The sequence below is a fragment of the Miscanthus floridulus genome, chromosome 9, assembly GCF_019320115.1.
Source record: "Miscanthus floridulus cultivar M001 chromosome 9, ASM1932011v1, whole genome shotgun sequence".
Classification (NCBI taxonomy): Eukaryota; Viridiplantae; Streptophyta; class Magnoliopsida; order Poales; family Poaceae; genus Miscanthus; species Miscanthus floridulus.
In genome coordinates this window covers 1,928,686-2,000,497 of record NC_089588.1, presented here as the reverse complement: position 1 = coordinate 2,000,497, position 71,812 = coordinate 1,928,686, and the positions used below count along the sequence as shown (strand labels likewise).

The window sequence follows — 71,812 nt, the reverse complement described above, 5'->3', positions numbered from 1 at the left end:
ACTGCTGCCTCTCCCCAGACCGGCGCCAGCCACTGCGGCGCAGAGGACTGAGCTGTTGTCGCCTTGCGATTTATGGCCATGCGGCCAACCGTTCCTAAGCACGTTTCGCTACCCCCCCCCCCCCTCACCCTGTAGCATGTGCGCGCTTGAGCTACGAGTTGACAGCCACGTCTTGCCATGGCAGCGACGAGCCAAGCCATGCCGGCCCTTCCCCTGTTTCCTCTGCCGCCATGGTCGCCGGACCCGCGCCTTCAATTCAGCTTGGTGGAGTCACCTCGGTCCAATTAACCTTGCCCGTTACTCCATTGTGTAGTCAGCCAGCCACCCGACCCCTGCTTGCAGTGATTCTTGCCGTGCCATGCTTCAATTTGGAGCTTCCTTCCCATCGGGTCAATAAGACCGTGTCGGCATGCGTCGGCGGCAAGGCCCCTCTCTAGAGCTACTTGCGCTTGATCTGTTGCACCGCCCGCTTTGCCTCCACTTACTCATCACCCAGCGCACCCTTGCCAGGTTGCTATCACCTCCTAGACACCCCTGACGCAGTCTTGCCACCACGGTGCACCACCGCACCGTCCATGCGCACGCGACCAGCTTGGCTCGGACCACCCCTGGTCAAACCACCACCTCGTCTGGGTCCATGGTGAGTACCTTGTGCTCATGCGCTACCCCTACTGCTCCGGCGTCATTGTGGCTAACTAGAACAGCACTGTTTTGCTGCAGGACCTCCGCCGCCGTGGTCTGGCTTTACTGTGGCGTCCCGGCTCGCATTTTCATCGCCCAGCCTCTCACGTTCGCGCCTAGGCAGGTACCAGCACCTTAGATAGGGCGGGGAGGGTCTGGGGTGCCCGGCGGGGGCCGTCGGTGCCACTGGCCGCCGCGCCGGCGTGCGCAGCCAGGTCAAGGACCTCCCCGATGTGAAGATAGGTTGTTGCAGGGGCTGTTTTGCGTAATCGCAAACTGATGGAATAGTGCGCTTAGTGCTCGCGCTATTATCGGATAGGCCGAGGGCGTTTTCGCAAAATCACTAGCGCACGTGGGTCTCCCCATCGTGGGCCGCCGACGCGCAGTTGGGTCGTGCCGCGTGGGCCGCGCTGGTGGGTCACGTATGAGCGCGCGCTGCGCGGGAGCGGGCCGAGCTGCTCGCGCGATGGGCCGCGCGGTGGAATTCGGTTTTTCATTTTCTAGTGAATTAGTAAAGGATTATTCAATATAGTTTTGAGCTAAATTTTGAAAAATTATAGTAAATTCTATAGATGTCCAAAAATAGAGAAACAAAATTTGTTAGGTTCACAAAAATGTTATCTATCTGTTGGAAATGTTAGTTTACAGTTATCTGTGATAATGATAGACTTATTAATTCGTTTAGGAAAGCTTAGTATTATTTAGCTTAATATTTGTAGGAATTTTTGTGGCAAATTGGTGATAGCTTTAGCCATGAAATTTTTATAGTAGGTTCATTAGATTATTATGTACTCGCCGTAATTTTTGTAGCCCTAGAGTAGGTTGATAAATAGAGTAGCTAGTACTCTTAGTTTTATCATATATAGAGTAAATCGGTATTAAGAGTAAGAATGCCTTTTGTTGCTAAGATAGTGCATGCCATGTCTCATACTTGTTAGTGGTAACAATAGGTAACTTAACACCTTAGTCGGTAGAATTAGCTTAGTAGCTTGACAGATGTATTTTATTTTAAGAGTTGCTGTTGCCGTATTACCAAGTGTTGCATCATCATTTCATGCATGTAGATAACGAATTGGTAGAGTTCGTGCCTGTGGGCGAACAGGAGTTCGAGGAGATCATTGAGGAGTACGAGGAGGAGATTCTTGTATAGGAGGGAGCTCTGAAGCCATTCGTTGCTGACTTTGTTGATACACCGCCTACCCAAGGCAAGCCCCGGTGTATAACTCTTATTTTGAATATTCACTGAATATATATATATGATATGCACTTATGTTATAGGCATTTTATGAAAACTACATGCATAGATATACTTACCTGAGTCCTACTAGTATAGGTCGAGTAGCTGCTATGCTCAGTAATGCGGTAGCGTGAGTAACCTGCTGTTACTCACAATAGGTGATAATTATGATCACTCATGATAAAATGGTGGAAAGGAAAATGGAGACCGAATAGGGATATGGTTTGGGTATTGGTGGGTGTAAGAGGTTGTGTCCTATAGCCAACAGGGCATAGCTTGGTTATACTTTTTCCCTGTCTGTGTCGGTTAAGGACCGGCCGTTGCATTGGGTTCTAGGCAAGTCACAGACTTTTTATTCCAAGCACACACTTGGGTACGGGCGCAGGGAAGACTTGTTGCTCTCTTGTCGTGGGTTCTGGCTCTTTCTAGACCGACTGATTGGAGGTGGGGATGGTGGAGGTCTAAGCACCACATTGAGTCCGGGACTCTGGAGCGGGGGCTTGGACTCCAAGTTTGGACGGGGAACTGGACCCCATCATAGGAGGGTGATGGGTTGGTCCTACTTGTGCCTAGGGTACAAGCGGGGTGTGTGTTTCGGGGTACCCAACTGGGGGCATTGATTCACGAATCGCTGGCGTTTTGGTACGGCTTGTCTACAGTCTAGCACCATAGTAAGAACTAAAAGATGAAAGGTGATGAAATGGAACTGTTTGCTCAACTCTTGCTTGAAAGTAGAACAGGTGCTTACATAGAATGGCTAGATAATAAATTAATCATGACCGCTAATAATAATATAAATAAGGATTAACTATTAGTATTGCTTTCTGCAAATGAAACCCAGCAAACCATAAAGCTTATCATATCCCTTGGAGTCGGGAAATTATTCCCACTAGTCGGATAAGTCTTGCGAGTACATTGTGTACTTAGGGTTTATTTACCCCTGTTGCAGGTGCAGCTTGAGGAGCAGCCATTGTGTGAAGGATTCTTCTGGTGGGCACAGACAGATCCTTGTTTATTATTGATAGATGTTTATTTGAGTTTTATTCCGCTGTTTAATATTCTGCACTCTGAGGCCCTGTTTGGTTGAGCTGTGGCTGTGGGAAAAAGCTATTGTGGGCTGTGAGCTGTGGAAAAGCTGCTGTGAGCTGTGAGCTGTAGAAAAGCTGAAAGCTGTTTGGTTAAACAAGTATAAAATATACCTTTTATCTTTATCTCTCTTGAAACAACTATGGAAGAGATTTTTATTCCACCAATTTCAAAAAGCAGAAAGCCAAAAGCCAAAAGCAGGGTCAACCTAGCTTTCAAAAATGAACTACGGAAAAGCAGCTGCTTCTAAAAAAGCACCCTCCAAAAGCAGCCCCTTTGGTTGGGCTTTTGACTTTTGGGGCCAAAAGCCAAAGCCAAAAGCCCAACCAAACAGGGCCTGAATTTGGTACCATAATAATATATTTTTAAGAACTATGGATGTATGAAATGGACTAAATATTGTAACTCGTTCTCATTATTGGATCCTTAGGGGAAAATATGGACTATTCGGACTCTCCCTTGGGGTGTGCCCAACGGAACCCGCCCGATGTAGCTTGCTTTCGGGGTGCTTAGTGTCAGGTGGATGACGAGCGCTTCCGAAGGTGTATTATTTCAGACGGTTCTGCCACAGTTGGTACTAGAGCCAATAATGAGTCTACGAATTCATCTCTTTTCCAAAACCTAAAAATTGACCAACAAAAGTTTTGCGAAAAGTAGGATACGATAAAATTATGTAAATAAGTATAAGCCCTAGTAATATGGTCTATTTAGGATAACGGCACTGGTTTGATCTAATCAGTTTTCTGTAGGTACACTAACTTACGCGGCGTAAGAATCGTTTAGCATACGGAAAGTGAGTGTGCGATGTGCCAAAAACTTTGCGAATGCCGCTATATTCCGGCTTGAGTGAACGTATAGGCCGATGCATGCATCATGATAAGAGAATTTTGCTAACACTAAATTCCCCCTACATGTATAATTTGGATTTATAAATTGCTAGGATAATTTTAAAAGAATGCTTTAATAAACGCCTTATCATTTCTCTAATCTCTTGTTCCTGATCTGGAGGTTGGTCCTAAATGGTTGGTTCCTATCTGTTATAGATGAACCTGAGGTTCAGTCGTAGGAGCACCAGTGCCGGAGCAGGCCACGGTCTTGGCGAAGGCCAAGGTGAAAGTGCCCGGGGCAATGGGAACGACAATGGGGAGAGCCATGAGGCTCCACGTCTGGCTCCTCCTCCTCCGCCACCTCCACCTCCGATGACTCATGCGGAGATGTTGGCTGCTCGTCGCGAGTCAGCCCGTGCCATAGAACTGTTGGCACAGCCTTTGGGGTCTTCGCCCGTGGAGGCCACAGAGGCAATGGTGGGAACGGGGGTGGTGCCCGCGGTCCTGAGGGACCCTGCTCTTATCAGGATTTCTTAACGACACACCCACCCATGTTCACACTGACAGCTGAGCCTCTAAATGTGGAGTATTGGCTTCGCATTCTAGAGCAAAAGTTTCTGTTGCTCGCCGTAACTGATGAGCAGAAGGTGCGCTTTGCAGCACAACAGTTGTTGGGATCTGCATGTGCATGGTGGGATACATTCAATGCCATGCAGCAGGTGGATCATCGGGTGACCTGGCAGGAGTTCACTGCGGCATTCAGAGAGTATTATATTTCTGCTGGTGTTCTCAACAAAAAGTTGATAGAGTTTCTAGACCTTCAGCAAGGAAGCATGTCCGTGATGGACTATGTCAACAAGTTCAATCACTTGTCGCAGTATGCTGGGACTCATGTTGATACATATGAGAAGAAGAGAGACCGTTTTTACTGTGGCCTCTCTTGCATCTTACAGAAGGAGTTATATACACGAAACTATCAGACCTTTGGGGCGATGATGAATGCTACTATTGCCATGGAGGGCTTGCAGCATGACTCTCAGGCAGAATGGAAGCACAAGCGGATGGCTACTGGGTCTTCTAGTCACCACCAGGCACAGAAAGTGCAGGTTGTCAGGCGGGTGCCCTATCAATCTTCGGGCGAGCATTCATTTCGACAGCCTCATCTGTCTTTTCAGGCACCTTCCACTCTGTATCGTGCACCTACTTAGCAGGTGCAACACCAGCAACCCCAGGGACAATAGGTACCACCTCGTCTGGGGCAGGGGAACAAGCCTGGTGCTTGTTTCAAATGTGGCAAGGAAGGCCACTATGCCTGGGAGTGTCCGCAAAACCAGTCGGCCCAGTCTGCTCAGCCTTTAGCTAACTCCAGGCTAATCAAGCGGACAGTTATCAAGAAGAAAGTGCTAGTCAGTCGCTCTGGACAGGTTAATTTCATGGAGGCTGAGGGAATATTACAAAATGAACCGGTGATGGCTTGTATGTTCACTATTGATTCCCATCCAACTTATGTGTTGTTTGATTCTGGTGCATCACATTCATTCATGAGCTTGGGATTTGCACACCGGCACAATATACCTCTTATGGCTATACCTTTTGCCTATAGAATCAGTACTCTGGGTGCGTAGTTGTGCATTAATGCTCGGACGGACACAGTGGGCTTAGTATTAGACACTCATACTTACCGTCTCCAGTTCATGGTGCTGCCTGGGCAAGGCATTGATGCAATTCTGGGAATGAACTGGTTGCGTGTATATGGGGTAGTTTTGGATCTGGAGCAGAGAGTTGTTGAGTTACGGCTTCCTTCTTCTGAGCATAGGATGTCTCTTCTTATGCCCTCAGATCTAGTCTTACCTGTTGCTGCTCATGCTAAAGCTTCTCCTGATCTTACCTCTATTCCTGTGGTCTGTGAGTTCCTGGATGCTTTTCCTAAAGATCTACCTGGGTTGCCACCGGACAGAGATGTGAAGTTCTCCATTGAGTTAGATCCTGGCACTGCTCCTATCTCCCGACGCCTGTACCGCATGGCTCCAAAGGAACTGGCTGAAATGAAGAAGCAGTTGGAAGAGTTGTTAGAAAAAGGATTCATCCATCCTAGCTCTTCACCAGAGGGTTGTCCAGCCATTTTTGTAAAGAAGAAAGATGGCACTCTTCGGATGTGTGTGGATTACCGCCCTCTCAATGCGGTAACCATTAAGAACAAGTATCCTTTACCTCGTATTGATACTTTGTTCGATCAGCTAGCTGGTGCCAAGGTGTTCTCCAAGATTGATCTCCGTTCAGGCTATCATCAAATCAAGATTAGACCACAAGATATACCAAAGATAGCTTTTTCTACTAGGTATGGGCCGTATGAATACCTAGTCATGTCTTTTTGTCTCACCAACGCTCCTGCATTCTTCATGTATCGCATGAATTCAGTTTTTATGCCAGAGCTGGACAAGTTTGTAGTAGTATTCATTAATTATATCTTGATATATTCCAAGAACAAAGAAGAGCATGCCCAACACCTTCGGATAGTACTGACTCGATTGAGGGAACACAAGTTGTATGCTAAATTCAGTAAGTGTGAATTTTGGTTAGATCGAGTGCAGTTTTTGGGATATGGTTTGACACCGAAAGGTATATCGGTAGATCCCAGCAAGGTGCAAGATGTGCTAACTTAGAAGTCTCCTAAGTCAGTGCACCAGATTCGTCAGTTCCTTGGTCTTGCTGGATACTATCGGCATTTCATTCCAGATTTCTCCAAGATAGCTCAGTCGATGACCAAGCTGCTCCAAAAAGAAGCCAAGTTCGATTGGAGCCCGGCCTATGAAGAAGCCTTCCAAGCTTTGAAGAACTTTCTTACCACTGCTCCTATCTTGGCCCAACCAGATATTGCCAGACCTTTTGATGTATATTGTGATGCCTCAAAGACGGGGTTGGGATGTGTGCTTATGCAGGATGGGCGTGTGATAGCTTATGCTTCACGCCAACTGAAAAAGCATGAAGTGAATTACCCCACCCATGATTTAGAGCTGGCTGCTGTGGTCCACGCTCTAAAAATTTGGAGGCATTACTTGTTGGGCAACAAAGTGCATATTTTTATAGATCATAAGAGCCTCAAATATATTTTCACTCAATCTGAGTTGAATATGAGGCAAAGGAGATGGTTCGAATTGATCAAGGATTATAACTTGGAGGTACATTACCACCCCGGAAAGGCCAATATGGTAGCTGATGCTTTGAGCCGGAAGTCATATCAAGTTGAAGAAGCATCTTTGTCTCTCAATCATGCTGAGGTGCTAGCTCACATTGCCTTAGTCTCAGACTTACTTGAGCATATTATTATGGAGCAAAGGCAAGACCCTTTAGAAATTACTCACATCAAGAAACTAATTGTCGAAGGGCGTGGTCCTCAGTTCAGTATTGATGAGCAAGGTGTAGTGAGGTACAAGAACAGATTGGTGGTTCCATCAAATGAGGAGCTAAGAAGGAAGATTTTGAATGAAGCTCACCATTCCAAGTTGTCTATCCATCCTGGCAGCAACAAGATGTACCATGATTTGCACCACTTGTATTGGTGGTCCAACATGAAGCCGGACATCACCCAGTACGTCATGGAGTGCGACACTTGTGGAAGAGTTAAGGCAGATCATATGCGTACCCTAGGATATTTGCAGCCCTTGCCCATTCCTATTTGGAAATGGGAAGATATCTCCATAGATTTTGCGGTGGGTTTGCCCCGTACATCCAAGGGCTATGAATCTATTTGGGTCATTGTGGACCGTCTTACTAAGTCTACTCATTTCCTTCCGGTGGACACTAGATATTCAGCCAGGAAGTATGCCCAGATATATTTTGACTAGATTGTGACCTTGCATGGAGTTCCCCTTACTATCATCTCTGATAGAGGGTCAGTTTTTGTCTCTCATTTCTGGGAGCAACTACAGCAATAGTATGCCCAGATATATTTTGACTAGATTGTGACCTTGCATGGAGTTCCCCTTACTATCATCTCTGATAGAGGGTCAGTTTTTGTCTCTCATTTCTGGGAGCAACTACAGCAATGCCTTGGTACTCATCTCCTCAGAAGTTCAGCTTATCATCCCCAAACTGATGGTCAAACAGAAAGGGTGAACCAGATACTTGAGGACATGTTGAGAGCTTGTGCCATTTCTTTTACTGAGAAGTGGGATGAATGCCTGAAGTTAGCTGAATTTTCTTACAATAATAGTTATCAGGAGAGCATTCGTATGGCACCATTCGAAGCTCTGTATGGAAAGAAATGTAGGACACCACTTAATTGGGTTGAAGTGGGAGACCATGGATATTTTGGGCTGGATTTCATCAAAGAAGCTTGAGAGCAAGTCAGCACTATTTGGAGTCACTTGAAGGCAGCTCAGAGCCAACAGAAAGTGTATGCGGACAAGCGAAGAAGGCCTTTGTAGTTTGCAGTTGGGGATTATGTGTACCTCAAGGTGTCTCCTATGAGTGGGGTGCATCGGTTTGGTGTCCGTGGCAAGTTAGCCCCTCGATATGTGGGTCCTTATAAGGTTTTGGAGCAGTGTGGCCCAGTTGCTTATCGTCTCCAGCTTGCCGATATTTTATCAGTGGTACACAATGTGTTTCACGTCACACAGTTGATGAAATGTTTGCCGGTCCCTGATGAAGCTGTGGAAATTGAAGGACTTCCCCTCCAGCCTAACTTGACGTATATTGAGCATCCCGTCAAGATCTTGGACGAAAAGGAAAGAGTGACAAGGAACAATGTGGTGAAGTTCTACAAGGTGCATTGGCAGAACCACTCTGAGGATGAAGCCACGTGGGAACAAGAGAGCTATATCTTGAAGCATTACCCCCATCTCCTTTCTAGTTCACCGAGGTAGTTGTCTACATTGAAATGTATTCCTTATCTCTTTCCCACACAAGGCACTTGAAATCTTGGGTCGAGATTTTGTTTTAGGGGGGTAGATTTGTAACACCCTCACTGTAAATCTTTTGCTAAAACACTGCATGGGCATCATGTTTATGTGATAGCGTATGTAATATAGTCTGTAAATCAAATTCTGTGACCCAAAACGTTCATCAGAAACGCGAAACGAAAGTTACATTCAATGTCGCGTTATATCACTTAGGGTTTTAAATGATTTTTTATTAAGCGAAAATGCTATAGAACGTATATACGGAATTTTAGTAAAGTTAGAAGTACTAACCATGTATGTGACGATGAAATACTTGAGGTTGCGAAAGGAATTCACTAGCTAGCGTACCGAATAGCTTGGAAACCGAATTCGACGTGAATCCGATCGAGACTTAGTCGAATTTCTTAAGTTGGGAAGCGGTTTGACAAGGCCAAGTTTGGCAATTTTTGTAGGCAAATTGGATTAAGTAGTGGTAGGGTTTCAAGGCTGGTTTTGGTAGCCTAACATGCCTTCTTAAGTATGGAATTGGTGGTTTAGCAATTGAAGCATGGAGTTGGATTTTTGGGATGCTTTAAAAAGTATGCATGACCCGAGACGGATGCAACGTCTGGGCGCGGTCACCGTGCCTCGACCAATGTCGCCGCTCGCCCATGCGTGCACCTGTGCGCACTGTTGTGTGGGCTTCGCCCCACCACTGTCGCGCTCACGCACACACTCACACGCACGCTGCGCTCGGCGGGACGCTGGGGCCCGGCAAGCCTAGCTGCCCTGCCACCACCATCGTGTCCGCCTGAGCCACTCTGTCGTCTCGTGCTCGCCTACGTGGGACCGTGCATGCATGGCCGTCCTTGGTCTGGCCACGGCTGGCCTATGGCTTGGCTAGTACTGACTGCTGTCGCGCGGTGCCACTATTGCTCGCCGTTGCGTCGTGCTGCGTCCTCGGTCGCGCTGTGCTCCGATCGCCGCTCGCACAGCCACTGCTGCTGTTGATCCTTCATGGCTACACGCGCATGGGATTGCCCCGCCTACCTTTGCCATCACATCCATGCTCGATGCGACGCTATGCTACTGCCTCTCCCAAGACCGGCGCCAGCCACTGTGGCGCACAGGGCCGAGCTGCCATCGGCTTGCGATTTATGGCCATGCGACCAACCGTTCCTGAGCATGTTTCACTGACCCTCCCATCACCCTATAGCACGTGCGCTCTTGTGCTACGAGTTGACAGCCACGTCCTGCCATGGCAGCGACGAGCCAAGCCATGCCAGCCCTTCCCCTCTTTCCACTATCACCATGGTCGCCGGACCCACGCCTTCAATTCGGCTTGGTGGAGTCACCTTGGTCCAATTAACCTTGCCTACTCCTCCGTTGTGTAGTCAGCCAGCCACCCAACCCCTGCTTGCAGTGATTCTTGCCGTGCCATGCTCCAATTTGGAGCTTCCTTCCCGTCGGGTCAATAAGACCGTGTCGGTATGCGTCGGCGGCAAGGCCCCTCTCCAGAGCTGCTTGCACTCGATCCGTTGCACTGCTCGCTTTGCCTCCACCTACTCATCACCCAACGCAACCTTGCCAGGTTGCTATCACCTCCTAGCCACCCCTGACGCAGTCTTGCCACCATGGTGCACCACTGCACCGTCCATGCGCACGCGGCCAGCTTGGCTCGGGCTACCTCCGGTCGAACCACCACCTCGTCTAGGTCCGTAGTGGGTACCTTGAGCTCATGCGCTACCCCTCCTGCTCCGATGTCATTGTGGCTAACCGGAACGGCACCGTTTTGCTGCAGGAGCTTCGCCGCCGTGGTCCGGCTTTACTGCGTCGTCCCGGCTCGTGTTTTCATCGCCCAGCATCTCACGTTCGTGCCTAGGTAGGTACCGGCTCCTTAGGTAGGGCGGGGAGGGTCTCGGGTGCCCGGCGGGGGTCGTCGGTGCCACTAGCCACCGTGCCGCCGTGCGCAACTAGGTCAAGGACCTCCCCAATGTGAAGATAGGTTGTTGCATGGGCTATTTTGCGTAATCACAGACTGATGGAATAGTGCGCTTAGTGCTCGCGCTATTACCAGATAGGTCGAGGGCGTTTTCACAAAATGACTGGCGCACGCCGGTCTCCCTGTCGTGGGCTACCAACGCGCAGTTGGGCCACGCCGCATGGGCCACGCTGGTGGGTCGCGTATGTGCGCGCGCTGCGCGAGAGATGGCCGAGCCGCTCGCGCGATGGGCCGCGCGGTGGAATTTGATGTTTCATTTTCCAGTGAATTAGTAAAGGATTATTCAATATAGTTTTGAGTTGAACTTTGAAAAATTATAATAAATTCTATAGATGTCCAAAAATAGTGAAACAAAATTTGTTAGGTTCACAAAAATACTATCTATCTGTTGGTGTAGTTAGTTTACAGATATCTATGATAATGATAGACTCATTAATTCGTTTAGGAAAGCTTAGTATTATTTAGCTTAATATTTGTAGGAATTTTTGTGGTAAATTGGTGATAGCTTTAGCCATGAAATTTTACAGTAGGTTCATTAGATTATTATGTACTCACTGTAATTTTTGTATCCCTAGAGTAGGTTGATAAATAGAGTAGCTAGTACTCCTTGTTTTATCATATATAGAGTAAATCGGTATTAAGAGTAAGAATGCCTTTTGTTGCTAAGATAGTGCATGCCATGTCTCATACTTGTTAGTGGTAACAATAGGAACTTAACACCTTAGTCTGTAGAACTAGGTTAGTAGCTTGATAGATGTATTTTATTTTAAGAGATGCTGTTGCCGTATTACTAAGTGTTACATCATCATTTCATGCATGTAGATAAAGAATTGGTAGAGTTCGTGCCTGGGGACGAACAGGAGTTCGAGGAGATCATTGAGGAGTACGAGGAGGAGATTCTTGTACAGGAGGGAGCCCTAGAGCCGTTTGTTGCTGACTTTGTTGATACACCGCCTGCCCAAGGCAAGCCCCGGTGCATAACTCTTATTTTGAATGATCACTGAATATATATATGATGTACATTTATGTTATAGGCATTTTATGAAAACTACATGCATAGATATATTTACCTATGAGTCCTACTAGGATAGGTCAAGTAGCTGCTATGCTCAGGAATGCGGTAGCGTGAGTAACCTACCGTTACTCACAATAGGTGATAATTATGATCACTCATGATACAATGGTGAAAAGGAAAAATGGAGACCGGGTAGGGATATGATTTGGGTATTGGTGGGTGTAAGAGGTTGTGTCCTGTAGCCAACATGACATAGCTTGGTTACACTTTTTCTCTGTCTATGTCGGTTAAGGACCAGCCATTGGATTGGGTTCTAGGCAAGTCACAGACTTTTTATTCCAAGCACATACTTGGGTATGGGCGCAGGGAAGACTTGTTGCTCTCTTGTCGTGGGTTCTGGCTCTTTCTAGACCGACTGATTGGAGGTGGGGATGGTGGAGGTCTAAGCACCGCATTGAGTCCGGGACTCAGGAGCGGGGGCTTGGACTTCAAGTTTGGACGGGGAACTGGACCCCATCACAGGAGGGTGATGGGTTGGTCCTACTTGTGCCTAGGGTACAAGCGGGGTGTGTGTTTCGGGGTACCCAACTGGGGGCATTGATTCACGAATCGTCGGTGTTCCGGTACGGCTTGTCTACAGTCTAGCACCATAGTAAGAACTGAAAGATGAAAGGTGATGAAATAGAACTGTTTGCTCAACTCTTGCTTGAAAGTAGAACATGTGCTTACATAGAATGTCTAGATAATAAATTAATCATGACCGCTAATAATAACATAAATAAGGATTCACTATTAGTATTGCTTTCTGTAAAAGAAACCCAGCAAACCATAAAGCTTATCATATCCCTTGGAGTCGGGAAATTATTCCCACTAGTCGGATAAGTCTTGCGAGTACAATGTGTACTCAGGATTTATTTACCCCTGTTGCAGGTGCAGCTTGAGGAGCAGCCATTGTGTGAAGGATTCTTCTGGTGGACACAGTCGGATCCTTGTTTATTATCGTTTGATGTTTATTTGAGTTTTATTCCGCTGTTTAATATTCCGCACTCTGAATTTGGTACTGTAATAATACATTTTTAAGAACTCTTGATGTATGAAATGGACTAAGTATTGCAACTCATTCTCATTATTGGATCCTTGGGAAAAATATGGACTATTCAGGCCCTCCCTTGGGGTGTGCCCGACGGAACCCGCCCGATGTAGCTTGCTTTTGGGGTGCTTAGTGTTTGGTGGAAGACGAGCGCCTCCAAAGGTGTGTTATTTCGAGCGGTTCTGCCACACTATCCAAGCCCCGCCGTGTCTCTAACCAGTGGTGAAACATTTTCGTGGTCGGTTATGTAATAACTGGTCATGATAATGGCGGCTAGGATAGCCCGATTTGTAGTATTGCCTAATCGGTATGAGTGCTAGGACCCCTAATCAATTAGGTTGCTACTAGTATAGTGTCCGTGCTAATGCCACGGTTTTATTTTAGGGATGCACATGAAAATAACCAAACGATGATATTTTTTTCATAGTTCAACTTTTACACAATTGTATTTGAGCATGTATATAATCCGAGAAACACTTTTACATAAGAAGGCTTAATAAAGTTATTTCTCGCATTAACCATCTAATTTATAATCTGCCTAAGTCCTTAAACATGTCTTGGAGATCTTCAGGGAAGCTGTCAAAACATTCATTTACATGGCTCTTCAAAATGTCTGCCAAGAATTCTGTCCTTAGTGAAGTTGATAGCTGTGCATAGCAGATAATAATAAGTTAAGTTACTAATCAAGATTGCAGGGTGCAAGAGATAGAGGCAAACTGCACATGTTTGCATACTGAAACCGGTGTATCTTTTATTGATTCCAATCACTACAGGATTCAGGAACTTTGTCGAGTGCCAGGGGCACTCAGCGAAGCCCCAAAAACACTCGGCAAACCGTTTGCCGAGTGTTACACTCGGCAAACGACACTCGGCAACTGGTTTATCAGCAAACGTTGTTTTGCCGAGTGTTTTTCGTCGGGCTTTGCCGAGTGCCCCAAAAACACTCGGCAAACATTTTTTGAAAAAAAAGCATTAGCCACCGAATGAAGAAAGGGCGCCGCTGGATCTGGCCACCCCGCTAGCACCGACGCTGCCCGCCACCGGATTTAGCCTCCCCTCGCCGCGCCACCACCGGAGGGAGAGAGAAGAGAGGGTGCCGCCGGAGGAAGAAAGGGCGCCGCCGGATCCGGCCACCCCACTCGCACCGGCGCTGGCCCGCCACCGCCGCTCGTTGGATCCACCAGCGCCCTGGATCCACCACCGGGGGGGCGCCGGCGCCCTAGATCCACCGCCGGAGGAAGGAGGCACCGCTCTGGATCCACTGCTGGAGGGCGACGCTGTGGGGAGGGGGGGGAGGGAGAGAGAGCTGAGGCCGGATCCGGGCTCTGGGCCACGGGGCGCTGCTCCTCTGGGCCACCGGGGAGGCCGCCGAGGCTCCTCCTTGCCAGGGCACCCGCCGGGGCTCCTCGTCGTGGGGCCGGGGCTCCTCACCAGGGCAATCTTTGCTGGGTCACCTCCTCACCGAGGCCGGGCCTCCTCCTTGCCAGGGTGCCCACCGCCACTGTGGGGGCAAAGAGGGCGAGCGCCGCCGCTGTGGAGGGAGAGAGGGCGAGAGCCGCCGCTGTGGGGAGGGAGTGGAGGCTGCGCGCCGCTCGGTGTGGGAGAGGAAGTCAGCGCACTCGATCCGGGCAGGAGAGGGAGGAGGAGGGGGGCGCGCCGGAGAGGGAGGAGGGCGGGGCCGCGCTGGATCCGTGCCGGAGAGGGAGGAGGGGAGGGCGCCGGAGGAGGAGGAGGGAGAGGGGAGCTGGGAGGGAGGGGTGCGCGGCGTGCGGGGTGATGGAGGGCGCGGTGTGCGGGGTGACCGAGGGGACGGTGTGCGGCTTTTATTTCCAGGATTTTTTTTTGCCGAGTGTTGTAGATCTAGCACTCGGCAAAGGGTTTTTTTTATTTTTTTTCTTCTCCTTTTTTTCAGAAAAAAGATTTTATATTTCTTTGCCGAGTGTTGCAGATCTAGAACTCGGCAAAGATTTTTTTTATTTTTTTTCTTCTCCTTCTTTTGCAGAAAAAATATTTTATATTTCTTTGCTGAGTGTCGTAGATCTAGCACTCGGCAACGATTTTTTTTTATTTTTTTCTTCTCCTTCTTTTCCAGAAAAAATATTTTATTTCTTTGCCGAGTGTTTTTTTTACACTCGGCAAACCTGCTCTTTGCCGAGTGTTTTTTTTACACTCGGCAAACCCCCTATTTTGCCGAGTTTTCTTTTTTTTTTTTGCCGAGTGTTTTTAGCGCAGCACTCGGCAAATCACTTAATCGCCGAGTGCCCGAGGAAATACACTCGGTAAACATAAAAACACTCGGCAAAGAGCAGGATTCCGGTAGTGAATGTCTGAAAGTTACAGGTAACTTTCAAAAAACTTAGGCCCCAAGTTACAGGTAGCTGTGTAAGTTCGAAAATCTTACAACAGATGGAAAGCACAACTAAATCAGTTTAGTAAATGGAGCATGGCAATCCAGTATACACAGATAGTAGGGATATATTAAAAAAATTGAAACTTTTTATAAGCTAGAACAACCATCTATATATCTAATGAGTAATTTTAAAATTAGTCAAGACACTGAATAGCTAATAATCAAAATAATGAGAAATATATATTACATAGTACAAGCCAGAGAATGACTTCAGGAATCTAGTTGCAGACATGTATTGCTACAGAGTTGAGAGTTCAGAGAAGTATGTCTGCATCAGTTCATCGTTTCTCTGGCAGAAGCATTTTGTAATTGCTCAATTCAGCAAGGTCCTACAGGACTATTTTAACTCTTGCAGATATATTTGTTCCTAAAAACACTCGTGAACTAATTGCATATAGTATCACAGACCCAATCAAGAAATTTGTCTAGAAGTGTTTGATACTTTCTTTCCAAATCAACTCATAAATTTACATTGTTCTGAATGTTAAAGGCAATCAAGTATGTCGATGGAAAGCAAACAAATTTTTGCATGAGAGATTGAAGAAAAAGTTATTAGAATTTGTACCAGTTTTAGCATAAGAAACCACAAGAACAAGTGATTCAATCTCGACATCTCGAGGGTCTGCTATAGACCTCCTTGCATATGTATCTTCATCTCTCATCAAACAAGCATTAAGCCATTAACTTTATCAGTTTTCCAGTTTACGCAACTGTTGCTTATTAGAGTGAAACTATGGCCAGGCTACAAAACCATACTGATAAGACACGGCTCCAACGTTTTCTTTCAACCTTGAAGAATCGAAATGCAAGGACAATGCAGATTTTATACTACTAAAAGAAAACCTGAAGAATCGAAATTCAAGGACAAGGCAAATATTATCATACTAATTAAATGTAGCTGCATAAAAGCATTGGCAGCACATGTGTCTGCATAGTAAGCAGCATGATAATTTGCCGCTAATTTATTTAATCAACCTTTGAAATGTAAACGCCTTCCCAGTGCGTGCGTTAACAGACTTCTGAAGAACAGACGCCCAAGCACTGCAAGAGATGAACTGGGGGGAGCACTGGAGGTCTGCGACAGTGGTAAAAGGGTGAACTCGCTCACCAAACTGCACGCACCTGCTTGCCAACGCGCACCCGCTCGGCCGGCAGGCTGATCTGCACCGCCGCACCCCCTGGTCCGATGCCTGACTCCACCGGCCGCCGAACGCGTCCTGTCCCCGATGTTCCTTGCGTTCAGACCTCCTTCAGGACGGTGAAGGGCGATGGTTGGGGGCGTCCGCTCTGCGACGACGGCCTGTACTGCGAGTGCGATCGCGACGGCGACGATGCACCGGCGGCAATGCGCGACGGCGAGCGCGAGGGCTAGCGGCGAGCGGGCCTGGCGAGCAATAGATGTAAAGCAATCCAAACTCAGTGATCCGAATAATAATCTTTCAGATACGTACCTGCTCGTCCGCTCGGCGATGGTGTCCGCTCGGCGACGATGTGGTGTCCGCTCGGCGATGGTGGGGCGCTCGGCGACGATGTGGCGTCCGCTCGGCGAGCGTGATTAGCGGCGGCTTAGCGTCGGGCGCAGGCACGTGAGGCTGAGGAGGTTGACACAATTGGCCCTGGTATTTGAGTGAGCAAGAAGAGAGAAGGCTGAGACATAATCTAGATAGTTCATTTTTTAAGATGTTTTTTTTATGTATATTTTTTAAGTAGATGCGGGAGGGGCTTTTCAGCGGGAGATGGGTTTTTTTTTTTTTGGATTTAGTGAATGAGTAGGGTAGATGACTCCTAAAAAGTATTTATGCTACAGCCCCTAATCTCTATATATAGATGCTAAGACCCCTAATTAATCAATATGGAATGTTTCAATTGTAATCACTATGCACTGATTATGCGAGCGAGCCCTCTCCGATCCTGATCCCTAAAGCACAATATCTGTTGATCCATACGTACAAGGGCCTAGTATACAGCGTCAGGCTTAGCTAGCAATGCGACTAGCCATTCAACCATTTTGATAACTAGAAGCATACCCCGCGCGATGCTACGGAAATAGCGGATGAATCTCTATCTCTATTTCTATATCTTATAATCACAAACCCTACTAGCGATATATCTCAACATGCAAGCTATCCACCTCAGCAGCACTATCACATGCAATTAAAACCCACTAGCATATGCAATTATGATGTCCATGTCAACAAGACATAAAAGCATTTAGTTGTCTAAGTCAACATGCAACCCAATCCGCTAGTATTAATTTATAATAGTTCATTCCTTCGTATAAGTAACTATATATAGTCTAATTTCATTCTAAATCATCCGCAATTCCCACAACAATGAGTTTTAGTGAATGATATGGTATGCCAACGTGGACAACTAAATACATGTAATGGTTGATGTGGCTCAGCTTGCTGACATGGATAGCTTGCATGAATAGAAAAGTGTCATAATTGCATACGCTAGCGGGATGCTAATGTGGATGACTTGCATATCGAGATAGACATCTAGTGGGGTTTTGAATTATAATATACAGATATAGATTAGTTAATAACTTCCAAACATATCTTAACTCAACATAAGAGCATCCCCAATAGTTAAAAAAATTGGTAAATCGATGGGGTTTTCAAGTCGCTAAAAAAGTAGGGAGCATATCCCTAACCATTTCCAATATCCCTCTACTAAAAGCTAGAAGACAAATTTGCACTATGAACCCCAAACTATTTCTAAATTAATCACCCTAGTCATTTTTATACTTTATTTTTTTTTTTACATTTACACTGAGAACCCTATCTTTCTCTTTATTTTTTCCACGTCCTCTCACCTCCACATTGGTTGATTGGATACACGCGTATCTTTCCGCGCGATTTGATCAATTTTCCCAAATGTAGAAAGATTGGTAGTTGAGATAAGAAGTTGTTGTAGAGAGTTTTAAGTCTTGACAAAAAAAAAATCAAGAATAAGAGTGTGTTTTGGAACTGTCGAAGATGCTTTAAGTTGCTATATACTAAATACAAATCAACTACTCTATATAGAACATAAGTTTCTATCAAGTAAATGTTTTCAAAAATACGCACCATGCGTGTTGTTTTCTATCAAGTAAATCTTACTGAAAATTGATATTCTATACGCAATTATATCTCATTTTAAAAGAAAAGGAAAAGCTGCACAAAATATATCCAATTGATTATCACGCGACCCATTCTAATTTTGATTCACTTCCTAGCTATCCATGGAGCCCACGTCGACTTGAGCCAAATCATCTGCTGCGGGTAGAGCTGACATTGATTTTCGGCTTCAGCTTAAGGCTTCACAGGACATGGGTAGAGCTGACAGTAGCAAAATTGGGCCGTCACTGGTTACCAGAAACCAAAGGCCCAGCCTGGACTGGCCCAATCTTCTGTCATCTAAACCCTTGGCAACCCTTGCCGAGACGACCGAGCTCCCTTCACCAGCGGCGGCGCCGCCCTCCATCCCTCTCCGCCTCCGCTCTCGCACAACCACAGATCGATGGCGTCCAGCTCTAAGCTGAGCCATGCCGTCCCGGCCGCCAACACCGGCGCGCCGGCGACACTGCCCGCCGACGCGCTGTTCGAGGTCCTGCTGCGCCTCCCGGCCAAGGACATCTGTCGCCTCCGCGCCGTCTGCCGGTCCTGGCGCGCCCTCACCTCCGACCCTCACTTCGCAGCGGAGCACAAGGCCCGCCACGCGGAGCCCCTCTTCGCCCTCACCTTCAGGGACGGCGACGTCAGGGGCGTCGCCATCGTGAGCCTGTCGGGGCAGATTCTCAGGCGGATACGCATTGCCTCCGATCGCATCGAGTTGCTGCTCACCCACCTCGACCGCCTCTGTGTCATCAGGATGTGCAAGCCCTCGTTGGCCGCCTGGGTTCTCAACCCGGCCACCGCAGTTGCCCTCACTTTGCCCGGCCCTCATTCAGATGAGTTTGTGGGCATTTGCATATAGCGGAGATTTAATTGGGGTTCTGCTTTGAGGCACAACTGCAAGACGAATTACTTCACTAATTTTTTTTTTATTTTTTTATTTTTTACATTTCTATACATGATGTTCGCATAATATACATATGATGTTATATGCTATTTTCTGCGATGTTCGTGTAGTGTTAATGTAATATTCGACTATTATTTTTAAAATCAGATTTATCATGAGATAAATGCTTGTTAAAAAATTTCATCGAACTATATCCATGTGAGGTCTTGTTTTTGAAGAGTTTATCGCAGGAAAATTTTAATTAGGATACCTGGTTTAGGAAATATGATTTTTTTTATCTAAAAAGCATGGGGTATGTGCTGATGTTAGCAATTTTGGTTTTTAGTGCATGACTACTGTATGGTCTGCTGTTTGGCCTAAGAATATAATTGAATTGGTACCAATTTAGTGGAGAAGTGAGAGGAAATTATTATTTTATTATTTTTTTTAGGGGAGTGGGGGGGGGTCGGCGGGATGCTCGCATGTGGGGGTCGGCAGGTGGTAGCACACCCCGTAGATGTATCTAACTTTGATAAAGGCTAGTATATGTATCATTGACTGTGCATTGGTAAAAACGGACAGATTGGTTAACTGTGCGCATGGATAGAACTTCGAAACTGAAGTGATGCATGGGTGGATTTTGTAATTTTTAATTTATATTCAATCAAAGTGAGAGCCATGTTTAATACTCGTTCCTTCTAGAAAAAGCAAGTCATGCCAACGCCTCGCCTCCCACCTGGAAATCTTGCCTGGGCCAAATATCACTCCCAGATTTTCGATTTCGAGCGCCTGGGGCTGGATGCACCCACCTAGGCCAGAGAGCCATCCAAACAACCCTATATTCTTGGCATAGTATTCCAGGCTGCACAAGCATTCCTTTTTTTGATGAATCAGGAGGAGCCAGGGGCTCCTACTGTAAATTTTATAAATAAACAGAGTACAAGTTACAAAAACAAGAGAGAATTACAGGGAGCCAAAGGAAGCTAGAAAGACCTAAAGGGGTTCAGGGAACCGAAAAAGAAAGAAAGGAAATCCAAAGGATTACAGAAAGGAGTTTATCCATGATTCTAGAAGAGGAGCTACTCTGTCCTTTGCTCTATGCAGCAGTAAAAGAGTTTCTGAAGTTACATATCTTTTGCAACCATCCACAGTGGGGGTTTTACTTCTGAAAATGACATCATTTCTTACCATCCAAATTCCCCAGCAGAAAAGGATGAATAAGTCAAGGGAGAATTTCACCTTCAATAGTGATTTCCAAGCTTGAAAATTTTCTGGAACTGAAAGATGATCAGTAAATTGAAAATTCACTAAGTTCCAACAGTCTTTGGCAAAGGGGCAGTAGAAGAGTAGGTGCATAGTTGTTTCTTTAGTGGATTTCTGACGTCATCAAGATGCATTCCTCTTCTTCTGATCATGTCTCTGGTACTTAATCTATCTTTAAGAATAAGCTAGAAAAAAATCTTATGCTTCCCTTGACAGGAGGTTTTCTAAAGCTATCTGAAGATTGGCTCAACCTGAAAGTGACCTGTTAAAGCTCTGTAAGCTTTGGAGGATGAAAAAAGAGTAGAGCCCCAAATATATGTCCAATTATCATTCAGATCATTAAACGCCAAAGCTGAGAGCTCAAACTGAAGGTCTTGAAACTGATTGAAAGCTTCAACTGACATTGGTAGACTGAAAAGATTGATGATGTCAACAGTGTCAAAAGGCTTGCTTAGACTTATTGATTTGTTTTTTGCAAAAGAATACAGCTCAGGGAATTGTTGTTTCCTGACTTGTCCATTCCAAAGATCATCCCAGAGAAGACAAGTCTGACCATTAGACACTATCACACTTGGCAAGCCTTTGTACTTGTCAATTAATTTCAAGGCATCTCGCCACCAGAAGGAGCCCTTTGGGGCATTTGAGCTGGGCAGCCTCCCATTTCTATAATGTTTGTCCGAAATCAATTCAACCCAAGGCAAGTTGCATCTGTTGAAGAATTTATGTAAGTGCTTGATAATCAGGGTTTCATTATGAGTTTGGAGGTTGAGAACACCCAGACCTCCTTCCTCCTTAGGAATATAGACAACTGGCCAGGCTGCTTTTGCAATTTTCTTTGCATTTGCCTCTGCGCCTCTCCAGAGACAATGCTTTCTATATTTGTCGATTTGCTTTATCACTATGTTAGGTAAGACAATTGAACACATTGTATAAGTTGGAAGGGCTGACAAAACTGAGTTGGTGAGTTCAAGTCTACCAGCTTGGCTAAGAAAAGGAGAGATGTAATTCAATCTTTTTCCACACTTGCTTATGAGGGGGACAAAGTCATCCACCTTTGGTCTGGTTAAGCCCATAGGCAATCCCAGATAAGTGAAAGGGAAAGAACCAGTCTGACAGCCAAAAGTTCTAGCTAGGTGAACAAGCTTTTCATTGCTCAGATTGATTGGCACCATCATGGACTTAGAGAAATTGATCTTTAACCCAGTTGAATCACAGAAAGATTGGAGGACGCCTTTGAGAAAGAAAAGTTGTGTAGCTGAGGCCTCAAGCACGATCAAGGTATCATCAGTGTACTGAATGATGGGAAAAATCCAAACTTGGTGCTAGGATTGGTAATCTCAGAAGACCCAGCTGAGCAGCCTTATTGAGGATGGACTATAGCAGATCAGCAGCTAGGACAAAGAGCAAGGGAGAGAGGGGGTCTCCTTGTCTGACTCCTCTCTTGCAATGAAAAGTTTTTCCAGCCACTCCATTTAGCAGTACTACTATGCCAGAACCAAGGATAGATTCAATCCAGGAAATCCATTTTACTCCAAAACCTTTATGTGCCAAGACATCTATGATTACCTTGTGTTCTATTCTGTCAAAAGCCTTTTCGAAGTCTAGCTTTAGAAGCACAATCTCCTTCTTTGAGTGATGGCAAAGATGAAGATACTCAAAGCACCAGGCTAGACAATCCTGGATTGTTCTTGATCTGATAAAACCATATTGATTTTGATGTACCAATTGAAGAATCACAGACTGAAGTCTATTGGCTAGGAGTTTTGTGATCAGTTTGATAGAACAATTTAATAATGATATTGGCCTGAAATCTCCAACTTGCAGAGCACCATCAACGTTGGGTATGAGTGTCATGTAAGAGTCATTTATACTCTGTAGACAAACTGCATTATCCTGGAAGGTAGAACATAATGTATAAAAATCATCCTTGATGAAGTGCCAACATTTTTTGATAAATTCATTATTGAAACCATCTGGGCCTGGGGCTTTGTCATTGGGTAAATTTTTGGCTACTGCATAAATTTCATATTTTGTGAAAGGTTCTTCAAGCCAATCTAGCTCTGAGTTACTTTCCAGAAAAAAGAACTGAGATTAAACGCCATGGAAGTGAATTCAGATTGACCCAACCTATCTCTAAAGGCTTCAGACAGGATCTTTTCTTTCTCAGCATGGTTGAGAACAATTTCCCCATTGTTTTTCTGGAGCTGTGCAATCAGGTTATTTCTATGTCTGATGGTTGCGTTTGCATGAAAGAGTTTGGTCCCAGCATCCCCTTCCATGACCCATTTGACCTTTCGTCTTTGTTTCCAGTAAACTCTTTGCTGTTCTAGCAGCTGATTCAATTTTGTGATGAGCGTTTCCTTGAAGTTCCATTCAATGATTGTCAGGTCTCTGAATTCTTCTATCACCTCAAGGAGAGACAAAACTGATTTAACATTAGTGAGATTTCTTTTAAGACCTGAGAGTTTCTGTTGCCAACTTCTTAGTGACTTTCTCATATTCTTGAATTTAGCAGTAATTGCCTTTGCCTTATCAATCTGGCTGTTAGTTTCCTCCCAGCCTTGTTGTGCAATCTGCATAAAAGTTGGATGCTGGAACCAGTAATTTTTAAACCTGAAAATTTTCCCTCTTGGAATGGTAGTTGAGATAGTTATGTTGCATGCACAATGGTCTGATGTCTGCATCACAAGAGTACTGACAGAAGTATCAGGATAAATAGAGGTCCAACAACTTGATGTAAAAAACCAGTCCAATCTTTCCATTAAAGGAGAAAGCTGTTTATTTGTCCAGGTATATCTTCTCCCATACAGAGGCAGTTCAACCAACCCAAGAGAACTTATGGCTTCATTAAAAAGCAACATTTCATTCACATCTCCTCCAGGTTTATTCCTATTCTCAGGTTTTCTTAGGAGATTGAAGTCCCCTACTATAAGCCAATTTTCATCATCACTTATACTGTAGTGCTTAAGCCACTGGATGAAATCTCTCTTACCATCATGTGTACAAAGTCAATAGACATTTGTTAAGAGCCAAGAATCTCTGTTGTGCTTTGCAGTAAGTCTGACAGTGATGGCATAATTATTCTGAAAAACTAGCTGCCCACTGAAAACACTGCTCTTCCAGGCAGTAATGATTCCCCCTGAAGCACCAATGGATGGCAAAATTTCTTTTTTTTCGAAAGGGCGGCAAAAGCTTTGCCGCGGATTTTATTAGACGATATAAAGAGAGAAAAAAGAGCAAATACAACTCTCTATTTACACCCAGCGTCCCCTGCTAATCAAAACAGAAACCAGTAAAATGGCAGAAAAAAACAACTGTACGAAAGAAAACAGGTAAAAAGACTGAGACTAGGACACTCCGAAAACAAAAACCCTGGCCTAACTGAAGAAGAGGTCTACTGCTTGTTCGCCGTATTATAAATTGGAGCCGTCGCCAAAGAAAACAGACTTATAAATGGCAAAATTTCAAAAGAGTCAAAACCAGGGCAGCTGAATTTTCTGAGAAACAGAGGGTCAAAACTTTGTCTTTTTGTTTCTTGAAAGCAAAAAACATCACAACCAGCTTTAGTAATGGTATCCCTAATCGGGTTCCATTTTTCATCTGAATTGATACCTCTAACATTCCAGCATAGCACCTTCCAACATTTTTAGGTTTGATTATTCATGGGTTGTAACGTTGATGCAGAGAAACATACTTCTTGAAGATTACTATAGAGCTTATGGGCGAACCAGAAATAGGCACAAGCATGCAGGAAAAGGAGTAAAAAGAAGAAACGTAAAGGCAGAGCCAGTTCTAGGGCAACCACTTAACAACCACGAGAGTTTTAACACCAACTGACACCAGATAACAAACCAACAACCTAGAACAGACCAAGTCCACAGGATAGGGTGCACATGAAGTGTAGAGAAAACTCAGAGAAAAAAGAAAAGGCCTACTGCCCTAGACCCAAAAGTGCAGTGCCAGATCTTCTCTCTAAGCAACCCTGAGGGTTTCATTTCTTGGATTTCTTCTTAGGTGCAGCTTTCCCTAGGGAAGCAGGGTTGGCACCATCTTCATCTTGAACATCAGGATCATAGCCCTTAGGCTTCTCGTTCTCCTTCGGCTGCCTTTTCTTCCCTGAAAAGCTTGCCTTTTCCTTCTTCTGAATTGTGTCATCATGGCTATAGCCTTGCCAAATTTCTTCGTCTTCTGGTTTAGAGCTTTTTCAGAAAGAAGGTCTTCATCAAGTTGGCACAGATTTGTACCTATATCTTTGATCAAAGTTAGTGACATGTCTGGAGGATTAGGGGTACATGCCAAACATTTCTTACTAGTGCAGATACCCGGCTTAAATCCTTTATTAGTTTCCTTGAGCCTCGAGCTTCTTCTCACTTCGCTTTGAATAGTTCTCTTCTTTTTGTCTTTCTTTACAGTAGTGCTTTCAACCAGCTGAGACTCTGTGTTCCTCTGATCAGGTAACAGAAAAGAGCTACTGCATTCAGAGATGGTACAATTTAGCTTTTGCACCGGGCAGTGATCTGGTACTTTGATTAAGGTGGACTTCAAGCTGTTGTCAAAGAAAGCCCAAGCTTCAGAGTCAATAAAGCTTTTAACCCACCTATAGTTCCTAGGCGAGATGAGTAGAGATGCAAAGAAGGGGGCCCAGTGAGCAGCTGTCTTCACTTTCTTTCCTGGGATGTTTTCAGTAGCTATCAACCAGAAGTCACTCACTGCAAGGAGGGCTCGGCTGGCCGGAAGGAGGCGGCAGCCGGCTGGGAGTCGGCGGCGGCGTCGGGATCGCGACCCTGTTGAAGTGCCGCGAGAAAAGAAAAAAAAAGGCCAACCAAATATTGACGTGGCACTCAAATTTGATTTTTTGGAAGTTATTTATTAGAAACTATTGGAGATGGTCTTCTTTTTTCTTCCCAATACCTTTTGAGGAGTTGCAAAACTGCTATATGATTTAGGGAGGAAAAAATAGGATACTCTTAGAGATGCTCTAAGACTGTCTTCAATAGGTGACCCATATGGGCATCCAAACTCAAAATGGGTAGTAGCAGATCTATTTTGGGTTGTCTGAGAGGTACAACCCAAAATATGAGTATCATCTCTCCTGAAAACCCATTTGCAGAAAGGATTCTCTTTTGAGTCCTGTTGTTGGAGAGGATGACGAATGTGTATTGAGCCCTTTGAGTATAGCGCTACCCAAATATTAAATGGGTCTTGTATTTTGAGTATTGTTGTCGGAGATAGTCCAACGAAGTCAAGCTGGCAACCGATTGTGCGAACATTGTTCAAGCCCTCGAGGAGGTGGCCATATCATTCGAGGAATCAAGGTGACGAAGGCGGCATTCCAAACAGTGGAGTTTATACATGAAGGACAAGCGTCGATCGATTTATGAGTTGTTAGGGAGGCATGTATGGTTGAGTTTTCCCAATGGGAATTTGTAATCAGATTTCACCTACTAACTAACCAAGAGAGGATCCTAAAAAAACTATCATCATCATTCATTTTTTTCTCTTTCAAGTTTACAAGGCATCTTACCTCTTGAACTATGAAAACCGTTCATGTTTGAAGTGGTTGACAAGATGGTTTCATTTTTTTTAGTTAAAAATTCCAGTGAATATCTAATAAGGTTTTAAACCACAGAAAATGTCTCTAAACTTAAAAAAAAAAAGAGACAAGTCTTAGAGATAGAGTGAAATACAACAAATCCAAATAAAATATTTAAACCTTGTGAAATATGTCTACAATCTTCTAAAAAATTAGATTTAGCTCTAAAAATAGGAAATATATTTAGAAAATCAGGAGAATTCCTAAAACATTCTAGTTGAAGAAGCATTATGAGGTACGAGCTAAACGCGTTTTAAACATGTTCATGTTACTCGTTCCATCTGTCTTGCCGATTGGACCACTCTGCTATTTCACGGGAAATGATGCGGAGGTACTGTGCTATTTCACGGGCTATGTATGTCTGCATGGCTTGGATTTTTTTTATTTTTAATTGTTTTCTATTCAGTATTTTAATAATAATCGTTCCTAAATTTTTTTTGCAGATCCCACCCTTTTGGTCGTGCCAGTGTCGCTTGCGCGACAAAATAGCATTGTTGTGCCAATGGCGCGGCAACATCTGCCATGTTAGACGGCGTTTCCAACGTAGAAAAGCTTGTCACGCCACTATAGTTGGTGTGATTGTATTATTGTGTCGCGCCACCGAAAATGACGTGACCAGATTGAATCTTAGAAAAATCATAACTTTTTCGATATGAAGTCAGATGAAGATGAACTTAATTTATATGAAAATTATAGATCTCGATGAGGTCTACAATGTTATAGTTTTGAGTTTTTCCATTTGATGGCATAAAGATGCTCAAAAACATAATACAAAATTTTAGTAGCATAATAATCGCTCGTTGCATTAGAAAAATAATATCATTTTTATATGGTGTCAAATGAAGATACTTCTTACATCAAAGTTGGAGCACTCAAACGAGATCTGCAACTTTGGCCCTGTTCGTTTCTCTTATAATCCGTACTTTTCAGCTTCTTTTTTTAGTCGAAACAGTGTTTTTCCTCTCACAACAAATTAGACGGAACATTGTTTTGGCTTATTTTTTCAGCGAAACGAACGATGCCTTTATAGTTTTGAGCTTTTACGTTTGAGGTCGTTAAGATAATATGCTCAAAAAAATAATATAAAATTTTAGTAGCATAATAATGGTGTACTAGCGCTCGGCGCACTAGAAATCATTTTTTGTATGGTGTCGAAGGAAGAAACTTTTTTTATATTAAAGTCGTAGCTTACATCGAGACCTACAACTTTATCATTTTGAGTTATTTTATGCAGCTTGTTCGTTTATTGGTTTCAGCCAGAGCTTATCAGACAGCCAATAGTATTTTTCTTTTACAACGAACCAGCGTCAGCCGGCCTTATCAGCCCCTGAACCGACCGGCGAATATGGTGATGGTGTCAAACGGCGACGTACACGGCTGCGCGGCATGCATTCATGCGTAGTGTGTTTATTATTACTGAACGGTGGTGGGCTCTAGTAGGCTGGTGAGATGCAATGAAACCCAGTGCGTGCTTTGCTTTGCTTTGCGCTGCGCGTGGTGGAGGAGTAGCTAGCTAGTCTTGTACCGTATAGTAGTACCCTTGAAGTCGACGGTTCCGTGTGGTGGGCTTGGCCCGTTTAGACAGACGTCCCGGCCATGCCTATGCTATGCTAAGAGCACCGGAGGAGGAGAAGTAATAAGCAGACAAGAAACGAGATGGCGATGAATGCAATTGGACTGCCTGCCTCCCCTGAAGAAAAAAATTGGACTGCCTGCCACAGTGAGTGCCAGAGGAGGGAAAGGTCGCCATCGCCCTTTCCTTTCCTTTCTCTCCCGGTCTGTCCATCCCTCGTCGCAAAACTGCAGAAACGTCCCCCCGGTCGGTCTCCACGGTCGCTATCCTCCTCCGCTTTATTAATCTCTCTATCTAATCTGACCCAGAGTCGCGTTTATTCCACCATCCCAACCATAAATGTGCCGCTCCCTTTGCGATGGATGGTCGTCTCGTCTGATGGATCGTCTATTCCTAAATTAAAGATTCAGGTGCTGGTGCAGGAAACGAACGAACCACCTCCCCGTGCTGTCCCCGGCCGGGACCGTGTTGGTTACGCACGCACCCAGTGCGCGAGAACGTGGCGCGTTTTGTCTCCTGCAGCCGGAAAGGTAGGGAAAGAGGAGAGAGAGAGAAGAAGAGGAGAGCAAGAATCGGATTCTGCCGGGGGGGAAAGAGATCTAATTGCGAGATGAATGAAAGCGGATGATGCGGCAGGAGAAAAGAAATGTCATGGCTGGACTGGATCTGGATGCAGCATGGGCACCAAGGTTTAGGTTCCTCCTGCCTAGTACGCGGATGATCAGTTTGATAGAACAATTTAATAATGATATTGGCCTGAAATCTCCAACTTGCAGAGCACCATCAACGTTGGGTATGAGTGTCATGTAAGAGTCATTTATACTCTGTAGACAAACTGCATTATCCTGGAAGGTAGAACATAATGTATAAAAATCATCCTTGATGAAGTGCCAACATTTTTTGATAAATTCATTATTGAAACCATCTGGGCCTGGGGCTTTGTCATTGGGTAAATTTTTGGCTACTGCATAAATTTCATATTTTGTGAAAGGTTCTTCAAGCCAATCTAGCTCTGAGTTACTTTCCAGAAAAAAGAACTGAGATTAAACGCCATAGAAGTGAATTCAGATTGACCCAACCTATCTCTAAAGGCTTCCGACAGGATCTTTTCTTTCTCAGCATGGTTGAGAACAATTTCCCCATTGTTTTTCTGGAGCTGTGCAATCAGGTTATTTCTATGTCTAATGGTTGCGTTTGCATGAAAGAGTTTGGTCCCAGCATCCCCTTCCATGACCCATTTGACCTTTCGTCTTTGTTTCCAGTAAACTCTTTGCTGTTCTAGCAGCTGATTCAATTTTGTGATGAGCGTTTCCTTGAAGTTCCATTCAATGATTGTCAGGTCTCTGAATTCTTCTATCACCTCAAGGAGAGACAAAACTGATTTAACATTAGTGAGATTTCTTTTAAGACCTGAGAGTTTCTGTTGCCAACTTCTTAGTGACTTTCTCATATTCTTGAATTTAGCAGTAATTGCCTTTGCCTTATCAATCTGGCTGTTAGTTTCCTCCCAGCCTTGTTGTGCAATCTGCATAAAAGTTGGATGCTGGAACCAGTAATTTTTAAACCTGAAAATTTTCCCTCTTGGAATGGTAGTTGAGATAGTTATGTTGCATGCACAATGGTCTGATGTCTGCATCACAAGAGTACTGACAGAAGTATCAGGATAAATAGAGGTCCAACAACTTGATGTAAAAAACCAGTCCAATCTTTCCATTAAAGGAGAAAGCTGTTTATTTGTCCAGGTATATCTTCTCCCATACAGAGGCAGTTCAACCAACCCAAGAGAACTTATGGCTTCATTAAAAAGCAACATTTCATTCACATCTCCTCCAGGTTTATTCCTATTCTCAGGTTTTCTTAGGAGATTGAAGTCCCCTACTATAAGCCAATTTTCATCATCACTTATACTGTAGTGCTTAAGCCACTGGATGAAATCTCTCTTACCATCATGTGTACAAAGTCAATAGACATTTGTTAAGAGCCAAGAATCTCTGTTGTGCTTTTCAGTAAGTCTGACAGTGATGGCATAATTATTCTGAAAAACTAGCTGCCCACTGAAAACACTGCTCTTCCAGGCAGTAATGATTCCCCCTGAAGCACCAATGGATGGCAAAATTTCTTTTTTTTCGAAAGGGCGGCAAAAGCTTTGCCGCGGATTTTATTAGACGATATAAAGAGAAAAAAAGAGCAAATACAACTCTCTATTTACACCCAACGTCCCCTGCTAATCAAAACAGAAACCAGTAAAATGGCAGAAAAAAACAACTGTACGAAAGAAAACAGGTAAAAAGACTGAGACTAGGGACACTCCGAAAACAAGAACCCTGGCCCAACTGAAGAAGAGGTCTACTGCTAGTTCGCTATATTATAAATTGGAGCCGTCACCAAAGAAAACTGACTTATAAATGGCAAAATTTCAAAAGAGTCAAAACCAGGGCAGCTGAATTTTCTGAGAAACAGAGGGTCAAAACTTTGTCTTTTTGTTTCTTGAAAGCAAAAAACATCACAACCAGCTTTAGTAATGGTATCCCTAATCGGGTTCCATTTTTCATCTGAATTGATACCTCTAACATTCCAGCATAGCACCTTCCAACATTTTTAGGTTTGATTATTCATGGGTTGTAACGTTGATGCAGAGAAACATACTTCTTGAAGATAGCAGTACTATAGAGCTTATGGGCGAACCAGAAATAGGCACAAGCATGCAGGAAAAGGAGTAAAAAGAAGAAACGTAAAGGCAGAGCCAGCTCTAGGGCAACCACTTAACAACCACGAGAGTTTTAACACCAACTGACACCAGATAACAAACCAACAACCTAGAACAGACCAAGTCCACAGGATAGGGTGCACATGAAGTGTAGAGAAAACTCAGAGAAAAAAGAAAAGGCCTACTGCCCTAGACCCAAAAGTGCAGTGCCAGATCTTCTCTCTAAGCAACCCTGAGGGTTTCATTTCTTGGATTTCTTCTTAGGTGCAGCTTTCCCTAGGGAAGCAGGGTTGGCACCATCTTCATCTTGAACATCAGGATCATAGCCCTTAGGCTTCTCGTTCTCCTTCGGCTGCCTTTTCTTCCCTGAAAAGCTTGCCTTTTCCTTCTTCTGAATTGTGTCATCATGGCTATAGCCTTGCCAAATTTCTTCGTCTTCTGGTTTAGAGCTTTTTCAGAAAGAAGGTCTTCATCAAGTTGGCACAGATTTGTACCTATATCTTTGATCAAAGTTAGTGACATGTCTGGAGGATTAGGGGTACATGCCAAACATTTCTTACTAGTGCAGATACCCGGCTTAAATCCTTTATTAGTTTCCTTGAGCCTCGAGCTTCTTCTCACTTCGCTTTGAATAGTTCTCTTCTTTTTGTCTTTCTTTACAGTAGTGCTTTCAACCAGCTGAGACTCTGTGTTCCTCTGATCAGGTAAGAGAAAAGAGCTACTGCATTCAGAGATGGTACAATTTAGCTTTTGCACCGGGCAGTGATCTGGTACTTTGATTAAGGTGGACTTCAAGCTGTTGTCAAAGAAAGCCCAAGCTTCAGAGTCAATAAAGCTTTTAACCCACTTATAGTTCCTAGGCGAGAGGAGTAGAGATGCAAAGAAGGGGGCCCAGTGAGCAGCTGTCTTCACTTTCTTTCCTGGGATGTTTTCAGTAGCTATCAACCAGAAGTCACTCACTGCAAGGAGGGCTCGGCTGGCCGGAAGGAGGCGGCAGCCGGCTGGGAGTTGGCGGCGGCGTCGGGATCGCGACCCTGTTGAAGTGCCGCGAGAAAAGAAATAAAAGGCCAACCAAATATTGACGTGGCACTCAAATTTGATTATTTTTTTAAGCTATTTATTGAAAACTATGGAAGATGGCCTTCTTTTTTTCTCCTGATATCTTTTGGGGAGTTGCAAAACTACTACATGATTTGGGGAGGAAAAAATAGGGTACTCTTAGAGATGCTCTAAGACTGTCTTCAATAGGTGACCCATATGGGCATCCAAACTCAAAATGGGTAGTAGAAGACCCAAAATCAGCCTCCAACAGAGTACCTATACGGAAGATCCATTTTGTTTGTCTGAGAGGCACAACCCAAATATGAGTATCCCCTCTCCTGAAAACTCATTTGCAGAAAGGATTCTCTTTTAGGTCCTGTTGTTGGAGTGGATGACGAATGTGTATTGAACCATTTAACTGTAGCGCTACCCAAATATTGAATGGGTCTTTTATTTTGGATATTGTTGTTAGAGATAGTCTTAAGTCAAGCTGGCAACCGATTGTGCGAACATTGTTCAAGCCCTCAAGGAGGTGGCCATATCATTCGAGGAATCAAGGTGACGAAGGCGGCATTCCAAACAGTGGAGTTTATACATGAAGGACAAGCGTCGATCGATTTATGAGTCGTTAGGAAGGCATGTATGGTTGAGTTTTCCCAATGGGAATTTGTAATCAGATTTCACCTACTAACTAACCAAGAGAGGATCTAAAAAAACTATCATCATCATTCATTTTTTTCTCTTTCAAGTTTACAAGGCATCTTACCTCTTGAACTATGAAAACCGTTCATGTTTGAAGTGGTTGACAAGATGGTTTCATTTTTTTTAGTTAAAAATTCCAGTGAATATCTAATAAGGTTTTAAACCACAGAAAATGTCTCTAAACTTAAAAAAAAAAAGAGACAAGTCTTAGAGATAGAGTGAAATACAACAAATCCAAATAAAATATTTAAACCTTGTGAAATATGTCTACAATCTTCTAAAAAATTAGATTTAGCTCTAAAAATAGGAAATATATTTAGAAAATCAGGAGAATTCCTAAAACATTCTAGTTGAAGAAGCATTATGAGGTACGAGCTAAACGCGTTTTAAACATGTTCATGTTACTCGTTCCATCTGTCTTGCCGATTGGACCACTCTGCTATTTCACGGGAAATGATGCGGAGGTACTGTGCTATTTCACGGGCTATGTATGTCTGCATGGCTTGGATTTTTTTTATTTTTAATTGTTTTCTATTCAGTATTTTAATAATAATCGTTCCTAAATTTTTTTTGCAGATCCCACCCTTTTGGTCGTGCCAGTGTCGCTTGCGCGACAAAATAGCATTGTTGTGCCAATGGCGCGGCAACATCTGCCATGTTAGACGGCGTTTCCAACGTAGAAAAGCTTGTCACGCCACTATAGTTGGTGTGATTGTATTATTGTGTCGCGCCACCGAAAATGACGTGACCAGATTGAATCTTAGAAAAATCATAACTTTTTCGATATGAAGTCAGATGAAGATGAACTTAATTTATATGAAAATTATAGATCTCGATGAGGTCTACAATGTTATAGTTTTGAGTTTTTCCATTTGATGGCATAAAGATGCTCAAAAACATAATACAAAATTTTAGTAGCATAATAATCGCTCGTTGCATTAGAAAAATAATATCATTTTTATATGGTGTCAAATGAAGATACTTCTTACATCAAAGTTGGAGCACTCAAACGAGATCTGCAACTTTGGCCCTGTTCGTTTCTCTTATAATCCGTACTTTTCAGCTTCTTTTTTTAGTCGAAACAGTGTTTTTCCTCTCACAACAAATTAGACGGAACATTGTTTTGGCTTATTTTTTCAGCGAAACGAACGATGCCTTTATAGTTTTGAGCTTTTACGTTTGAGGTCGTTAAGATAATATGCTCAAAAAAATAATATAAAATTTTAGTAGCATAATAATGGTGTACTAGCGCTCGGCGCACTAGAAATCATTTTTTGTATGGTGTCGAAGGAAGAAACTTTTTTTATATTAAAGTCGTAGCTTACATCGAGACCTACAACTTTATCATTTTGAGTTATTTTATGCAGCTTGTTCGTTTATTGGTTTCAGCCAGAGCTTATCAGACAGCCAATAGTATTTTTCTTTTACAACGAACCAGCGTCAGCCGGCCTTATCAGCCCCTGAACCGACCGGCGAATATGGTGATGGTGTCAAACGGCGACGTACACGGCTGCGCGGCATGCATTCATGCGTAGTGTGTTTATTATTACTGAACGGTGGTGGGCTCTAGTAGGCTGGTGAGATGCAATGAAACCCAGTGCGTGCTTTGCTTTGCTTTGCGCTGCGCGTGGTGGAGGAGTAGCTAGCTAGTCTTGTACCGTATAGTAGTACCCTTGAAGTCGACGGTTCCGTGTGGTGGGCTTGGCCCGTTTAGACAGACGTCCCGGCCATGCCTATGCTATGCTAAGAGCACCGGAGGAGGAGAAGTAATAAGCAGACAAGAAACGAGATGGCGATGAATGCAATTGGACTGCCTGCCTCCCCTGAAGAAAAAAATTGGACTGCCTGCCACAGTGAGTGCCAGAGGAGGGAAAGGTCGCCATCGCCCTTTCCTTTCCTTTCTCTCCCGGTCTGTCCATCCCTCGTCGCAAAACTGCAGAAACGTCCCCCCGGTCGGTCTCCACGGTCGCTATCCTCCTCCGCTTTATTAATCTCTCTATCTAATCTGACCCAGAGTCGCGTTTATTCCACCATCCCAACCATAAATGTGCCGCTCCCTTTGCGATGGATGGTCGTCTCGTCTGATGGATCGTCTATTCCTAAATTAAAGATTCAGGTGCTGGTGCAGGAAACGAACGAACCACCTCCCCGTGCTGTCCCCGGCCGGGACCGTGTTGGTTACGCACGCACCCAGTGCGCGAGAACGTGGCGCGTTTTGTCTCCTGCAGCCGGAAAGGTAGGGAAAGAGGAGAGAGAGAGAAGAAGAGGAGAGCAAGAATCGGATTCTGCCGGGGGGGAAAGAGATCTAATTGCGAGATGAATGAAAGCGGATGATGCGGCAGGAGAAAAGAAATGTCATGGCTGGACTGGATCTGGATGCAGCATGGGCACCAAGGTTTAGGTTCCTCCTGCCTAGTACGCGGATGATCAGTTTGATAGAACAATTTAATAATGATATTGGCCTGAAATCTCCAACTTGCAGAGCACCATCAACGTTGGGTATGAGTGTCATGTAAGAGTCATTTATACTCTGTAGACAAACTGCATTATCCTGGAAGGTAGAACATAATGTATAAAAATCATCCTTGATGAAGTGCCAACATTTTTTGATAAATTCATTATTGAAACCATCTGGGCCTGGGGCTTTGTCATTGGGTAAATTTTTGGCTACTGCATAAATTTCATATTTTGTGAAAGGTTCTTCAAGCCAATCTAGCTCTGAGTTACTTTCCAGAAAAAAGAACTGAGATTAAACGCCATAGAAGTGAATTCAGATTGACCCAACCTATCTCTAAAGGCTTCCGACAGGATCTTTTCTTTCTCAGCATGGTTGAGAACAATTTCCCCATTGTTTTTCTGGAGCTGTGCAATCAGGTTATTTCTATGTCTAATGGTTGCGTTTGCATGAAAGAGTTTGGTCCCAGCATCCCCTTCCATGACCCATTTGACCTTTCGTCTTTGTTTCCAGTAAACTCTTTGCTGTTCTAGCAGCTGATTCAATTTTGTGATGAGCGTTTCCTTGAAGTTCCATTCAATGATTGTCAGGTCTCTGAATTCTTCTATCACCTCAAGGAGAGACAAAACTGATTTAACATTAGTGAGATTTCTTTTAAGACCTGAGAGTTTCTGTTGCCAACTTCTTAGTGACTTTCTCATATTCTTGAATTTAGCAGTAATTGCCTTTGCCTTATCAATCTGGCTGTTAGTTTCCTCCCAGCCTTGTTGTGCAATCTGCATAAAAGTTGGATGCTGGAACCAGTAATTTTTAAACCTGAAAATTTTCCCTCTTGGAATGGTAGTTGAGATAGTTATGTTGCATGCACAATGGTCTGATGTCTGCATCACAAGAGTACTGACAGAAGTATCAGGATAAATAGAGGTCCAACAACTTGATGTAAAAAACCAGTCCAATCTTTCCATTAAAGGAGAAAGCTGTTTATTTGTCCAGGTATATCTTCTCCCATACAGAGGCAGTTCAACCAACCCAAGAGAACTTATGGCTTCATTAAAAAGCAACATTTCATTCACATCTCCTCCAGGTTTATTCCTATTCTCAGGTTTTCTTAGGAGATTGAAGTCCCCTACTATAAGCCAATTTTCATCATCACTTATACTGTAGTGCTTAAGCCACTGGATGAAATCTCTCTTACCATCATGTGTACAAAGTCAATAGACATTTGTTAAGAGCCAAGAATCTCTGTTGTGCTTTTCAGTAAGTCTGACAGTGATGGCATAATTATTCTGAAAAACTAGCTGCCCACTGAAAACACTGCTCTTCCAGGCAGTAATGATTCCCCCTGAAGCACCAATGGATGGCAAAATTTCTTTTTTTTCGAAAGGGCGGCAAAAGCTTTGCCGCGGATTTTATTAGACGATATAAAGAGAAAAAAAGAGCAAATACAACTCTCTATTTACACCCAACGTCCCCTGCTAATCAAAACAGAAACCAGTAAAATGGCAGAAAAAAACAACTGTACGAAAGAAAACAGGTAAAAAGACTGAGACTAGGGACACTCCGAAAACAAGAACCCTGGCCCAACTGAAGAAGAGGTCTACTGCTAGTTCGCTATATTATAAATTGGAGCCGTCACCAAAGAAAACTGACTTATAAATGGCAAAATTTCAAAAGAGTCAAAACCAGGGCAGCTGAATTTTCTGAGAAACAGAGGGTCAAAACTTTGTCTTTTTGTTTCTTGAAAGCAAAAAACATCACAACCAGCTTTAGTAATGGTATCCCTAATCGGGTTCCATTTTTCATCTGAATTGATACCTCTAACATTCCAGCATAGCACCTTCCAACATTTTTAGGTTTGATTATTCATGGGTTGTAACGTTGATGCAGAGAAACATACTTCTTGAAGATAGCAGTACTATAGAGCTTATGGGCGAACCAGAAATAGGCACAAGCATGCAGGAAAAGGAGTAAAAAGAAGAAACGTAAAGGCAGAGCCAGCTCTAGGGCAACCACTTAACAACCACGAGAGTTTTAACACCAACTGACACCAGATAACAAACCAACAACCTAGAACAGACCAAGTCCACAGGATAGGGTGCACATGAAGTGTAGAGAAAACTCAGAGAAAAAAGAAAAGGCCTACTGCCCTAGACCCAAAAGTGCAGTGCCAGATCTTCTCTCTAAGCAACCCTGAGGGTTTCATTTCTTGGATTTCTTCTTAGGTGCAGCTTTCCCTAGGGAAGCAGGGTTGGCACCATCTTCATCTTGAACATCAGGATCATAGCCCTTAGGCTTCTCGTTCTCCTTCGGCTGCCTTTTCTTCCCTGAAAAGCTTGCCTTTTCCTTCTTCTGAATTGTGTCATCATGGCTATAGCCTTGCCAAATTTCTTCGTCTTCTGGTTTAGAGCTTTTTCAGAAAGAAGGTCTTCATCAAGTTGGCACAGATTTGTACCTATATCTTTGATCAAAGTTAGTGACATGTCTGGAGGATTAGGGGTACATGCCAAACATTTCTTACTAGTGCAGATACCCGGCTTAAATCCTTTATTAGTTTCCTTGAGCCTCGAGCTTCTTCTCACTTCGCTTTGAATAGTTCTCTTCTTTTTGTCTTTCTTTACAGTAGTGCTTTCAACCAGCTGAGACTCTGTGTTCCTCTGATCAGGTAACAGAAAAGAGCTACTGCATTCAGAGATGGTACAATTTAGCTTTTGCACCGGGCAGTGATCTGGTACTTTGATTAAGGTGGACTTCAAGCTGTTGTCAAAGAAAGCCCAAGCTTCAGAGTCAATAAAGCTTTTAACCCACTTATAGTTCCTAGGCGAGAGGAGTAGAGATGCAAAGAAGGGGGCCCAGTGAGCAGCTGTCTTCACTTTCTTTCCTGGGATGTTTTCAGTAGCTATCAACCAGAAGTCACTCACTGCAAGGAGGGCTCGGCTGGCCGGAAGGAGGCGGCAGCCGGCTGGGAGTTGGCGGCGGCGTCGGGATCGCGACCCTGTTGAAGTGCCGCGAGAAAAGAAATAAAAGGCCAACCAAATATTGACGTGGCACTCAAATTTGATTATTTTTTTAAGCTATTTATTGAAAACTATGGAAGATGGCCTTCTTTTTTTCTCCTGATATCTTTTGGGGAGTTGCAAAACTACTACATGATTTGGGGAGGAAAAAATAGGGTACTCTTAGAGATGCTCTAAGACTGTCTTCAATAGGTGACCCATATGGGCATCCAAACTCAAAATGGGTAGTAGAAGACCCAAAATCAGCCTCCAACAGAGTACCTATACGGAAGATCCATTTTGTTTGTCTGAGAGGCACAACCCAAATATGAGTATCCCCTCTCCTGAAAACTCATTTGCAGAAAGGATTCTCTTTTAGGTCCTGTTGTTGGAGTGGATGACGAATGTGTATTGAACCATTTAACTGTAGCGCTACCCAAATATTGAATGGGTCTTTTATTTTGGATATTGTTGTTAGAGATAGTCTTAAGTCAAGCTGGCAACCGATTGTGCGAACATTGTTCAAGCCCTCAAGGAGGTGGCCATATCATTCGAGGAATCAAGGTGACGAAGGCGGCATTCCAAACAGTGGAGTTTATACATGAAGGACAAGCGTCGATCGATTTATGAGTCGTTAGGAAGGCATGTATGGTTGAGTTTTCCCAATGGGAATTTGTAATCAGATTTCACCTACTAACTAACCAAGAGAGGATCTAAAAAAACTATCATCATCATTCATTTTTTTCTCTTTCAAGTTTACAAGGCATCTTACCTCTTGAACTATGAAAACCGTTCATGTTTGAAGTGGTTGACAAGATGGTTTCATTTTTTTTAGTTAAAAATTCCAGTGAATATCTAATAAGGTTTTAAACCACAGAAAATGTCTCTAAACTTAAAAAAAAAAAGAGACAAGTCTTAGAGATAGAGTGAAATACAACAAATCCAAATAAAATATTTAAACCTTGTGAAATATGTCTACAATCTTCTAAAAAATTAGATTTAGCTCTAAAAATAGGAAATATATTTAGAAAATCAGGAGAATTCCTAAAACATTCTAGTTGAAGAAGCATTATGAGGTACGAGCTAAACGCGTTTTAAACATGTTCATGTTACTCGTTCCATCTGTCTTGCCGATTGGACCACTCTGCTATTTCACGGGAAATGATGCGGAGGTACTGTGCTATTTCACGGGCTATGTATGTCTGCATGGCTTGGATTTTTTTTATTTTTAATTGTTTTCTATTCAGTATTTTAATAATAATCGTTCCTAAATTTTTTTTGCAGATCCCACCCTTTTGGTCGTGCCAGTGTCGCTTGCGCGACAAAATAGCATTGTTGTGCCAATGGCGCGGCAACATCTGCCATGTTAGACGGCGTTTCCAACGTAGAAAAGCTTGTCACGCCACTATAGTTGGTGTGATTGTATTATTGTGTCGCGCCACCGAAAATGACGTGACCAGATTGAATCTTAGAAAAATCATAACTTTTTCGATATGAAGTCAGATGAAGATGAACTTAATTTATATGAAAATTATAGATCTCGATGAGGTCTACAATGTTATAGTTTTGAGTTTTTCCATTTGATGGCATAAAGATGCTCAAAAACATAATACAAAATTTTAGTAGCATAATAATCGCTCGTTGCATTAGAAAAATAATATCATTTTTATATGGTGTCAAATGAAGATACTTCTTACATCAAAGTTGGAGCACTCAAACGAGATCTGCAACTTTGGCCCTGTTCGTTTCTCTTATAATCCGTACTTTTCAGCTTCTTTTTTTAGTCGAAACAGTGTTTTTCCTCTCACAACAAATTAGACGGAACATTGTTTTGGCTTATTTTTTCAGCGAAACGAACGATGCCTTTATAGTTTTGAGCTTTTACGTTTGAGGTCGTTAAGATAATATGCTCAAAAAAATAATATAAAATTTTAGTAGCATAATAATGGTGTACTAGCGCTCGGCGCACTAGAAATCATTTTTTGTATGGTGTCGAAGGAAGAAACTTTTTTTATATTAAAGTCGTAGCTTACATCGAGACCTACAACTTTATCATTTTGAGTTATTTTATGCAGCTTGTTCGTTTATTGGTTTCAGCCAGAGCTTATCAGACAGCCAATAGTATTTTTCTTTTACAACGAACCAGCGTCAGCCGGCCTTATCAGCCCCTGAACCGACCGGCGAATATGGTGATGGTGTCAAACGGCGACGTACACGGCTGCGCGGCATGCATTCATGCGTAGTGTGTTTATTATTACTGAACGGTGGTGGGCTCTAGTAGGCTGGTGAGATGCAATGAAACCCAGTGCGTGCTTTGCTTTGCTTTGCGCTGCGCGTGGTGGAGGAGTAGCTAGCTAGTCTTGTACCGTATAGTAGTACCCTTGAAGTCGACGGTTCCGTGTGGTGGGCTTGGCCCGTTTAGACAGACGTCCCGGCCATGCCTATGCTATGCTAAGAGCACCGGAGGAGGAGAAGTAATAAGCAGACAAGAAACGAGATGGCGATGAATGCAATTGGACTGCCTGCCTCCCCTGAAGAAAAAAATTGGACTGCCTGCCACAGTGAGTGCCAGAGGAGGGAAAGGTCGCCATCGCCCTTTCCTTTCCTTTCTCTCCCGGTCTGTCCATCCCTCGTCGCAAAACTGCAGAAACGTCCCCCCGGTCGGTCTCCACGGTCGCTATCCTCCTCCGCTTTATTAATCTCTCTATCTAATCTGACCCAGAGTCGCGTTTATTCCACCATCCCAACCATAAATGTGCCGCTCCCTTTGCGATGGATGGTCGTCTCGTCTGATGGATCGTCTATTCCTAAATTAAAGATTCAGGTGCTGGTGCAGGAAACGAACGAACCACCTCCCCGTGCTGTCCCCGGCCGGGACCGTGTTGGTTACGCACGCACCCAGTGCGCGAGAACGTGGCGCGTTTTGTCTCCTGCAGCCGGAAAGGTAGGGAAAGAGGAGAGAGAGAGAAGAAGAGGAGAGCAAGAATCGGATTCTGCCGGGGGGGAAAGAGATCTAATTGCGAGATGAATGAAAGCGGATGATGCGGCAGGAGAAAAGAAATGTCATGGCTGGACTGGATCTGGATGCAGCATGGGCACCAAGGTTTAGGTTCCTCCTGCCTAGTACGCGGCGATGAGTGAGGAATAAAGAGGGGGAGGGCGAGAGACGCTGTCGTGTCACGCTCACGGCTCACGGCTCACGCACTCGTGCCGAGACCCGCCGGGTGGATGGATGCCTGCCGCGTGCGAGCGCGTGAAACACATTTTTCTTTTGCAGCGAGATGTATGGGTCTTCCTCCCCCTCCCAAAAAAAATTCTTTTAATTATCAGGCCCGTTTAGATCCAAATTTTTTAGATTTTGGCTACTCTAGCATTTTCGTTTGTATTTGGCAATTAGTGTCTAATTATGGACTAATTATGTTCAAAAGTTTCGTCTCACGATTTCTCACTCAACTGTGCAATTAAATTTTTTTCGTCTACATTTAGTACTCCATGCATGTGCCGCAAGATTCGATGTGACGGATACTATGTAAAATTTTTTAGAATCTAAACGGGGCCTCAGTACTACGTATATATAAGATATAATATAGAATCTCCAAATATATCAACAATATTATACAAAAATATATTCCACGATTATATATTAATATAATATAATCACAGGCGATGATTCTGTCTCCCGTTTTTAAAGTTTGTCATCCAGAAGAAGCGTGACGCACATTGTCCTTGTGAGAGGCCGGCTACTTTAGTTTAACACGACGCCCGATAAAAGCGTTTTAACCTGGGTAGTTAACGGTCACCGATGGACGCGCGAGCAACTTCGTTACGTACGTTGTGGTGGTCCCACGGTCAGTGGGCGCGTCGCGCATACCGTACTACGTGCAGGCGTCCGGCACCGCGTGGACCGGTGGACCCAACCAAAGGTAAGGAGGCGACTTGGCGGTACCAGTACCACGCACACGTACACCTCTGCTGCTGCCTCTCCCTTCCCGGTCCGGCCGCCGTTTCCTTCGCCGCACCGGATGCACGGGACACCAGGCCATTTCGTCACACTCACTCACGCGCCCTACTACTACTCTTCTCTCTTTCTCCCTTTTCTTTCTCGCAACTATTTATTCGATGTTGCTTCTCACCAAAAGATATTCGACATGTTAGGCCTTGTTTAGTTTGCAACTTTTTCCAACCGGATGAATAGTACCACTTTCGTCTTATTTGGTAAATATTGTCCAATCGTGGACCAACTAGGCTCAAAAGATTCATCTCGTGATTTCTAACTAAACTGTGTAATTAGTTATTTTTTTTACCTACATTTAATACTCCATGCAAGCGGCTAAAAATTGATGTGATGGAGAGAGAGTGAAAAAACTTGGAATTTTGAAGGGAACTAAACAAGGCCTTAGCTTCGTTCAAAAGTACTATTCACTGATTTGATGAGAGAGAAATAATGTTTCTTCGCTGAAAAAATATGGCTCATGAGCCAAGCATTTAGGCAGTGTTTGGATTCAGTGACTAAAATTTAGGAGATGTGTCGGGAGGATGTTGCATGGGGTGTTCGGATACTAATAAAAAAATTACATAATCCGTCAGTACTCCACGAGATGAATTTTTTAAGCCTAATTAATCCGTCATTAGCACATGTTTACTGTAGCACCACATTGTCAAATCATGGGCTAATTAGACTTAAAAGATCCGTCTTGCAAATTAGTCGCAAACTATGCAATTAGTTTCGTAATTAGTCTATATTTAATACTGCATGCATGTATCCAAACATTCGATTTTGGACAACGACTAAAATTTAGGAGGGGCAACCAAACACCACCTTAGGCCTAGTTTAGTTGGCGAATTTTTTTGGAAAATGGTACTGTAGTATTTTCGTTGTTATTTGCTAATTAGTGTCTAATAATAGTTTAATTAGCCTTAAAAGATTCGTCTCGTGAATTTCGTCTAAACTGTGTAATTAGTTTTATTTTTTATTTATATTTAATGTTTCATGCATGCGTCTAAAGATTCGATGTGACAGAAAATCTTGAAAAATTTTGCAAAATTTTAGTAACTAAAGATGCACTTATTCCATGCACGTTGCTTCTTCAGCTCATGTGTGTTCAATGCATCCACGCTATGCCATGTGGGGCGAGCAGCAGTGATGTACGGACGCATGCAGTGCATGATATTATGCCATCAATGGCGCGTTCTCTCATGCGTACGTACTATGCTGTTGTTGCGTGCACACCTTTGCTTGGCACGACGCTCGTCTCACCGGCTTGTTCGGGAAAACACACGGCCGGCCCCATATTTATTCTTTGGGAGGTTACTTAGCTAGGATCAGGACCTAAGTATGCGTCTTTGAGAAGCCTACCGTGTACTTTTCTATGAATACGTATTAGGCCTTGTTTAATTTTTTCACCTAAAGTTTACTCTTTATCATATTAGATGTTTAACACATGCACGTAGTATTAAATATAGACTTACAAAATAACTAATTACACAGTTTACAACTAATTTAAGAGACGAATTTTTTAAGCCTAATTAGTCTATGATTTAACGATGTGCTGCTACAGTAAGCATAAGCCGTTGCCCTAAATTTTTAAACATAAAACCGTTTTCCGATCAGTGCCTTCAGATATCTTTGCGAAAACATCTCTCACCTACAATCGCAGCCTCATAAATTTAAGATGAAAGTAAAAAAAAAAAGTGGGGTGCTCTCCTTCTCCATCAATGATGATATCTCTGGCAAACCAGACACAAATCCCGGCAAAGAGAAAGCTCCTCGACACAGACATTTCTCTCTCTCTCTCTCCGGCTCCATGATTTCAACATGATCATATTAAACACAAAGATTAGTCACCAATCCCTAAAACCCCTATTAATAATAATATAAAACCCACTCCCGAACGGCCACACACAAACACAACCCAGCCCACCCTTCCAAGTTCCAAGCTCCTCCACTCCAACACACACCACACCAGCCAGTCAACCAGCCAGCTCTGAGCGCTCCAGCAAGCACCGGCAGGCAGCCATGGGCAAGGACTGCGGCAACCACGCGGACGACGACTTCCGCCAGTCCTGCCGCCGCCTGCTCCTGATCCTCCTCACCCTCGCCCTCCTCGCCGGCGTGATCGCGCTCATCATCTACCTCGTCCTGCGCCCCACCCACCCGCGCTTCTACCTGCAGGACGCCTCGCTCCGGCAGCTCGACCTGACCAACGGGTCCGCCCCGCTCCTCTCCACGACGGCGCAGGTGACGCTCGCCTCCCGCAACCCCAACGCGCGCGTCGGCGTCTACTACGACCGCCTCGACGTGTCCGCGTCCTACAAGTACCAGCAGGTCACGCTCAACTCCAGGCTGCAGCCGGCGCCGCTGTACCAGGGCCACGGCGACGTCGACGTCTGGTCGCCGGTCCTGGCGGGGCCCGGCGTCCCCTTCGCGCCGTTCCTCGCGGATGCGCTGAGGAAGGACATCGCCGCCGGGTACCTTGTGTTGCAGGTCAGGATCGATGGACGGGTCAGGTGGAAGGTCGGGAGCTGGGTGTCGGGGCACTACCACATCTTTGTTACCTGCCCGGCGTACTTCATCAGCGCCGGCGCCGGCAGCGGATACGGCGGCGCGGTGGGCGCCCACGGGCTCAGGTTCCAGACCGCCACGTACTGCCGCGTCGAGGTCTAACGTGGCCGAGGACCTTCCTTCACGTGCTCTGCTTTTGCTCTGCTTCCTCTGCTCCGGCCGGCCGGCGAGGTAGGCCACAGCTTGTCACACGTGTCATGTCTGTCCATACTGCAAAGGAGATGGTGAATTGGTAATAAATGGAGGGATATAATAGTAAAAAAGAAGTGTGAGGTGATTTAGAGAGGGTTAACTAATCTTTCTTGGTGTTGGTGGATATATATGTTTTTTTGTGTGTGTGTTGCAATCTTTGTTAAGTTCATCGTTCAATTGTTCATAACCAAATCTAAAAGTTCATTCAGTTCAGGTAAACTGCTTCTTTCATGTGGTGGTGCCTTCTTCTGCTTTTAGTTATGCTGTCGGATTATTATAGTTTAGGATATCGTCTGCTGATGGGATTAGAAAGCTTTTAGGTAGGTTGCAAGTCGATTGCAAATCACATGGTACATGAGTTCAGCTCCAACGGTGTTTTTGGAGTTACGTTGGCGTGCCAACAACCGGAACTCCGGCGACCGTCCATGTCCGGCCAGGGTTTGGTGAGGGGAAAGTACGGTTTGAGACTTGGGATCATGGTTAGGGTGAGGACAGGTAGTTGATTGGTCCCTCTCTTAGCTCGGAGATCCCAAGAAACTTCTCAAAAGCAAGCGTAATCCAAAAGACTGTGTGTGTGTGCGCGCTGTCTTCTCCATGTGACCATGTGGAGAGCATTTGCACATGGAATTGGTGTCCATATCATACGCTGTCTTCTCCATGTGACCATGTGGAGAGCATTTGCACATGGAATTGGTGTTCATATCATACGCTGTCTTCTCCATGTGACCATGTGGAGAGCATTTGCACATGGAATTGGTGTTCATATCATACTGACAATTGGGGTTCCCAGTTGTGCATCTTCCTACACTAGCAAAGCAGTAATAAGTGGATGTGTTACTTCATTAACAATGCAGGTAGAGATCCTTCTAAAAAGACAATGCGGCCATTGAGCAGTTTTGAACATTTACAGAGTTGATAATAAGCTGAGTACGCATAATCTGTTTTACTAGTCTGCAGTGAGTTTTTCACTGATGTCACTGTGAGCTAGGGATGGTGAAACATCTACGTGATAGCACTAGCAGAAGCATGTGGCCCCAGATATTGCACTAAAACGATAGGCATCAATCCATCTGCCGTCTTATATTTTTCTTTACTTCAAGAAAAAAGAAGAAGGGGAAAGAGACTTTGTTTGAGGCTTGGCCGCTGGCATCACCATCAGTGGACCACCGACGCTGTGGTATCAGAAAATTACATGTCAGGCTGCAGGAGCATTCTCTCTTTGATGTATAATAATTATCATTGTGAAATGGCAGTAAAAGAAACTTTTTTATTTGAATTAATTTACTGTTTCAAAATGTGCTTTAAAATTTTCTTTGCCGAGTGTAAAAAAAACACTCGGCAAAGAAGCTTCTTTGCCGAGTGTTAAAAAAAACACTCGACAAAGAGCTTCTTTGCCGAGTGTCAAAAAAAAAAAAACACTCGGCAAAGGCGTCTTTGCCGAGTGTCTGAAAAACAACACTCGGCAAATCACTTGCCACTCGGCAAAGAGCCGGTCTCCGGTAGTGATATAACGCTTTGGGTAACTATGTCTATCTGGTGACTGCTCATCCTATATAGTATTGCATTGATTTATTTACCGAGAAAAAGGGAGATACATCTAAGCACTCGTTCGGAGATGCAGAGGCAGGAACCTTTGTTCCATTATTTAAAAATATGTTCGCTTTGCTAAAATTTGGTTTATGCTGATTTATTGTGAGAGAAAAACACTGTTCGTTTGCTGAAAATGTACGGCCGATAGATTCAAACGAACGGATCTTTTTGAGGTATAGTAAATATTTTTTTTTAAAGGCAAAGTACGGGCCTATTCAGCTGCCATGGCTGCAGCTGCTGCTACAAGCTCTGGCTGCAATTGCCCTCTCTATAGGTGCTGTAGCAGCTGCGCGGCGCTGCAAGCCCGGCTCTGGCTGCAATCTACTATCTCCTGGTACTGTAGCAGCAGCTGTGCTGCAGCTAACAGGTCATTCTCTCTTTCAGTGGTACTACATCGATTCCTACAATCTACTAACTTGACTGGCTTTGACTAGTTCGGTTCGAAATTATGTCATTCATCTTTACGGAGAGTCAAAATATTTTAAGTTTAACTAAATTTTATATAATAAAACAATAACATTTATAATATGTATAAATTTTAACTAGACCCACTACTATTTCATTTTCGTCTAGGTGCATTTGCACCAATCTAGACACAACTTACCTTCGCCCTACCAGTCAAGACAAACCATGGCGCTACCTACAGCTGCAAGATACTCTAACTAGTCCAACCGTCAAACTGCCACCGAAGTTCAGAGCCCTAATAAAATCATGTTTACTTACAGCCTGTTTGGTATAGCTTCCTGCTGCTCTGGCTCATCCCACACCAACACTGTAGCAGCACTGCTCATATGAGCCAATTTTTTTTTTCACTCCCTGCTTTAAAATGAACGCGAAGCCGAAAAAATCCGTGATTTGTGGCTCCTTCAGCCTGGGGTTGTTTAGTTCCCCCAATTTTCAGAATTCGGCACTATGCAATAAGAAGATTCTCCGTCACATCAAACTTGCGGTACATGCATGGAGTACTAAATGTTGACGAAATCAAAAACTAATTGCACAGTTTGGTTGTACTTGGCGAGACGAACGTTTTGAGCCTAATTAGTCAACAATTGGACAATTATTACCAAATAAAAACAAAACGGCACTGTACAATGCATAGCGCGGAACCGGAGCCTGTAGAAGTCTGGCCGTACGGGGCCGGAGCAGGGCATCCACCAGGCAATGCAACACACGGACTGTTAGGTGCTACCTAGGCTAACTACAAGGAACTAGCTAATGCTACTAATAACTAACACGTACTGTACAATGCAACATCACTTGCAGTGTTATGGTCCCATACATACTCCGTAGCCCGCAGGACAACCCCACCAGGCCATTCCCCACCAACCCAAGCAAAATCCAAGATCATTTCACCCCCCTTCCGATCCTGTACCCATTTCATTCCTCCACACAAGGCCATTCCTGCGTTACATTGCTTCACACAAGTCACAATCCGACACGCAGGAACCTTCCAAACAGGAGCCATCTGAAGCAGGCGACTTCAACTTCCATCCCTCCCTCCTTTCCTGTGCTGCTAGCTAGTGGCCTAGTCCTCTCCTAGGGGCCCCCACAAGCCGTATATATCTTGGGTCTCCTCAAGTCCTCTTCAAAACTGACCGACCACCTACCAACCAAAGCTTACACGGAGTGGAGTGGAGGTCTATTTCGGTTGAGCTCAGGAAAACGACACGAGGCGAGCTCGTCCGATCCTCCGCCGGGTCATCCAAGGCGTTTGGTCACCAAACCTCGGCCGCATCTCCCCTATCCTATCCAGCACCACGACGGAGGGACGCACGGCGCCACCAAACCACGACCACATCGCAACACAAATGAAAAAATTGGTGATGCACTGCACAGTTCGCTCTCTCTCCACATCCATCTACAAAGAAAACACACTGCTAACCAATGCAGGTGAAAGCAGGCAGACGACAAGGTGTGGCCCCCCATATTCGGCCATTCTGCAGCAGCAGCGTTTCGGTACAGTGCAGGCCCATTGTTTAAGGCCGAACATGGAGAAACATGGCATGAGGCAGGGGCCAGGGCCACCGTATGACAGCATATTCGTTTGACTGTAACTTGTCATAAATGATCGTAAATTTTCAGTCAAAATAATATTTTTTTCTCACATAAATCACCCAACGATACTTCGTTCACGATCCAGCCGAATCATCGACATGCCTGCCTGCGCCGGTCCACCAGCACGAATTGAATGAATGAATGAACAAAGGACACCAACCATACCAGCCAGGTGGTTTCATATTATTAAATATACTTTAATTGATGAATGTTCCTATGTAATGCCAAGAATACTGCCTTGCTATGGACACTACACCAGGCAGGCAGAGCGGTACACATGATGTCGCACCAGCTTCAATGACATGAGGTCTGGGAACTGATCTGCCAAACCAAATAATCCCCGGCGCCAGCTTCAATCAATGGATACGCGATGATAGCCATCCATCAAGTATGTTGGCGAACTGATGAACACATTACACATGACATGTTGATGTTATAGGTTTCAGCCATCCATCTCCAAGAAACCCGATCTTGATTTCAAGCGCTAGTTCAACGTGCAGCGTTTCACGAGGCTCCATAGCACACGCCCAGGTAACCAGTTAACCACCATGCATGCACAATAATTCTTGCCATAAACTTTTGCAAACATTTCTGTTGAAGCTATCATAGATACACAGACACTCATTATAACCACCAAGCATGAATCATTTCAGACTTCTCTTTCACTCGCTACTCTATTACTGCCAAGTAAAAAGCATGGTTACCCAGCTGGAATATTGCTCATCAGATCAGTGCCGACGAATGCCCCCCGCTGCGCCAGTTAGCTTCTTGTACCTATGGAATATAAGTCTCTCCCGATCAGCATCCAGAGTGGTCAGCAAAGCCGGTATGATGGTCCTCAAATCCTGATACAAGCAAACGATTAGCTAGGCCCACGTATCATCAGAAAACAAGTGCAAAATACATGTATAAACACTAATGCTGCATTAGCATTACAACAAATAATCTTATTTTGTGTAACCTAGGGTATCCTAAAAAAGGCCAAATAAAGTTTGGACCTGTTATGCCAACATAGACTATATAGTGTAGACACTAAGCTACAACAGTAACACAGTTGACTATAAACTACCAGCATATGCAACATTAATGTGGTGAAGGGTTAATTTGTAGCAGCCTATGCACAACAAAGAAGAAGCTCTACAGGCACCAAGAGTACCATAACCACCAGTAGAAAAAAGAGTAGCAAGATAAAACAGAAAAGGCAAGAAAACAAGAAAATAAAAACAAAAGAAAGCTATATAGGGTTCCTATATAGACCTAAGCAATGATTCAGGGGATTCCCTAAGGCAGTAAACACATGTAACAAAGAAAGTAGTTCGGACATGGAATCAAGTGCTTCGTCCGTTTCCAATGAGATGCATAAATACAAACATGTGCATTGATTATGCAGATACGCAAAGAGAACAAAAATAGCATCTAAAAACTCTAGAACATGAAATATCGTCCATATTCACCACCCAACAACACAATACGGCCGCCAACCCATCATTGTGTGCATGAAAATGCTTTTCCAAGAACATTTACTTGTGAACTTCAGAATTATTGAATTGAATGTTTAGCAGGCAGAAATAACAATATGACCACATTATTTGTGACGAATGAAGAAATGGACTATCAAAGTTCCAAGTTCCAATTCATGCTCAACTGTTCATTGTACTATGTCAGATGTACAAGTTCAGGCAACTATGCTGTCTTTCTTCCCAAATTCTAGCAGCAACAACAACAACAACAAAGCCTTTAAGTCCCAAACAAGTTGGGGTAGGCTAGAGTTGAAACCCAGCAGAAGCAATCAAGGTTCAGGCACGTGAATAGCTGTTTTCCAAGTACTCCTATCTAAGGCTAAGTTTTTTGGTATATTTCATCCTTTCAAGTCTCCTTTTATTGCCTCTACCCAAGTCAACTTTCTTCCCAAATTCTAGCATCAACATAAAACAAGGTTGCATTTCAGAATTTACGCAAGCACTTAATGCATTCATCTGTAAGCAGTAGACTACAAGACCATGCCTGACTTTGTGCAACTGATTCATAGAACTGGTTCCTTTTTGTCTTCTGGCCGGTGATCAAGGAGGTGTCTCTAACTAGTGCTTGAACTGAGGCCACATCCCTTAAGACTCATTTGATGCATTTAAAAACAGTTTGTAACTAATGAGGCATTATAAACATAAGTTGGTCAAGAATAACACTAAACTGACAGGTTTTCAACATGAAATTAAAAAAATCATCATACCTACATCCTGCAATCCATCAAAACATAAACTGTCAACAAATCACACTTCCCATCAAGGTTTACAGCTACAATCAATTCTAAATGGGAAACGTCAAATGAAAGTACACTAATAATTTTGACTGCTGACGAATTTTAGCTCCACATTGCTAAGAATTCATGAAATAAAACAAGAAAAAAAAATGCATCTATTGTAATGGAGCAAGGATCTGAAACCTAAACTATTGATACAGACAATAACTATACCTTATATTCATCTGGCCTAAATTTCTCACTAGGCATTTTATAGATAACGAAGTGGATAACCCCCCGCAGGTCGAGTTTTTAGATAACGAAGTGGGATCTAATAATGTGTGGACAAATAAAGCTGACGACTAAGTGATTCAGCCAGCATATTACCATTTCACATGAATTGCTACAAAAATTGCCTGTGTTGGCAGTAGGAGCCATCATCCCACCTAATTAACTGTCACCAAAGTAGCGCTTTATGCTTTTTAAATCATTGCATGTCATATACACAAATCTGATAGGACCAACCACATCATGGAAGAATACAGAACCATAAGCCAATCCCAACCTTGGTGCTGCAATGATCTTTTGTGCTCAGTTCACCATCCATGGATAACACAACATATTCCAAAAAGGTAAAAAAAAAAATAATACAACCATAAACACTTTCCAATTTAAAGGTTTGCCAAGTAATAATAGGTTGGAAGTTGGAACTTCGTAACTGTAGATTTGTGAGGTGCTCTGTTGCCTAACATAAGGGAATAGTGAAGCCAGGTCAGTCAAGCATCTGTTGCCTTCTTTAATATATTTCTCTCTATTCACAGTACTCATAAGACACTTGACACCAACAGTCCAGCACGTTACCAACATTGATTCATTTCGTATTTGCTCATATCCAACTGAACAAACAAGTATATGAATGAAAGACAAATGCTAGCCCATTGAAACCCGAACTGAGGCGACAGGCTTTGGGTAATCGAAACCTCCATTAGCCAATATCCAACACAATTTTGATGGGTTCGCTGCACACTTTATAAATAAGATATAAGCTATGTTACACCGATACTTCCCTGAACTGCCGTACCGGTATCACGATACGTATCAGATACGCCGATACGGTATCGGTGAAGTATCAGGAAAATACATCAATAAAAATAAATAAATTAAATCCCGATACTTAGTCGATACTTGACTGATACTTGTCCGATTCTTCGCAGCCCATAACCCCTCAAATTGAAGTCCATCATCTCAGCAGCCCATTTTTGTGGCCCATTTAGACAGCCCTCAAACCCTGCTAGTCACACATTCACAGCATCGCCACCATCGCATCGAGCCAGGAACGACGGGCCGCCCGCTCCTGCCGCCGACGCCGACACCGCCCGCTCCTGCCGCCACCGCCGGCGCCCGCTCTTGCCGCCGCCGACAACGCCTGCCCCAGTTGCAGCCGCCGACGCCCGCAGGCCACAGGTTGCCGCCTCAGGTAAGCGATTCATACAACTTCTAGATCTCCTCTGGTCAGTTCTTAATCTGCATTCCAACTTTGAAACTCTAGATTTCTTTTTTTGTTGTTGTTTAGGGATGGCAAGTGGTAGTGGAAGTTCTCCGTTGCATGTCTCTGAACCTAGTAGTGTCAATGTAGCAAGTGATGGCGATAGTGTTCCTGAAGTGAATGAGATCTGTGATCCTAAATATCCTCTCTGGAGGCATGTTAATAAGATCGAGAACAATGGCCCTGATGGAGGAAATGCAGTATTAGAGTGCAAATTTTGTGGCAAACAAATATCTGGTAGCTATACTAGAATCAGAGCACATTTGTTGAAGATACCAAACCAAGGTGTGCACATTTGCAAACAGGTGACAGTACCAATTCTTCAGCAACTTCGCAAGGAAGTGGCTGATGCTGAGGCAGCGATCTCCAACAGCAAACCGAAGAGTGTTCCCCTGCCAATACAGATAGGGAGTACAGGATTACCCCCTTCTGGAGGTACAAATGCCCAGTCAAAGAGAAGAAAGAGGCAATCAGGGATTGACGAAAGCTTTTTCCGTGAACGTCGCCAAATTGCTGATGCTCTCGTTGGAAGAATGTTCTATACATGAGGTATGGAACTTGATTCATTGAAAGAATCTTAGTATCAATTTGATTCAAAACATTTTTCTGATTGCTATGTTTTTTCCTTGTCTTTGTAATCTGCAGGTGTTCCATTCAATTTAGCAAGAAACCCAAATTTTCGAGCTTTAATAATGTATCTTGCAAACACTGATTTGGGTGGATATGTACCTCCTGGGTACAATAAGTTGAGGACTACTCTTCTCCAGCAGGAGAGAGTCAATGTTGAGAGGCTGTTGGAACCATTCAAGACTACATGACCTACAAAAGGGATTACTATTACAGCTGATGGGTGGACTGATCCTCAGCGGCGCCCACTCATCAACTTTATAGCTGTATCTGAAGATGGCCCTATGTTTTTGGGAGCTGTTAACACTGAAGGAGAGATTAAGAGAAAGGAATACATTGCTGAGAAGTTGATCTCTGTGATTGAAAGTGTTGGACCAAAGAATGTGGTCCAAGTGATTACAGAGAATGCAGCAAACTGCAAGGGTGCCAGTCTGATAATTGAACAGAAGTATGACCACATCTTTTGGACTCCATGTGTTGTCCACACTCTGAATTTGGCACTGAAGAATATTTGTGATGCAAAGGACAATGATGCTGAAAATGCTGGGCTCATGTGGATTAAGGATACTGTGGAGGCTGTGTTCATGATCAAGAACTACATCATGAACCACGGTATGCGCCTATCAATGTTTAATGAGTTTAGTAAACTCAAATTTCTTGCTATTGCCGATACAAGATTTGCATCACATATTATTATGTTGAAGAGGTTCCTTGTTCTCAAAGAGTCTCTTGTGTTAATGGTTGTTGGTGACAAGTGGTCAACATATAGGGAAGATGATGTAGACAAAGCAAGATCTGTAAAAGATAAGTTGCTTGATGATTTTTGGTGGGACAATGTTAAATACATTGTTGATTTCACTGAGCCTATTTATTCAATGCTAAGGGCAGCAGACACAGATAAGCCATGTCTCCATCTGATTTATGAGATGTGGGACAGCATGATTGAGAAAGTGAAAGATCGCATTTATCGCCATGAGAGAAAGCAACCTGATGAAGAATCTGGCTTTTATGACACTATTTATGCCATTTTGTATGATCGTTGGCTTAAAAGCAATACTCCTCTCCATTGTTTGGCTCATTCTCTCAACCCTAGGTGATTTTTGTTGTCAATTGTCAATTTGCTACTGTCACTTGGTTCATGTTTTATCACTTTTGGGACTGATTCATGCCCTTCTTTTATGCAGGTACTATTCTCAACAGTGGCTTTCTGAAGTTCCTAACCGTGTAGCCCCCCATGAAGATATTGAGGTCTCTGACATGAGGAACAAGTGCTTTAGAAAAATGTTTCCCAATCCAGAGGATCTTAGGACAATCAAACGGCAATTTGCTGATTTTTCTCTATTTGGAGGTTGCTTTGCGGACCGTGAGTCAATTGAAGATCGAGCTTTTTTCAAACCAAAGCAATGGTGGGGCCTCCATGGTCAAAGGACCCAAGAATTGAAATCATTAGCACTGAAGTTACTTGGGCAGCCGGCATCTTCTTCTTCATGTGAAAGGAACTGGAGTACATATGGATTCATTGATAGCGTAACCAGGAATAGGCTTACTCCTCCACGTGCTGAGGATTTAGTGTTTGTCCATAGCAACATGCATCTGTTGTCAAGGAAATCTGATGATTATATGAAGGGGCCAACTCAGATGTGGGATGTTGGGGCAGACAATCATGAGACCTTTCATGGTGCTGGCATTCTTGAACATGCTGATCTCTCACTGGATGAGCCAGAATTTGAACGGATATTATTTGAAGATGAAGAAGGCGTATCTGGCACTGAGATGCAGTAGCAACCTTAGCCTTAAATTTGGCTTGTGTCCCTTGTACCCTAATATTTATTATTCTGCTGTAAAAATGTTAAAACCAATATTAATTATTGTGCTGTAAGAACCTTAAAATCAAGTATCTTAGATGCTTCATGGAACTAGCAATGTCTATGTTTTGCCATTTTTATTTGTTGATTGTTCTGCTAGAGTGAAAAATGTTCTCAGTAGGTGTATTCTGATTTTTTTGGTATATTTATATACTTGCCGTATCGGCATATCCTTGTTTTTGGAAAATGCCGTATCACCGTATCGCCGTATCGGTATCGGCGTATCAGTATCCTGTATCGGTGCAATGTAGGATATAAGGGAGATACTAATGGATTCGCAAACAAAGTTGGTACATATGTGAATCAGGCACCACCTTTATCAATCAATTCAAATTAACTGTTTCACAAATGGCCTGCCTAGGCGCTAAGAGCCAAGCTGCCAAATGCCTAATCACGACTAGGCATCTGGCATCAACGTGCGTTAACATGGCATTGTGCGGTCTTTTGCTTTAATTCAACTTTGCATGCCATGGGAAGCAGATTTTATGAAACCAAAACTCCAAAAGAACTGTTTAATACAATTACTTATAAGTTTGCCATGTTTTCTATTGCTTAACATATGAAACTAGTGAGCCCAGGGTTAGTCAAACATCTGTTGGGCCTTTTAATACATTTTCTTTGTTTATAGCACCATAATGACACTGCCATTGACATTTGAATGCAACATGCCACCACCATTGACAATCCCACGTTATCATTTCCTATCTATGCAAATGAAGAGGTGCACACGAACAAAGACATAAATATACAACAATCAAAGGCTTAGTATTTTGCACGCAACATTAGAATCACACTTAGTATCACAACATAATGCTAGTCCTATGATCCACACAAAAAACTACACTGCCTGGAATCTGCAAGTAAGTTGAACTATAATTTGGAACCAAGGGAGTATATCTTATATTTATCTGGCTGAAATTTCTCTAAACATTTTCTAAAGATACGAGTAAGGGGATTTAATAATGTCTTGGCAAACACAACTGATGTCTAAGTGATTCAGCCAGAACTATTACTAGTTTGTATGAATTGCTACAAAAATTGCCCGTGTTGGCAATATGTGTCATCAACAAAAATTGCCTGATCAACTCTGTCACCAACATAGTGCTTGATGGTTTTTTAACCATTGCATGCCATGTACACAAAATCTGGTCGGGCCAACCATACCATGGAAGAAAACAGAACCGAAGCCACTCCTAGCCTCTAGCGCTGCAATGATCTTTCGTGCTCAGTTCACCATGCATGGATAACACCTAACAGGTTCTATAAAGTGAAAAAAGAAATTAATAGTTTAATACACCCTTAAATCTTTCAATTCAAAGGTTTGCCAGGTAATAATAGATGGGGACTTCATAACTATAGATTTGTTAGGTTCTCTGTTGCTTAACATAAGGGAATAGTGAACCCAGGTCAGTCAAGCATCTGCTGGGTTCTTTGATATATTTTTCTCAATTCACAGTATTATACTCATAGTCTCATACTTCTGTTGACACTTGAAACCAACACATCACCAACATTGATTCACAAAAGAAAACATTTCCTCTTTGGCTCGTTGCTCAAATCTAATTGAACAAACAAGGTCATGAATGTAAGACAAATGCTAGCCTCTTGAAACCCAAACCGAGGCGACACATTTTGTGTAATAGAATACCTCCGCTAGGCAATATCCAACACCATTTTAATGGGTTCACTGCACACTTTATAAATAAGAAGAAAAAGGAAGATACTAATGGGTTGGCAAACAAAGTTAGTACATCAGTGAATCAGGCAACACCTTCAAGATTTGTCCTGCCTAGGTGCTACAAGCCAAACTGCCAAATGCCTAATCCCAACTAGGTACTTGGCATATTGGTATCACCTGTTGCCGACCTGGTGCTGTGCGGTCTTTTGCTTTAATTTGACTCTATGGCATGAACGGACATTTAATAAAACTCTTAAGTTTGCCACGCTTTCTGTTGCTTAGCATAGGAAATTAGTGAACCCAGGGTTAGTCAAACATCCGTTGGGCTTTTTAATACTGTTCTCTGTTTATAGCACCATAATGACACTACCGTCGACATTTGACTCCAACATGCCACTGCCATTGACAATCCCACATTATCGTTTCCTATTGGCTTTAAGGAAAATGACGAAGTTGTGCACACGAACAAGGACATAAGTATAATACAATCGAAGGCTTTGTATTTTGCACACAGCCACATTAGGATCACAGTTACTATCATAACAAAATGCTAGCCCTACTACGATCCACACAAAAAAACTACACTGCCTGGAATGCGCAAGTAAGATTCAGGCATAGATAGATAGAAAAATAGAAATACATGATATAGGAGAGTAAAATCAGCAGGACTACTAACCTTCACAACACGACATCACACCTTCTCGGCGGCCCATTGAAGGCTGCCTCAGTGGAATTCTTCCCGCGGAAAACCACCTTGACGCCATCACACGTGACCCTCATGACCCTCCGTCGTGTGCGCCAGCCCCCTCTGTCGAAGACAGCCACGGCCATGAGCCTGACCTGGACGTCGACGGCGCCCCCGTCGCCGGTCTTGAGCGCGGCGGCGTCGTCGGGCCCGACGTAGGCGTCGTCGACGACGAGGCGGAAGGCGAGCGTGGTGGTGTTGCCGGGCGCCTGGCCGAAGGGGGCCAGAGAGGCGACGGCGAGCGGGGAGGAGGGCGCGAAGGAGACGGACGCGAGCGGCGAGAAGTAGGCGACGGAGAGCTTGGCGTTGGGGTTCGCGGCGAGGAGGGCCGCGTCGAAGGAGGCCGAGAGGGAGGAGTTGGCGCGGGAGTAGACGACGCGGGAGAGCGCGAGGGAGGTGAGCGAGAAGGCCGGCGCGCGCGGGCGGAGGAGGAGCCACACGATGAAGGTGGCGGCGCCGAGGAGGAGGAACGCGCCCACGACGGCCGCCAGGAGCCGGCGCAGGCAGGTGGGAGGAGGCGGCGGGTACGCGTAGTGGTGGTGGTGGTGCGGCGGAGGAGGAGGTTGGGGGTACGGGTAGTGGTGGTGCGGAGGAGGCGGCGGGTGGTGGTGAGGCGGGGCGGGGTAGGGGTACGCGACGCCGAAGGCCGCCGGAGCAGCGGTGCCGATGGCGGTGGCGGCGGCGGGCGGCGCGGCGGCGTAGTAGGCGGCGGGGATGGGGTTCCCGTTGGGAGCGGGGTTGGCGGGGTACCCCATGGCGGGCGCCGGTGGGGCGCCGGCCGGGGGCTTGGAGTTGGGGTGGTCGGGCGGGTGCGCGCCGGAGGAGGACGAGGAGGAGGGCTGCATGCTGGAGATCCGGCGGCGGCGGAGGAGGAGGGGTGGCGCAGCGCTGGTCGGTGAGAGCAGGCGAGCGGTGGTGGTGGCGTTGTGGGGTTTGCTTTTGGTTCGGCGATGGATGGTGATTTGGGATCTACTGCTACTTCGACTCACTACTCTTCACTGTGCAGTCCGTCCCGTGGGACGTTGAGGCGGACGGCGGCGGCGCGTGAGGGCGGTCTCTGCGCGCTTCCTTTTCCTGCTGCTGTGCCTGCGGCTGCGGGTCGCGCGTCGGTTCCTCCCTTCCGACTGACAGGTGGCCGCCCAGAGATTGGGACGTCAGAAGTACGCGGCGAATAATAAATCCCGTTCCGTTTTTTTTCTCGACCGAGAGTGCGAGAGTGATTCAATTGTTATTTTCCTTAATTGTGGACCAGTTGTTTTGGGTGAACTTAGAAAGATACCCCACTTGTTAAATTGAAAGTTAAAGAAAATGGTATAGTAACACTCGTGCACAGCTTACAGGTTAATTGGAAGAGTCTGTCTACCCAACAACTACGTGTTTTATGTACTTTCAACACATGATTTTTTTTACCATAGAATTAAAATCCAACATCCTCCATCCTCCTTCTACCTCCAGACAATCACAAATCACAAGATCGCATATCTGTTGAACATTTGGTCAATTTACGACTTATATTAATCCATAAATACGACTTAAACAGTAGTAACAGTACCACTAACCATACTGTAACAGCACCACTACTGCAGATAGTATTTAACAGTGCAGCAACCAAGTGCGCTAAAAACGCTAACAGAATAGCATATGAACAATAGCGCACAGTGGGATTAGATTTATACCCTAGGGTGGGATTGCCGGTACCCGCGGACAGTGAGCCACCATCTTCTCCGTCGTTGGTGTTGGTGCGGCCACCAGTCCTCCTCGTGTCCACCATGTTGCAGAGGAGGTCGCGTCGGGAGACTCCTGCAGGTGCGGTGTCGCAGCAGTAGCACGGGAAGCTCCTGCAGGTGCGGTGTCGCAGCAGTAGCACGGGAAGCTCCTGCAGGTGCGGCGTCGGAGCAATAGAACGGGACTCTCCCGTCAGGAAGCAGAAGCCCCCGAACAGGAAACTACAGACGGGGCAGCAGTCACACCGGGAAGCCGGCGCCAGGCCACGGCCACGGCCCGGCCCGGCCCGGCCCGGCGCGGCGCGTCGCGCGCAGGCGGGCGGGCGGGGCGGGCGGGCGGCTCAGCTCGGCGGCGGCGGCGCGCGCGTATGGCCTCCCGGTTCTCCCTCTCAACTTGTCTATGTGAGAGTCCTAAGACTCACTATTTAAGTTGATAACCTTTTTAGTGAATTTCCCATATGGTACTAATCACTTTTCCACTTAACAATAATTGTGGGCCTTTGAAGTTTATTTGATTAATTAGAATAAATAATGGACCTGGCCCAAATTAATCTAACAATCCCCACCAAACTTTAGAAGTCCACAGTTAATGTCTTCAGATCTGAGCTTATTTGATATACCAGTGTTTCGATGGAGACTGTTAAGTTGAACATCCATCTAGAAAAGGAGTTTACACTCATTTACAACTGACCAATGGACTATGCCTTAAATTGACAGTTTTGTGCAAAGTGAGGCTCACTCGATTCCTTTACTGATACTAGGCTGCCTGTAGCATCCTCTCTGGTTGGAGCATATAAGTCATACTCCTAGCCTATTCATGAGTATCTAGAGATCACCCAAATCTCATAGATTGCGACTAGCAATTGAACTCACATAGGTGTGTTCCTTTAAGATGCCCTGTAGGCCGACATCTTTGCTTCTCATTAAGCCACTCGGATCACATTGAGGTATTTACCAACCTGCCATACAGATAGGAAGAGAAGTGCATTACTCAAGAGATTGACCTTTATTAAAAAGGGTCTCTTCCCTCAGTCTACCCATAGCTTGTTTCACCATCCTAATTCACGGGATCTCCGATCACATAGGACAGGTTGCCACCACGATAGAACTTCATGTGGGTCTCAGTCCCATCTCACTCGATGCACTATCTATCACATTACGCGATAGTCCCTTAGTAAATTGATCTGCCAGATTTTTAGACGTATGGACATAGTCCAATGCTATTACTCCGGAGTTTCTCAATTTTCTGACAGATTTTAACCGCCGCTTTACATACCTAGTGGTCTTCATGTTGTCCTTTGAACTGTTTATCTTGATAATTACTGTTTGGTTATCACAGTTCATAGAAATTGCGGGCACAGGTTTTTCAACCACCGGCAAATCCATAAGGAGCTCGCGGAGCCATTCAGCCTCAACAGTAGCGGTATCAAGTGCTGCAAGTTCTGCTTCCATTGTTGACCTTGTTAAGATGGTCTGCTTGCAAGACTTCCAGGAAACAGCGCCACCTCCAAGTGTGAATGTATATCCACTTGTGGCTTTTAACTCATCAGCATCAGATATCCAATTTGCATCACAATAGCCCTCGAGTACCTTCGGGTACCCCATATAGTGAATGCCAAAGCTCGACGTTCCCTTTAGATAGCGCAATATTCTTTCAAGAGCACGCCAGTGATCATCTCCCGAATTTGAAACAAACCGGCTTAATTTGCTCACAGCAAATGAGATGTCAGGCCTCGTTGCACTAGCCAAGTACATTAGCGAGCCGATGATTTGAGAGTATCTCAACTGATCCCTCATTATTCTTCGATTCTTTCTCAGGATCACGCTTGGATCATAGGGAGTGGACACGAGCTTGCAGTCACTATAACCAAAGCGACTCAGTACCTTTTCCATATAGTGAGTTTGTACAAGTGTTACCCCACCATTTTCTCCCCTTAGAAGTTTGATGTTTAGTATCACATCAGCCACTCCCAAATCCTTCATGTCAAAGCTCTTTGACAGAAAGTCCTTGACTTCCTCAATCACATTGAGGCTTGTCCCAAAGATTAGTATGTCATCCACATACAAGCACAGGATTACTCCTTCTCCCCCACCATAGCGGTAGTACACACATTTGTCGGCTTCATTCGCAACAAAACCAGCAGATGTCATAGTTTTATCAAATTTTTCATGCCATTGCTTAGGTGCTTGTTTTAGGCCATACAAAGACTTCAATAATTTACACACCTTTCCTTCTTGACCTTCTACTACGAAGCCATCAGGCTGATCCATGTAGATCTCCTCATCTAGCTCCCCATTTAGGAAAGCCGTCTTAACATCCATCTGATGAACGAAAAGACCATGAGACACAGCCAGGGCAAGCAGTACTCGGATTGTGGTCAATCGGGCCACTGGTGAATAAGTATCAAAGAAGTCCTCGCCTTCTTTCTGGGTATAACCCTTAGCCACAAGCCTTGCCTTGTACTTTTCAATCATACCATCAGGCCTAAGCTTTTTCTTGAACACCCATTTACATCCTACAGGCTTGCACCCGTAAGGACGATCAACAATCTCCCAAGTTCCATTGGTCATAATTGAATCCATCTCACTTCGCACTGCTTCCTTCTAGTAGTCAGCGTCGGGAGAGGAAAATGCCTCAGCAATGGTGCTTGGAGTGTCATCCACGAGGTATATAGTGAAATCATCACCAAAAGACTTTACAGTCCTCTGTCTCTTACTCTTTCGAGTAGCTCCACTATTATCCTCCTCTGGATTCTCAACACATGTTTGTTCAAGATGTTCTGTTGGCGCCACGGGGGAATCAACAGGTTTTTGACTAGATGTGCTAGGTTCATTTCCTCTCATAGGAAATTCATTCTCAAAGAATGTAGCATCTCTGGACTCAATCACTGCACCAACACGCATGTCAGGTACTCCAGAGCTTACAACTAGGAATCTATAGCCGACGCTATGTAAAGCGTAACCGAGGAACACACAATCTACAGTTTTTGGTCCAAGTTTGTGCTTTTTGACGATTGGCACATTCACCTTGGCCAAGCATCCCCAAGTGCGTAGGTATGAGAGAGTCAACCTTTTCTTTTCCCATTCCTCGAATGGTGTTACTTCTTTATTCTTTGTAGGAACTCTATTCAGGACATGACATGCCGTCAATATAGCCTCACCCCACCATTCGTTGGAAAGTCCCGCAGTGTCTAACATGGCATTAACCAAATCAGTTAGAGTGTGATTCTTTCGTTCAGCAATCCCATTGGATTGGGGGGAGTATGGAGGCGTCCTCTCATGAATAATTCCATGTTTCTCGCAGAATGAATCAAACTCATGTGAAAAGTATTCTCCCCCACGGTCAGACCTCAACTGTTTGATTTTTCTTTCCAATTGGTTCTCTACTTCAGCTTTATAGATTTTAAAATAATGCATTGCTTCATCCTTTGTTTTTAGCAAGTACACATAGCAAAATCTAGTGCTATCATCAATAAGAGTCATGAAATATTTCTTTCCTCCTTTGGTCAATACACCATTCATCTCGCACAGATCAGAATGAATGAGATCTAGCGGTGCCAAATTTCTCGCCTCTTTCACAGCCTTGTGAGGCTTGCGAGGTTGCTTCGCTTGAACACAAGCATGGCACTTAGACCCTTTGACCAGATCGATTTTAGGGATTAATTTTAAACTAGCTAAGCGCGTCATACAACCAACATTGATGTGACAGAGTCGGGAATGCCAAACATTAGACTCATTATCATTTCTCACATGGTTCACAATTTTATCACAAGAATCCATCAAAGAGAAGCGGAACAAGCCTCCGCTTTCATAGCCTTTTCCAACAAAGGTTTCATACTTGGATACAACACATTTATTGGACTCAAATACAAGTCTAAAGCCATCTCTACATAATAGAGATCCACTAATGAGATTCTTCTTGATGGAGGGGACATGCTGCACGTTCTTTAGCTGCACGATCTTTCCCAAAGTAAACTTCAGATTGATCGTACCAACACCAAGTACAGCAGCATGCGTACCATTTTCCATCAGCAAGGAGCAACCTCTTTGTTCTTGATAAGAAGAAAACAAAGAAACATCAGAACAAACATGAATGTTAGCACCCGTGTCAACCCACCACTCAAGCGAGAGACAAACTGAAAAAACTGTAGGTAGATGATTACCGTACCCAGATCCTCTAGATTCGCTAACAACCATGTTTGCGGACTTCTTCTGCTTGTCCTTGCAGTCAGGGCACTCTTTTGCCCAATGGTCAGATGCACCGCAGACAAAGCAAAGGCCCTTTTCTTTTTTCTTGCCCTTCTTCTTAAAAGTTGCAGCTTTAGGCTTGACTGCAGGCCTGTTTTTCTTCTTCCTCTGTGCGGCATGAAAGTTCTTCTTTTGCACTAGATTGGCGCTAGAACTTTCCTCATGCGCTTTCTTGCCATGAGTGTCCTTTGCCCTAGCATTCTCCTCCACACCAAGAGTTGCAATGAGATCAGTCACACTGAACACTTGCCTCCTGTGCTTTAGAGTAGTGGCAAAGCTCGACCAAGTAGGTGGCAGCTTAGCGATGATACCGCCGGCCACAAACTTGTCAGGCAACTCACACTCATTGTTCTGGAGTTCCTTTGCCAGCATCTGTATCTCATGAGCCTGCTCTACTACAGATCGGTCATCGACCATCTTGTAGTCATAGAACTTCTCCACGATGTACAATTCAGTGCTAGCATCGGCAACACCAAACTTGGCCTCAAGTGCATCCCACATGTCCTTGCCAGTGTCCATATCCATGTACACTTGCACCATGGTTTCAGCTAATATGCTGATGAGACCCCCCTTGAACAAGTTATCTGCCTCATTGAACTTAATCTCCTCCTCATGAGAGAAAGGAGGTTCAATGCGCTTTCCCTTGATCACGTGCTCACAACGCATACTAGTGAACCACAGCTTGGAGCGGACACGCCACACTTTATAGTTGGATCCATCATCTTTCAATGGTGGTGGTTTTAGTGACGCAGCAAAACTAGCAACCGAAAATGACCTATCAAGTTTTTGGATTGTTGAACATTTGGTCAATTTACGACTTATATTAATCCATAAATACGACTTAAACAGTAGTAACAGTACCACTAACCATACTGTAACAGCACCACTACTACAGATAGTATTTAACAGTACAGCAACCAAGTGCGCTAAAAACGCTAACAGAATAGCATATGAACAATAGCGCACAGTGGGATTAGATTTATACCCTAGGGTGGGACTGCCGGTACCCGCGGACAGTGAGCCACCATCTTCTCCATCGTTGGTGTTGGTGCGGCCACCAGTCCTCCTCGTGTCCACCATGTTGCAGAGGAGGTCGCGCCGGGAGACTCCTGCAGGTGCGGTGTCGGAGCAGTGGCACGGGAAGCTCCTGCAGGTGCGGTGTCGTAGCAGTAGCACGGGAAGCTCCTGCAGGTGCGGTGTCGCAGCAGTAGCACGGGAAGCTCCTGCAGGTGCGGCATCGGAGCAGTAGAACGAGACTCTCCCGTCAGGAAGCAGAAACCCCCGAACAGGAAACTGCAGACGGGGCAGCAGTCGCACCGGGAAGCCGGCGCTCCCCAAAAACTTGATTCCCGCCTACCCGTGCAGGTACGCTTGACGGGGGAAGTTCCGGAGGCCTGCTACCGAAGCTCCCTGTGTGCGCAGGGAACTCCGGTCAGAGATGCAGACGAACAGCTCAGCGCTCAGATGTTGCGGAGAGGAGGAAGAGGAAGAGTCGGGTCTCGCACACCTAGAACAGGGGCACCCTCCCCACATTATAGCTGCGCAATTCCCATCTGTCCGTGGTTTTGGTTGGGCCAAGCGACAAAACCAGGCCAAGCGACAAAACCAGGCCCACGGCCACGGCCCAGCGCGTCGCGCGCGCACGGGGGCGGGCGGCTCGGCTCGGCGGCGGCGGCACGCGCGTGTGGCCTCCCGGTTCTCCCTCTCAACTTGTCTATGTGAGAGTCCTAAGACTCACTATTTAAGTTGATAACCTTTTTAGTGAATTTCCCATATGGTACTAATCACTTTTCCACTTAACAATAATTGTGGGCCTTTGAAGTTTATTTGATTAATTAGAATAAATAATGGGCCTGGCCCAAATTAATCTAACAATATCCACATATCACAAGAAACATTTTTTTTCTATACAAGGACAAAAGGACAAATCAAGTTCGGTCGCACGCATATACGTAGAGGACCGATGGGTTCGTGCAGCCCTGAAGCGCGTCCGCGCCGTCCAAACTCCAGAGTGTGTGGGGCCCGTAGGGCCGAAAGGTGGATGGGGCAGCGCGGGTCGGTGAGGGAAGGGAGGAATCTGTTGCGCACGTGAGCCAGACAAGCTATGAAAACGGAAGAAAAGGGAGGGAGAGAGGGACAAAAAAATCCATGTGTTTTTTGTGCTAAAACACATATGTGTTGTATAGCATTTCTGTAATTGAAAAGCGAGGATTACTTGCGATATAGCAGAGGATAGCGTGGACACCTTCCATGTTGAGATTGAAATGTAGGATTACTTGATATTTAGTGAAGAATAACATGGATAGCCTGTATATTGAGATTGAAAATAGTTTGCTTCTATAGTATAAAATATATAGATATAGATTATTTTTTTGCCAAGTTCAGATGAGTAAGGGGAAGACAAAAATGATTCATAAATTACTCTAAACTTTCTCATGTTTTTATCTGAGCCATGAAGCTTTAAAGTAATTATCTAGACTCTTTAACTTTTCAAGTGGTTTCTTCTAAATTCACTCTAGATTCAATCATGAACCTGAATTCGCACTTAGATAAACCATGGATAACCACATTAAAAAGTTCATAGAATCAATTGAGAATGCGGGAAAAGTTTGAAACACATGGTGGACAGTCATACTAGTAAAGTTATATACATGACTTAAATAGAAATAAGCTAGAAGACGCATTAGCGGACCTTTTATAAGAATAACCTATATTTGATAAATGTAGAGAAAATACTATGCAGTATTGGAGGGAGTGCACGTCAGACGACGACAACAATATAGCATTTCAGTCCCAAGCAAGTTAGGGTATGCTAGAGTTGAAACCCACCAAGAGCCCAAGTTACGGTTCAGGCACTTCAATAGCTGCTTTTCAAGTACTCCTATTCAAACATAGATCTCTACGTATATCCCAAGCTTTCAAATCTCTTTTTATTGCCTCCTCCATGTCAATTTTCGATGTTCCTCTACCTCTCCTCATATTATTAGCTTGGCTTAGGACTCCACAATGCACTGGTGCCTCTAGAGGTCTCCTTTGGATATGGCCAAACCACCTCAACCGATGTTGACAAGCTTTTCTTAAATTGGTGCTATCTCTAGGCGATCACGTATATCATTGTTTCGAACTCGGTCCATTTTTGTGTGACCGTAAATCCATCGCAACATACTCATTTCTACAACACTCAGTTGTTGAATGTGCCGAATCTTTATAGGCCAACATTCTGCTCCATACAACATAGCCGGTCTAATCGCCGTTCTATAGAACTTGCCTTTTAGCTTTTATGGTACCCTCTTGTCACAGAGAATGCCAGAAACTTATCGCCACTTAATCCACCCTGCTTTGATTCTATGGCTAACGTTTGCATCAATATCTCCATCCCTCTGTAGCATCGATCCCAGATACCGAAAGGTATCCTTCTTAGGCACTACTTGACCTTCCAAACTCACATCTCCCTCCTCATGTACAACTCTGCCAAAGTTGCATCTCATGTATTCGGTTTTAGTTCTACTCAATCTAAAACCTTTAGAATCAAGGGTCTGCCGCCATAACTCTAGTTTTCTATTTATTCCCGTCTGGCTTTCGTCCACTAACACTACATCATCAGCGAACAACATACACCAAGGGATATCCCTTTTATGTTCATGGTAACATCATCCATTACTAAGGCAAAGAGATACGGGCTTAAGGCTGACCCTTGATGAAGTTCAATTTTAATTAGGAAGTAATCTATGTTACCATTGTTTGTTTGAACAATAGTCACAACATTATTGTACATGTCCTTGATGAGGGTCACATACTTTGATGGGACTTTATGTTTGTCCAAAGACCACCATATAATATTTCTTGGTATCTTGTCATAAGCCTTCTCCAAGTCAATAAAAACCAAGTGGAGGTCCTTCTTCTGCTCTCTAAACCACTCCATAACATGTCTTATTAAGAAGATTGCTTCTGTGGTTGATCTTCCGGGCATGAAACCAAATTGGTTTGTTGATAAATATTAGGTTTCATTTGGTCTAGGAACATAGTGGGATAGAATGAACCCATTTCATTTTTGAGGATGGAATGGTTCAATGTTGAGGAAAACAAGATGATCATGTTTTGTGTTTGGTTGAAGTGACGCGGATGAGAAGGATGAAACATGCCCACGTGTCCATGGTCAGCACCTCATTCCTTGCCCGTTCCACCAATTTCTAGGGACGGAGGTATCCCAGCATCTTGAGGAATATTTCTGTTAGGGAATATATTGTCAGTCCCCGACATCCCTGAACCAAACACTGGATGAAGTCATCGTCATCCCGCCCCTACCTTAGTTTTTCTTTGTTGTGTTCCATTACTTTGCTCATTTCCCTGTTTGTTGTACGGCGACGATTGTGAGCACGAGCCAAGATATGAGCAATTTAGAGATAACTGAATTATTATGCATTGAACTTATTCTATTTGAGCGGGACAAAACTGTAGCCTTCAAGAATGTGTCATGCACACCCCACTCTACTAATCCGCCGCTATGCAAAGGATAGTACACAACCATGTTGCACGCCACAGACAATTACAACACCGCACATAAAGGTTTTACAAGAAATTAAGTTTTGCGTTAAGTTCACAAGGTTTGGCAGCGGAAATGAAGGTCCATCATCGCTCGCGCATAGCGTTATCATATCGGACTTGCTAGTCCTCGGATATCCGATCCGGACGCTGCCCGCACAACGAGCGAACGAGCACCTAATGTGTCGAGCTCGTGAGGGAGCGCACCCGTAGTGGTCCCATGCCGCCCCGAACGTCGTCCGCACTGTCGGCTGCTTCCCATGCGCATCCCATGTGCAACACCTGATCTACTTTTGAAACATCCAGATGCAACAGTTACAACATACAAAAGAAGACAGATGAAACACTTGAAATAAACGTCTGAAACACTTATGAAAATGCCTGAAAAAACATTTGAAAACCATTGCAAACATATGCAACATCTAAATGAAACACTTGCAAACATACATATGAAACACCTAAACACACTTGAAACATATGCTTGCAACGTGCATGTATATGCAACATCTAGATCTACTTTTGCAACATCCAGACAAAACACTTACAACATTTGTCTGGAACAGATAAAACATTTAGAACATACACTTGAAACATACGTGTATAGCCATTATAACATGTGCAACATCCCGATCTACTTTTGCAACATCGATATACAACACTTGCAACATACCTCGGAAGCACCTGAAACACATGAAACATAATATTGCAACGTGTGCTTTTAGCGTAGCATCTGCTTGCTGCTTGGACGAATAGAGGCTTGTCAACGCGGAGCTCGACGCTGCCACAGAGCTCGAAGACACAAAGTGACGTGGAGGTCATTGGTGTGGAGCTCGTCAGCGGCAAGAACCTCAACTGGGGCAGGGGCAGGCAGATGGAGCACGACCGCGATGGGAGGCGCGAGTCTGAGAGCGAGCTAGCGAGCACCAAGTGTGTTGAGGTTAGCATGCGTGGCGCAGTCGGGCGATAGGGGCGCAAGCAATGGCAGCACGGCGCGAGGACAGGTCCGTCCCACGAGCAGAGCAAGCAGGCAACACAGGCAAGGACGGCGTGGGCGAGTGCGGGGTCCATCCATTCGGACATCGAGAGTTTCCATTATCATATACAGTGGTACAATACTCGTTGAAAGCATCTAGGCCCCTAGTTGGGTTTCGGCGATTAATGACAATACAAGATTACTATGACTAACGTGTGTTTTGCAGATGTAATTAAGTTAGGTCATGGTAATAGAGATCGATTGGGCAATCAAGGTTGTCATGCCCCTACGATGGAAATCATTTTGGTTTTCAAAGGATGGACGACAAGGTTAAGGATGACTAGTTCTAAGTGTTGATTGGAGTTGGAGTGACACTTAGAGTAGTTTAGGACTTTGTTTTTCCTTTGGCCGTACTATTAAGGGGGGTATGGACGGGTAGCTTGACCTAGTTGAGTCTAGTGAGTTAGGTGTGGTGCACACTTGTTAAAACTAGCTCTAGGTAGCTCCTATGAATGCCTATGATCCTTTGGAGCAAACTTCATTCACATATGTTCGAGAGTTGGAAGTGAATGGAGGGTCAAATGTTGACCGGACGCTAGCCCCGGTGCGACCGGACGCTGGCCGCAGGGTCCGGTCAGTTCATTTGATCAGCTGTCTGCGTTCAGTGCGACCGGACGCTGGAGAGGTCAAGTGACCGAACGCTGAAAGACAGCGTCCGATCGACCCCAGTAAGGTTCCAGAGAAGGGAATCTGCGACCAGACGCGTCCGGTCAGTACTGACCGGACCCTGAGGGTTCAGTGTCTGGTCGAGTCCAGTAAGGTTCCAGTAAGGGTTTAATGCGACCAGACGCGTCCGGTCAGTGCTGACCGAATCTTGCCAGCGTCCGGTCAACTCATTTTCACTAGTTTGTGGGTTAAACTGACCGGAGCGTCCGGTCAATACGACCGGAGCGTCCGGTCACCCCGCAGAAGCTCATAACGGTTCGTTTTTTAGGCTGCCTTATAAATAGAAGCTCCACTCGTGTGTGGAGTCACTTTTGCTCATTCCAACAGCTAAGAAACATGTTTGTGAGTGCCAAGAAGAGCAAGGTCCTAGTGAGATGATTGAGATTTGAGAATCCAAGAGAGTAGCCTCATTAGTGAATCAAGAGTAGTCAAGTGTGCATCCATCTTCTCATTAGGCTTCGTGTGGTCAAGTGAGAGTTCGTGCTTGTTACTCTTGGTGATCGCCATCACCTAGATAGCTTGGTGGTGATTGGGAGCTTGGAGATCACCCAGCGGAGCTTGTGGGTGACCCAACTCAAGTTGTGAGCGGCTTTGGGTGATTTGCCGTAACGGAGTGTTGAAGAATCAACCCGTAGAGAGCACTTGATCCTTGCGTGGATCAAGGGGGAGCTACACCCTTGCGCGGGTGCTCCAACTAGGACTAGTGGGGAGTGGCGACTCTCCGATACCTCGGTAAAACATCGCCGCGTTCCTCTCTCTCTTTACTTTGAGCATTTACTTTAAGTATTTACTTTGAGCAATTCAATACTTGTATTTACATTCATAGAATTGCCAGGCTAGAGTAAGTTTGGAACATAGGTTGCAAGTCCTTTGTGCGTTAGTTTGATAGAAACACTTTTCTAGGCACAAGGGGTTAATTGGGCTATCCGTAGGATTTGATTATTGCAAGAAAATTTAGAATTAGTCCAATTCACCCCCCCTCTTGGGCATCTTGATCCTTTCAATTGGTATCAGAGCCTCGTGCTCACGTTTTTAAGCTTAACCGCTTAGAGCAAGATGTCTCACGGGGATGGACCTCCTCCTATCTTTGAAGGAGATGACTTTCCATATTGGAAAATCTGCATGGAGACGTACTTAGAAGCTCTAGACGTTGGTATTCTTAGAGCCGTCTCTCAAGGCTTCCCAAAACCTCGGGATGCTACTAACCTACAAGGCGATGAGGTTAACTATGAAAAATGGAATGCAAAGGCTCGAAACACCATCTTTAGAGGCCTTTGCAAAGATATGTTTAACCATGTAAGGAACCACAAAGACGCCCATGCACTATGGTCGGACGTTTGTGCGCTCCATGAGGGAACCAAGAGTGAGCGTGAGGAACGCTATCATCTTGTAATTAAAAAGCTAAATTCTTTTGAGATGCTTCCCAAAGAAAGTGCTAATGAGATGTATTCTCGTTTAAATGTTCTTGTAGAGGAAGTCAATGGGCTTGGACTTACTCAAATGTCACCATCCGACGTTGTGAGAAAGATCTTGAGTGTCCTCCCCATTGACAAATATGGGCACATCGTGACTGTGCTACATCAAGGTGATCTTTCCGCCGCTACACCGACACAAATCTTGGGAAAGATCAATGCTCATAAGATGTACATGCACATCACCCCACAAGATGGCTCATCCTCTACAAAGAAGAAAGAGAAGGACTTAGCATTCAAAGCTAGCCAAGATAAGGGCAAAGCATGACTTGAGTATGAGAGCTCAAGTGATGAAGAAGATGATGAAGAAAGTCTTGCTCTCATGGTGAAGAAGACCGCCAAGATGCTAAAGAAGCTAAACAAGAGTGGCATCAAGTTTAACGGCAAGAAGAAGTTCTTCACTAGCTCAAGAAAAAAGCCAATTTCTGAGATGTATTGCTACAATTGTGGCGAACTTGGCCATCTAGCTCATCAATGCACGAAGCCCAAGAAAGACAAGTTCAAGAACAAGAACAAGGGTAAGAAAGATGACTCAAGCAATGAAGATGAAGATGAGAAGAAAAAGAACAAGCCATACAAGAAGAGAGATGGCAAGAAGAGGGACTTCCACAAGAAGAAAAAGAGTGGAAAGGCCTACATTGTCGGTGATTGGCTCATGGACATTGATTCATCAAGTGGATCATCCGATGATGATAGTGACAATGAGAAGGTGGCCGCCATTGCTATTGATCTTGCATCTTCACCGCCACCATCGCCATTATCCTCTACACACCTATGCCTTATGGCCAAGGGTAAACGCAAGGTAACTAAGAGTGATGATAGTAGTGATGATGAGCAAGCTAGTGATGATGATAGCGATAGCGATGATGATGACTCACCTACATATGATGATCTTGTCAAAATACTAAGAAAATACACTAAGATCATTAGAAAGAGTAGAGCTACAAATGAAAAGCTTGATGCTAAAAATGATTCACTTTTAGCAAAATGTGACACATTGGAAAAGGCCAATGATGAGCTTAGAGAAACTAATGATGCTATATCATCCAAACTCAAGGAGCTCAAATCTTCTAAGAAAGAGCTTAAAGATAAACATGATAAACTTGAGTGGGTGTACAATGAGCTCATCACTAGCCACAACAAGCTAAAAGATGAATACACTACTCTTAAGATCAATCATGATACTCTTATTATTGCTCAAGAATTTTTATCAAATGAGCCACATGATGCTACTAACCATGTTGTCAAGATTGATATAGCTACTTCATGTGATGATTTAATTGATGAAAGCATTGAGCATGGATCTAGTAGCAAAGGCAAGCAAGTGGTTGAGTGTAATGACTATGATGAGTATGTCAAGCTCAAGAGTGATAATGAGAAGCTCATGAAAGATCTTGAAGAGATGAAAAGCCACAACACTATTGTGCTAGAAACTCTTGATCATGACAAAGAGTTGATCCTTGAGAATGAGAAGCTCAAAGAAGAAAACAAG

General features: G+C 44.3%; 4 protein-coding genes across 7 annotated transcripts; 3 read left to right on the top strand and 1 right to left on the bottom strand.

The window, feature by feature from the left end:
* Positions 1–4,382: 4,382 nt before the first annotated feature.
* LOC136484095 (uncharacterized) lies at positions 4,383–5,039 on the top strand. The gene has a single exon (XM_066481255.1). The coding sequence runs from the start codon at positions 4,383–4,385 to the stop codon at positions 5,037–5,039; it is 657 nt and encodes a 218-aa protein (XP_066337352.1).
* Positions 5,040–43,438: 38,399 nt separating this feature from the next.
* LOC136481195 (NDR1/HIN1-like protein 1) lies at positions 43,439–44,341 on the top strand. Its single transcript, XM_066478548.1, has one exon. It carries the CDS (start codon positions 43,556–43,558, stop codon positions 44,201–44,203), a length of 648 nt encoding a protein of 215 aa, XP_066334645.1. The 5' UTR covers positions 43,439–43,555; the 3' UTR covers positions 44,204–44,341.
* A 4,052-nt stretch (positions 44,342–48,393) lies between these two features.
* On the bottom strand, positions 48,394–57,748 carry LOC136483281 (NDR1/HIN1-like protein 10). Of its 2 annotated transcripts, none has more exons than XM_066480291.1 (2): positions 56,567–57,740; positions 48,394–48,783 (listed from the first exon to the last, which is right to left on the bottom strand). In XM_066480291.1, exon 1 carries the CDS (start codon positions 57,478–57,480, stop codon positions 56,569–56,571), a length of 912 nt encoding a protein of 303 aa, XP_066336388.1. In that variant the 5' UTR covers positions 57,481–57,740; the 3' UTR covers positions 48,394–48,783; positions 56,567–56,568. The 2 variants fall into 2 exon arrangements, with proteins under 2 accessions (XP_066336388.1, XP_066336389.1); XM_066480292.1 differs by lacking the exon at positions 48,394–48,783 and adding an exon at positions 54,075–54,185 and having other exon boundaries at positions 56,567–57,748.
* Positions 48,792–54,185, top strand: LOC136483280 (uncharacterized). 3 transcript variants are annotated; one of them, XM_066480290.1, is made up of 3 exons: positions 48,792–51,651; positions 51,748–53,440; positions 53,532–54,185. In XM_066480290.1, exons 2-3 carry the CDS (start codon positions 52,632–52,634, stop codon positions 54,127–54,129), a joined length of 1,407 nt encoding a protein of 468 aa, XP_066336387.1. In that variant the 5' UTR covers positions 48,792–51,651; positions 51,748–52,631; the 3' UTR covers positions 54,130–54,185. The 3 variants fall into 3 exon arrangements, with proteins under 3 accessions (XP_066336387.1, XP_066336386.1, XP_066336385.1); XM_066480289.1 differs by having other exon boundaries at positions 51,724–53,440; XM_066480288.1 differs by having other exon boundaries at positions 48,792–53,440.
* Positions 57,749–71,812: the final 14,064 nt, after the last annotated feature.

Bases quoted from the DNA above. Each gene is read 5' to 3' on its own strand.
- LOC136484095 (XM_066481255.1), top strand. From the start codon at position 4,383: ATGTTCACACTGACAGCTGAGCCTCTAAATGTGGAGTATTGGCTTCGC.
- LOC136481195 (XM_066478548.1), top strand. From the start codon at position 43,556: ATGGGCAAGGACTGCGGCAACCACGCGGACGACGACTTCCGCCAGTCC.
- LOC136483280 (XM_066480290.1), top strand. From the start codon at position 52,632: ATGTTTTTGGGAGCTGTTAACACTGAAGGAGAGATTAAGAGAAAGGAA. The intron at 53,441-53,531 runs GTGATTTTTGTT...TCTTTTATGCAG, and splicing joins GCTCATTCTCTCAACCCTAG to GTACTATTCTCAACAGTGGC.
- LOC136483281 (XM_066480292.1), bottom strand. From the start codon at position 57,480: ATGCAGCCCTCCTCCTCGTCCTCCTCCGGCGCGCACCCGCCCGACCAC.